Raw genomic sequence first — 72,089 nt, 5'->3', positions numbered from 1 at the left:
GATAGGTGAAAATTTTGGGGAATGAGTAAATTATAGGGGAAACTCTGCCAAATTTTTCGGCAAAAGATAATATTATTTTAAAAGTGAATTTTTAGTTAGAAGGGCAGTTTGGTCTTTGTGGCCCAATAGCCAGGTGTTAGATACTCACAGCGTTCGGCTCGGATCCCAAAGTGGAATTTGGGTTGGGTCCTGTCATTTTGACCTTGGCTTTGGGAACCCCTGAACATGGTGGGAGAGTCAGAGTTGTTGGAGCTGCGGTTTCCCCAACTCAATTTTTCAATTTGCCGAGACAGCATAGAGTAAAATTTGCTAACAAATTGAAGGAAAGTGTTATGGAGGCACTGAGAGAGGAAACCAAAAAGATAGAGGCCATGGCAAAGGAAAGTGTTTTGGAGGCAGTCAGAGCAGAGAGGGAAATTTTTTTGAAACAATTTAGTCAACTAATTCCCAACTTTGATCCCAACTTGCTCGGTAAAACTCCAACTACACCAATTACTCCAATTCCTTAAGAGCAAAGCCCAAAAAATCCAATGTCTGACAAAGCAAGCTGCTCTAATGTGATATCCCTTGTTTTGGAGGAAGACAATCCCACGAATGATGCTGATGCTGCTGAAAACCGGCAAGATGAAACAGTAAAATCTCTGACATTTGATTTTTTTTCATTTTAAAATTTTAAATAGACATGGGGTTTTATTTTACAACCCGTTGTCTATTTTAACCTAGACGACCTTTCTATTGTGTAGCGACGTGATAAAATTCACGCCACGACTGTTATGTATTTACCATCGTCTATAACCTTTACCCCATCAGTTTGTTCTAGAAACCGTCGTTGATATTATATATCACGTCGGTTTTGTTGACTTGTTGGAGTCGTTTATTTTACTTCATGTACAAACTAACTTTTTTTTTTCTTTATTTATTTCTTGTTACAGGATCTCCCAAAGCTTGACATGCTAGCTCCTCTGTTAGCTCTATGCCAATATGTCGAGATCAAGTTGAAGCCTGCTAATGAGACCATTAGAATTCACATGCCAGAGGAAGTGTTTGGCACTGATCATGATACCTGGCTCTTTTGTGAAGACATTTTATAGTTGCTTCCATGGTTGAGACTGGATCCACAGTGATTGCACTATACATGAGGTAATTCTAGAAATCCAATTTTATTTTTTTTACATTTCCTTTCTTTTAAATTAAAATCTCATTTAATTGAATTTCATATATTTAATTAGGTACCTATTTGACTATTTAAAAATGACAAATATGGTAAACCTTGTTGGCCTCGTGGACCCTGGACAAGTCAGCTCTCAGTCTGGAATGTAATCTCACCGTTCAAAACATCTCTCAGACCGCCTAAAAAACGCAGATGGGGATCAATTTTACTTGGTGCCTTATAATCCAGGGTTAGTCCCCTTCTATACTTTGTCCCTTGTAATATTTTTTGTTGTAGTATATTTAATCTATATGGATCATTATGTGTAGGGGTCATTGGGTGTTAATAATTGTGAGACCAGCTAAGGATAGTGTCTATTACATGGATTCATTGCCAAACCGCTCTGTTGACGAGGACATGAGAAATATAGTGAATACGTAAGTTTATTTATGAAAATCTAAGATTTTTTCTTTCTACATTTGAATGATAAGGAGGCTTTTTCAAATACCGACGTTGTAATGAAAACATAACGACAATATATTATAATCGACGTTTGAAATCATTTACAACGTCAGTATTTTCTGTAAACCGTCGTCTTAATTGAAATACCACATCGTTTGTGTTTTTCATATTAGGACGTTTTAATTTTTTCTATTCAACTTTCATTTAAAAACAACTTTGGTTATACGTCGTTTTTCGTCGTCACCGACGTTAGAATGATACACAACGACGGTTCTTATTTACCGACGTTTGAAATAAAATATGACGTCATTTGTTTTACAAAACCATCGTCTTCACTTGTTTACCACGACGGTTAATATTTTTTATGCTGATTTTTAGTTTTGTCATTAACAATTTTTGTTTTCTTGAAACAGTTCAATAAAAATATATAACTCTCACACAAGCAAACAATCATCACGTAAATCACCCACATGGAAAAATCTACAAGGCACTCCTAGACAACCAACAAATATAGAATGTGGCTATTACGTGATGCGTTTCATGAGAGATATATTTCATGATCCAGGCCTAGTATTTAAGAAGAATGTAAAATTTAAGATATCATTTCTTTATTTTAATACCACGACTTTTTCTTTCAAAACCATCGTTTTAATATTTATAACACGTTAGTTTTTGTTCTTTATTTGTAGTTTGACAAGAAAAAGGAACCAGTTGTGTATGTACAAGAACATATTGACAAAGTCAGGCTGGAATGGGTAGAATTCGAGAACAAGCAATTACATAACAATAAGTGATATAATTTATTTTAACAACGTTTATTTTAATTTATTCATAATGTATATAAATATATTTTTGGTAATTTATTGAACAATCATAAAAAAAAATCAAATGAAATATATTTTTGTTTCTAGTTTTTTTATATATTTTTTATATAAGATATTTATGTCGATAATGAAATAAAATGACAATAACCCATAAAAATTTAAATTAATTCCAAAAAACCGACGTCTCATTCTTATTTACACGTCTCATATCTATAAACAACCGCCGTCTTATTATAGCGGGAAAGAAAACATCGACGACATTTCTCAAAAACGACATGTAAGGTTACTAAACCCGACGGTTAATATATAAAACTAAAATCTGCGAAAAAATTTGTATAGATATACTACGTCCGTCGTTAGTACAACAGACAGGACGTGCTATAGACATACAACGTCTTTTACAGGTTAAAATGTGACATTGTATATCTAAACAACGTCGTCATCAACATAATAATTGACGGTGTAAATTCTACCCACGTCGGTTATTCGGAAAAAGAAGACGCTGTAACTTACTAACCACGACAATGAGTACATTGCGACGTTTAATCTTCTCTAGGATGACGTGATGTGTTATTTAACGTCATTGTAAACGGATGCAACGTCGGTTTGCGACGTTTAATCTTCTCTAGGATGACGTCATGTGTTATTTAACGTCATTGTAAACGGATGCAACGTCGGTTGTGTACATTTGTCATTTAATTTTTTTATAACTTTTATATTTTATTCCTAATATTCATAATAATTTCAAAACAAATTCTATAAAATAAACTGACAACTACCATGCACTCATTGAAAGATTTTATCTCCCCTAAATCTTTAAAAAATTTAATTTTAAAAATATTTTTAATTATATTTAATTAATATATTCATAATATATTAAAATAAAAATCCACAAAATAAACTGACAAATTCTATGCACTAATTGAGACAATATCTCCCCCCTACATGCCTGAAAATTTTAATTTTAGATTTCAAAATTAGAAGTGATAACAAAGTCAAAAACATTTAGAGACAAAGCACAATAGTCATTATACTTTCCATAACATAACCCTAAGGTTTATGTAATCCATTGGTGGTCATAAAATTCAAAATTATTTAATATGGATTTTAGCCTACTAATATAGAAGGCATTGTTGTAAGGAGTCCGTAGCAATTTTCGGTTCATTTTTCTCATACTTGGTGTATTTTTTTTTTAATTATTGTAAAATTTAGGGTTTAGGGTTTAGGTTTTATTGAAACGATGGAGGTTTTCTCTCGCTCTTTTTGGTCAATTACAAGCGTTCGAATCCCAGGAAACTCACACCAAATCTAATTATTTAATATTTTAGACGTTGGTTTTTGTAGGGGCGATGTCAAAATGCTTTACAACGGCGTCGGTGTACCATAACATCGTAGTAAATTTGAAATTAAATGACATCTAGGTTGTATTTACCGTCGTCTTTAATAAACGCGGTCCTTTGAAATTTTTGACCGGGATCTAAAATTTTCAGAATTTCCCTTTAACCCTAAAGTATTTCCTTCTCTCTCTTCAATGTAAATTTGTCTTAAAGTTTTCGCTCTCTCTCAAAGCATTGGGTATATTCTTTGAGCTCTCTCAAGCATTTGTTATATTCTCTCAGCTCTCTCTCAATATCCATGTAAGTATATTCTCTCAGCTCTCTCTCAATATTCTCTTAGTTTGTATATTCTCTTAGCTTTGGTTTCTTAATATATGTTTTGGGAGCTATGGGTTCTTGATTGGGGGCTATATATGGGTTCTTTTATGTTTTGATGTTTGCATTCTGTTAAGGGTTCTTTGAAAAGGAATGGGGATGGAAGAATTTGTTGAAATTAATATGTTTATTTTTTATTTTTAAAAAATATTTATATTCAATAATTCAATAATTGCCTTAAATTGTCTTTATTAATAGGAGTTATTTTCTATTAATATGGGCTGAATCTTTTTTCAACTGATGCCCAACGTCTCTTTGTGATAATTTTCTATTAATATAGGCTGAATCTTTTTTCAACTGATGCATTGATGTCCTTAAAGCCCACAACATCTCTTTGTGATCAATCTTGTATTTATATATGATTTAGCTAGGAGAGAAAGGACACAGACCATAGCTGCTGCCTTCCTCCTCTTCATATCTATTTCTTATTTTCTAAACTAAGGTTTCTGAGCAACATAGAAAGGTGTTTGTATTTGGGTCTTTCCTCAGTGCAAGGAAGAACCTAGACATAGGAGATTCTGGGGCTGTTTTATCCTGGGGACGTAGTGGCCTTTTCTGAACTGCTTGCACAAATTGGCAGAGCTGCGAAACGTCTTAAAGAGAGCGACTTTGTACCCGACTCATCCCAAGAATCGTTCACAGCTTCACATCGAATTTTTCCTGTAATATTGTTCTTTTAATTTTCTCTACATCAACAATTTTAAGACGATACATCTGCCATGGAAGCTGTAAACAATTCATTCACCCCTGACCTAAATAAACCTTCCAAATTTGAGGGTCTTCATTTTAAACGATGGAGGCAAAATGTTGTTTTACCTTACAATGAAAAAATTAGCTTCTGTCTGCACATCTGTTAAACCATATGCCTCTGACAATCCCACTCCTGAACAAACTTGGGCCTTGCAGACATGGACTATAAATGATTTCTTGTGCAAGAACTATATTTTGAATGGTTTATCTGATCATCTTTATGATTATTATTCTTCTTATGATACTGCTAAAGATGTGTGGGATGCACTTCAGAAAAAATATGACACAGAAGAAGCTGGTGCAAAGAAATTTGATGTCAATCGCTATTTGAAGTTTCAAATGGTGGATAAAAAATCAATAGAAGCACAATCTCATGAACTACAGAAAATTGCACATGAAATTATTATTGAAGGCATGAATCTAGATGAACAATTTTAGGTGGTTGTTATCATTGACAAGCTGCCTCCCAGCTGGAAAGATTTCAAGAATGCTCTGCGTCACAAGACCAAAGAATTTTCCTTGGAAAGCCTGATCCCTCATCTGTGTATTGAGGAGGAGGCCAGGAAACATGACATGAAAGAAGAAGTTTCACTCGTCCCCAACAACAAGAAAAATCACAACTCCAACAGGAATCAAACCCTAGCTGCTCTGAAGACAAATGGCAAGAATATGAAAAATCAAAACAGGAACCGCAACAACAACAACCAGAATTGAAATGGGCAACACAACCAGAGTCAGAATCCTCAACACTATCAGAATCGGAACCTTCATCAGAATCAGAATAGGAGTCAACCCCCCTCAAGTGATGATGATTCGGGTCAGTTTCTATGTTATAACTGTCACAAGCCGGGCACCTTGCCCGGAACTGCAGGAATAGGTCTCGCCCTGCTCCTCAAGTGAATATAACTGAAGAGCAACTTATTGCTATCATTTCAGAAATCAACATGGTTGATGGATCTGAGGGGTGGTGGGTAGACACTGGCGCTTCTTGCCATGTTTGCTATGATCGTGCCTTTTTCAAGACCTATTCTGTGACTGATGACAGGAAAGTGTTGTTGGGTGATTCTCACACAACAATTGTTGCTGGAACTGGAGAAATAGAATTAAAGTTTACTTCGGGAAAGACTGTCATCTTCAAAGACGTTCTACACACTCCAGAAATAAGGAAGAATCTGGTCTCAAGCTATCTTCTCAACAAGGCTGGGTTTACTCAAACAATTGGAGCAGACTTGTATACAATTACAAAAAATGGTATGTTTGTTGGTAAGGGCTATGCTACTGATGGAATGTTCAAATTGAATGCTGATGCTAATAAAAGTTCTTCTTCTAATTATATGTTGTGTTCTTTCAATACTTGGCATGCTAGACTCTGTCACATTAACAAAAGGCTTGTTAAAAATATGAGTAAATTAGGACTTATTCTTGAAATGTCGTTGAATGATTTTGAGAAGTGTGAATTTTGTAGCCAAGCTAAAATTACCAAAACCCCACATAAATCTGTCACTAGAGTATTTGAACCACTTGATCTAATTCATTCTGACATTTGCGAATTTGATGGAGTGTTAACTAGAAATGGGAAACGATACTTTATCACTTTTATTGATGATTGCTCTAATTATTCTTTTGTTTATCTCACGAAAAATAAAAGTGAAGCAATTGATATGTTTAAGATTTTCATAACTGAAATTGAAAATCAATTTAATAGGAAAATTAAGAGATTTCGCAGTGACAGAGGTCAGGAATATGAATATGGTGTTTTTGTTGATTTGTATAAATCTCTTGGTATTATTCATGAAACAACTGCCCCTTATTCTCCTGAAATTAAGGGTAAAGCTGAAAGGAAAAATAGAACACTGGCTGAATTAACTGTTGCTGTTTTACTTAGTTCAGGAGTTGCTTCTTTTTGGTGGGGAGAGATTCTACTCACTGTTTGTTATGTGCTAAATACAATTCTCAACTCTAAAACTAAAATTTCCCCTTATGAAATTTTGAAAAATAGGAAACCTAATGTATTGTATTTTAGAACTTGGGGTTGTTTGGCTTACGTGTGTATCCTTGATCCAAAAAGATCAAAACTGGCTAGTAAAGCATATGAATGTGTTTTTCTTGGGTATGCTGTTAATAATAAGGCCTATAGATTTTATGATTTAAAGAACCATGTTGTAATTGAATCTAATGATGCTGATTTTTTTGGAGATAAATTTTCTTTTAAATTGAGAAATAGTGGGGGTTCAACATCTAGTAATCTTTCTCTATCCAGAAATAATGAACCTAGAGGTATAGAGCTTTCTGAACCTAATGTAGAACCAAGGAAGAGTAAGAGAGCACGAACTGCAAAGGACTTTGGATCTGATTTTCATATATATACCTTAGAGCAAGATCCCACAACTCTCCAAGAAGCTTTGTCTTCTTTGGATGCAAATTTATGGCAGGAAGCTATAAATGATGAAATGGACTCCTTGGAGGCCAATAAAACTTGGCACCTTGTAGATCTACCACCTGGTTGTAAGACAATTGGTTGTAAGTGGATTCTTAAAAAGAAATTAAAACCTGATGGTTCAATTGAAAAATATAAGGCTCGTCTTGTGGCCAAGGGTTATAGGCAAAGGGAAAATGTGGACTTCTTTGATACTTATTCACCTGTCACTAGGATAACTTCTATTCGTGTGCTGTTTGCTTTAGCTGCTATTCATGATCTTGTTGTGCACCAAATGGATGTTAAAACAACATTCTTGAATGGTGATTTAGAGGAAGAAATTTACATGGACCAACCTGAGGGTTTTATTGTTCCTGGAAAAGAAAATAAAGTTTGTAAATTAGACAAATCTCTTTATGGTTTGAAACAAGCACGTAAGCAATGGCATGCAAAATTTGATAATTTAGTCATCTCAAATGGTTTTCAAATAAATGAAAGGGACAAATGTATTTATTTTAAGCATGAAAATAATGTTTGCACTGTTATATGTCTCTATGTGGATGACTTACTTATTTTTGGCTCTAATATTCATGCTGGGAATAGTGTCAAATCGTTGTTATGTGCAAACTTTGATATGAAAGATTTAGGTGATGCTAATGTGATACTTGGAATTAAGATAACTAGGTCTGAAAAAGGATTCTCTTTGGATCAATCTCATTACATTGAAAAAATCCTTAAGAAGTATAATTACTTTGACTGTAAACCAGCATGTACTCCTTATGATCCTAGTGTTAAGTTGTTCAAGAACATTGGTGACAGTGTTAGACAAACTGAGTATGCGAGCATCATTGGTAGCCTTCGATATGCTACTGATTGCACTAGGCCTGATATAGCTTATGCCATAGGAGTACTATGCAGGTTTACAAGTATACCTAGTTTGGAGCATTGGTATGCTATTGAAAGGGTCATGCGGTACCTTAAAAGGACGGTGAACCTTGGATTACACTATGAGAAGTTTCCCGCTGTCCTAGAAGGATATAGCGATGCTGATTGGAATACCCTGTCAGATGATTCAAAGGCTACTAGTGGATATATATTTAATATTGCTGGTGGTGTAGTTTCATGGAAGTCTAAGAAACATACTATTCTGGCTCAGTCCACAATGGAGTCAGAGATGATAGCCCTAGCAATGGCTAGTAAGGAAGCAGGTTGGTTGAGAAACCTACTATCAGATACCCCTTTGTGGGAGAGACCGATACCAGCTGTTCTTATCCATTGTGATAGTACTGCAGCTATTGCAAAAGTTCAGAACCGTTATTATATCGGCAAGAGGCGACAAATATGTCGCAAGCACAGTACTATTAGAGAGTTTCTTTCTAAGGGGGCTGTAAGAGTGGATTATGTATGGTCTGATGAGAATTTAGCTAATCCTTTGACGAAAGGACTAGCACGAGAAAAGGTTTGGAAAACCTCAAAAGGAATGGGACTAAAACCCCTAGAAGGTTAAGTCACTTGTGATGGTAACCCAACCTATAGATTGGAAATCCCAAGAAATAGGTTCAATGGGTAATAACAAGTCATTTAGTGATATGAGTGGAGTCATGCTAGTGTTCCATATCCATCCTTAGAAGCGTGAAATCCTGAAGCGATTTAAGGTTGAGTTGTTTATAACTCTTAATGAGATCTATACTCTATATTGAGTGGGATATCTAGCTACAGGAATATCTCTGATAGTCTCACCTATGTGAATGTGAAAGTGAGGCCGCTTTCTAAGAAAATTTTGGGGTAAATTCTCTAGAGCATTCACTATACTGGGATACAAGCACATGGCCGTAAAGTGCTGGCTTTTGAACTTCACCTTAGTAGGGCTATGTGTGTGGTGTTGTCAAAGATAGAGTTCAAAACTATATGTTACTCTTGTATATTCTGAAGCTCCGTCACTATGTAAAGGTTCAAGTTGAAAAACACCTCTACTTATGCATAGTCTTATGATATGTTGCTTAATGAATTTATTTCTAAAATAAACAAGTGGGGGATTGTTGAAATTGGCATGTTTATTTTTTATTGCAAAAAATATATATATTCAATAATTGTCTTAAATTGTCTTTATTAATAGGAGTTATTTTCTATTAATATGGGCTGTATCCTTTTTCAACTGATGCACAACGTCTCTTTGTGATAATTTTCTATTAATATAGGATGAATCTTTTTTCAACTGATGCATTGATGTCCTTAAAGCCCACAACATCTCTTTGTGATCAATCTTGTATTTATATCTGATTTAGCTAGAAGAGAAAGGACACAGACCATAGCTACTACCTTCCTCCTCTTCATATCTATTTCTTATTTTCTAAACTAAGGTTTCTGAGCAACATAGAAAGGTGTTTGTATTCAGATCTTTCCTCAGTGCAAGGAAGAACCTAGACAGAGGAGATTTTGGGGCTGTTTTATCCTTGGGACGTAGTGGCCTTTTCTGAACTGCTTGCACAAATTGGGCAACGAAACGTCTTAAAGAGAGTGACTTTGTACGCGACTCATCCCAAGAATCGTTCATAGCTTCACAACGAATTTTTCCGGTAATATTGTTCTTTTAATTTTCTCTACATCAATAGAATTAGGCTTCGGTTTTTTGTAAACCACGACGACGGTTGATGGAACCAATTGTTGTCTAAATTTTTATTATACGTCGATTTTTTATTTACTGCCGCCATCGTCGTTAGGCGACCAGAACCTAGACATGGTTCTTGAAAAAGAATACAAATATCTTGTTCAGGTTGCATAAAGACGATGGTAAATAGACATGTCGTCGTCTTAATCTATGTTACGCGAAGATTATTTTGTAAAAACTGTAGTCTAATTCTTGTGAAATTTTTTTTTTCCCACTTTGTTCTCTTCTCGACAATATAGTAGTGTTTCATTGCTGGTCTTTTCACTTTATTATATGTATGATTTTATAGTGTGTGAGATGGATAAGTCATGGATGCATGCGGATAGAACATCGAAGGCATACAAGTTAGGTGTGGAAGAATTTTTGAATTTTGCGTAGAAAATCTTGGAAATACAACTCATTTTCTTTGTCCATGTGTTAAATGTGGGAATATTCGATTGTTTGGAGTTGGAATTATAAGGGACCACTTATACTTTAATGGAATTGACCAAAGCTATAAGATTTGGGCATGGCACGGAGAACCTTGGGAATGGTTTAGGCGATATTGGATTTGATCCTTATGAGTTTGCCAATGTGATTGGGGATGGAGATAAACCCTTGTACCCTGGTAGCAGTAAGTACACGATGTTCTCGGCTTTGGTGAAGTTATATAATTTGAAAGCAAAACATGGGATGAGTGATGTTTGTTTTACAGAATTACTTATACTTCAAGGAGATTTGCTTCCAGAAGGGAATACACTACCTTCCTCTATGTACGAGGCAAAAAAGACATTGTCAGCTTTAGGGATGTGTTATGAGAAAATTCACGCATGTCCCAATGACTGCATCTTGTATAGGAAGGATTATGAAGATTCAACTAATTGTCCTACTTGTGGTATCTCAAGGTGGAAAGAAGACAAAGATTCAATCTAGAAAGAGGGTGTGCCAGCGAAGGTGGTGTGGTATTTTCATCCAATTCCAAGGTTTAAGAGGATGTTTCAATCACACAAGACAACTAAGAGTTTGACTTGGCATGCTGCTAGAAAATCAGTTGACGGTCATATGTCTCATCCAGCGGATTCCCCGTCTTGCATACTTGTTGATGATAAATGGCCCGAGTTTGGTAAAGAGCCAAGAAACTTGAGATTGGCTCTCTCATCTGATGGATTCAATCCCCACAATTCTTTAAGTAGCAGATACAGTTGTTCGCCAGTTATCAAAGTTACATATAATCTCCCACAATGGTTATGCACACTACTACATTTTACTCTTTGCGCGACGAATAAAAAAACGTCGCACAAAGTCTCATTTAGTCGCACGAACTTCAGCGCGACAAACAATTCTTCGCGCATATCCCGTCGCGCGAAGATCATGAAGAAAGCCTTTGCGCGCGAGGTACAACCCTTCGTCGCGCAAAACTGTGCGACGGGTAAACCATCGTTGCACCAACGGTATGGAAACGAAACAACTGTTCGTCGCATAAATATTTGCACGACGATCAAGTATTCGGCGCAAGTATATTTGCGCGACGACTGGAATAGCGCGACGAAAAATATTTCGTCGCGCAAAACTTGTTCGGGAGACGTAGATGTTCGCCGCAGAACCATTCGCGTGACGAGAAAGTTTTCGTCGCTCATATATTTGCGCGACGAAAATCTCTGTCGTCGCGCAGAACAAGATGCGCGACGAAACAATTCGTCACGCAAAACGTGTTTGCGAGACGTATGTATTCGTCGCGCAAGAATTAAAAGTAATAAAAAAGTTAATTTTTATTTTTATTTTGTTACATGTGGGTTTGCGCGACGAAATATTTGCCGTCGAGCAAAAATAATATTGCAATTTTTTTTAATTTTTTTAATTTTTTAATTTTTTAAATTTTTTAAATTTTTAATTTTAAATAAAATTGGTTTTTTTTTATTGATTAAACAATGAAATTGCAATAAAAATAAATTAGAATAAAATTTTGTTATAAAATAAAATAAATGTATTACAAATAAAATAAATGTTTATGATGAAAATAAATACACTAATCAAATAATGAAGCAAAATCAACTGGGTCGTCGCCAGTATGCGGCTCGGAGGTCTGGGCGTCCACCGGGGCAGTAGTCTGGTGGGCATGCTCGGGGTGGACGGGCTGGGAGGTCGACGCACAAAACTGCGGGATCGGAAAGCCGCCCTGTGTGAGGGACTGTAGAATCACCGACATCTGAACCCTGAAGCTCGGCCACCTGTGCTGTCAAAGCAGTCACCTGACTGTTTGACTGCGCCGATGAACGAGGTCTAGGTTCCCTCCGCCGGGCATTCCCCATCCCTCGACAATATGTCCCCGGCCTCCTCCCGAGAGTCTGATCCAACGTCTCCGTCAAGATCTGAAATCCAGCATCCTGTGGAGGAGCCACAGACTCGATCGGAGTCTCGGGAGGAAGCTGGGAGGCGGACTCCTGAAGAACCAACTGGCTCCTCTCCACCATCGTCGTCTGTTGAACATAACATAAAATATAAATTAAAACATGCATATAAATTGAATGCGTAACATAAGAATTAAAATTAAATAATACTTACATGAAGGGACTCGGCCAACTCATTCCCGGGTCGGACATAAACGTCACCAAAGACATCGATCTCTGGGAACTTAGACCCCTCCTAAATTGAACAAGAGAAGAAAAATATTAGTATGAAAAAAATAAATTAATAAAAATGACATTAAAAATGAAATATAAATTATGTGATTATTACCCGTCGCCGTGCATCCATCCTATACGAAAAGGGCCTGGAGCCGGAATGGTGGAGAAGGGTCTTCTTCTTCCTATTACCCTTATTCACTTGGGCTTTATTCTGTTATACAAAAAATGAAACGTATTAGTTAAAATATAACAAATTAAATAATAATGAAATAAAAAAAATGAAATAAACATTAATAAGAAATAAGTAATAATTAAACAAATATTATTAAAAAAATACCATATATTCGGGCGCTTGAAAATGAGCGCAGAGCCACAACCAACTATCCTCCCGCCCCTCAAGCTCCTTCGGGCAACCCTCCTGAAGAGCGACTTGCGGATCATCAAAGGCCTGAAAATGATGGTGCAAGTCGCTCTTCCACTGCTTGTACCTCTCAGCGAAGAGTCTGTTGACATACGCCAACGACTCTTCGTCGAGATCCTCCAAGTTATAGTTCGTCTACAATCAATTAATTAGATACGTTAAGTAATAGAAATATACACAATTTTAAAGAAAAATAATGAAAATGTAAGGTACATGCCGACAACTGGCCGCAAACCTCCACCTTTATCTCGTCAGGAATGACCCTCCAAGACTTCCATTGCATCGGGCAATGGGTCCGCACGACGTGGCCAATGTCGTGGGCCAAGGAGCTATGCAACTCCACCGTGGGTGCAGCCCGATGGCGCTCGTCGTATCCGATGCTGATACTACTGTTGGTCACCCGGGTGACCTTCGCTGTCTTCAGCTGACGACACGGCCCTCGGGTGTTCTTCTTCGCTGCAAAGAACCCGTTCTGGTTCCTAAGAGTGGGTTTTTTCATCCTTCATTTTCTGAACCTTCTGGAAGAGGAGTCAGATGATGGGGTCTCTGAATGTCTTTCCGACCTTATCAGGTTAACTTCGGAGTACCGTGTTGGCGTGGCTTCCAAACCCTGCACTCTTCGAATAGGGGATTTATTACCCAAAACCCTCATTCGTGAGTCGTTGAGACGTGCCCCGTTTTGATTGGTGATCTCTGTCTTTCTGCTTCCCGATCCATCAATCAGTGGCGACCATCAAAATAAACCTTCTTCGGCAGGTGGGGTTTATCCTTAGGAGCCAGAACTACCAGGCGTTTAGAGGGCGCGGGCTTTGCCTTTGCCTCTTTTTTACCCTTCTTCTGCCGACTACGAGTCTGCAAACTCTGAGAGGATTTTGTGGTTTGGATATTTTGCACGTGTTGATGATTGAGCAGCTGCTGTGTTTCGTCCACTTTTGACGAGAGAAGATTGTTGTGCTCTTGTAATCTAGCCATGTCCTGCCAAAGAGCCGTGATTTGAGCTAAAAGCTCGGCCTCGACCGTGGTTTGTATCACGAATGTACTGCCGACAGAGGTACATGCGGGTGGTGCTGGGCTAGCTCTACTTTGCTTTTCGAACGACAGTCCTTGTGGTTTTAATACGGGTACTGATGTGGTCGTCATGTGATAGAGACGGTGGGTCGATTAGTGTTATTTCTCATAGACGACGCCAAACTGTTGATGCAAAATAGTGGTTCGGCACTTTTGGGCTCAACTTAGTTGTGTTGGGCCTTCGGAATGCTCTGGGCCTCAATAGAGCGAAGGATCTGCAAAATGAGACAATGCTCGGTAAGACCTAAGGCATCGGTGTGGTATCGGCCGAAGGCTCTCCGATGCTTAAGTAAGAATGGATTTAGTAATAGTCTGGACAGAGCAATGGTTTAATATGCCGAAAGGTACAGTTACCTCTATTTTGGGACTTGTGCCCCTTTTTATAAGTCTTGGGAGGTGTGCATGTTGTGTAGAATTTCGATGTGGGACTGTTCACATTCGCTATGGGTGCTCCACGTGGCCAAGGGATGCATTTGCCCTTACCTTGCCGTCGGAAATCTTGGGTACCGAGGGCTACCTTGCCGATGCTCTATTATGTACATGTGTCATGCCCTTATTGGTCTGTTGATTATGATATTGTGGGAGCAAATTTTCCTACAAGAATATTCACCCAAGATTCCTTCGTCTTCTCCGCCTCTCTTTCTCCCTGCAAAACAGATCGGAGTAAAAGACCACACCCGGGGGGTGTTGGCCAAAGGCCCTCCGATGCCTAAGTTAGGTAGAGTAATTCAAGGAAAACTGGGTGGCCGGAGCCGTGTGTGGTGGCCGGAGCCTTGTGTGAGAGAGAGAAAGAGAGGAGGTGGCTAGGGTTTTTGAGAAATAATTTCTGCAGAGTTTTAGTAAGAATTTAGGCGTACCTTAACCTTTGTGTGTGGCCATCCTTTTATAGTGGTCTCGGAGGCTAGGGTTTCAGAGGAATAATTTCATAGAGGGAAAGGAATTATTCCTCCCCGATTTGGAATTGATTTAATTAATTATGGATTTGATTTATTAGGGTAAATCAAATCCCTAATTGTGGTAGGTATCAATTCAATTCCTAATTTAATTAGGTAACTCCTCATTTAATTGGGAATTCGGGTAGGAATCAAATCAATTCTCGACCCAATTAGGTAATATTCTATTTAATTGGGTAATCCCCAATTAAATTGAATAATTCCCAATTAGGTCAAATAATCCCCAAATGGAAGGAATTATTTGACCTAGGGTTTTGATTTAATTAGGTTCCCACAGATATAAACAAAAATATTCCTGATTTCTTAACAATGAATATGTAATAACCCAAACCTAAAATTCATAATTAAGGAATATTTTATTTTGCGAAAAGACAATTTTGCCCTCGGAATATTTTATTAAGAAAAAGGTGAGTTTTTGATCGAGGAGGAATTTGACAATTCCACTTGCGCCATTGCGTAGAGCACGGTGAAATGAGTTCATAGACACGTAGTGGGCCCGAATCGGAGTTGTAACGAGAAATTTATGGTCAAAAAAGTCTCAGTGGCACAACCGTAAATATTTCGAAGTTGGAATTATAAAAACAGCCCAGCCCTTTCTCTCTCCTCGCCCTGACCTCCCTCCCTCTCCCGCGTCCGTCCCTTCTCTCCTTCGTATCTCTGGCCACCGACCACGGCTGTGGACGGGGCCGGTACCAAAACGACTGGGACGACGTCCTCTTCCTTCCCCGACCGTTCCCCGTTGGCGACGTGACCTGCGCTCGCCGAAAATTACGCTGAAACCGACGGTGCTCACCGGATCTTCAAGTCACTCGTTCTCCCTCAATTCTTCTCCAACTTTGTTGAGTAAGGTATGGATTCCTACCTATTTTCCATGCTCTAGCTGATGGTTGGATGGGTTTGCATCAATTTTGACCGTAGATAACCCAGTTTTCGAATTGAAGTTTCAGCCAATTTTTGGCCTCCGTTTTCGGCCGCTTCCGGCCACTTTTTAGGGTAGGTCCAAGAACAAAAGTGGCTCCAAATATGGTGTTTTACCTAGGGTAGGAGTTTGGAGCCGTGGTGTGAAGTTGTTCCGGCGAGGCGAAATCGCTTTAGACACCCATCGCTGCCGGCGCGTGCTGCGGCTCGTGGGTGAGGGTGGTGCAGTGGCACTATGTCTTGTTGCGATTCTTATGTTGTCACGAGCGCGTAGGACTCCGCGGATCTCAATTTGGATACCATTTGAGCCCCGAACGGATTTTCCATATTGTACGATTTCCGGGCTCGATACTGCTGAACCGTTGGATCGGGCTCAAATTCAGATATGTTGTTCCAGATAATTTCAGAATCGTGTAGGATTCGACGGATTGTGAATTGGAGTCCCGGATACTCCGAAATCGCGAACCCTGGGTTAAGGTTTGGAAATTTTATGATTTCACGATCGTGGTCAATCCGATCGTCAGTTTCAGACCAAACTTGCAGGACATGGTTCCTGATATGTGAGGAACTTAAAGGAACTCTCAGATTGGTCATTGGAGGTCGTGGACCCGTGGGGTTCCGTATCGACCAATATGGAAGTTTATTGCTTAGTGAAGTCTCGAGTCTTTTCAGACAGTTCTAAACATCTGAAATGCCTAAGTGGGCAGAAAAATGACTTTAAAGTTAGTGCACGCACTTTTAGAAGTCGGGGGTCAGGGTTTTACTTAAAAACTTATACCGAGCAGTTTTATTAATTAAATATTCATGATGGTTTACTTTGGCACCCGAGACCAGGCAGGCCCGCAGGAGAGACTTTCAGGAGGTCTAGCGAGCTCGGACTAGGAGTGAGTGGACTTTTCTTTTATAAATGATTTTATAAATGAATTTCAATATTTGATCTTGAATAAGTTTAATTGATTGTGAATTTTCCTAGTATGGTTTGTGAAGCCAAATGTCTTTATCTTTGTACTGCTTAGTTAACTATGCTAAAGAATTATAGAGAGCAGAGTCTGAGATTTATATCAGACAAAGTGGCAGTACAGTTTCAGATTTAACAGAAATGCATAGATTTATCAGATTTTTAGAAACCTTATATTTTCTGATGATAGCAGAGTTCTTGACTTAATAAACATTCAGTTATTCATCAGATCTTTCAGAAATATTATAATATTTATATATTATATTTTCTCAGAGTTCTTGATTTAATAAAAATTCAGTTCTTCAGCAGATTTTCCAGAAATGTTATATATTTTAAACCACCATGAGTACCCATCTATGGTTATTACCCTCAGTTATGCAGATGTCTACGGACATCCAGTTTACCCTCAGTCTTGTCAGTGCACTTGACATTTGCCTCACGAGTTTCGGGGACGCTCAGACCGTGAGTGCCAGGATTTGCGGCTCGGCTTGACTTGGTGTCCCGAGACCTGCCAGGATTTGCGGCTCGAGTTGACTTTGTGTCACCGAGACCTGCCAGGATTGCGGATCAGGCTGACTACGGTCCCCTGAATCCTGCCAGTTGCGGCTCGGGTTGACTTTGTGTCACCGAGACCTGCCAGCGGATCAGGCTGACTATAGTCCCCTGAATCCTGCCAGTTTGCGGCTCGGATAGACTGTGTGTCGCCGAGACCTGCCAGGGGAATTGACGGAATTACAGGGGTACATCCGAGTGGTAGTTTTAATTGATTGCAGTGCTTTTATGCAAGGTTTGAGTATATTGCTTTTATGCAAGTTTGATTACAGTGTTTTCATGCAAGTTTTATTGATTTTGAATGTGATTATATATATACGTATATAATTAGTGAATGCTTGAATTCAGCCTCTTTCAAATACAGTTGAATATTCAGATTTCCATATTTAGTTGTTTTTACAATGGGGGTTAGTATATTCTTAGGATATTTTATGAACCTTTATTTTTGTCCACTCACATTTTCAAATGTTTTGCGCCCCCAGGCTGTAGCGTGCACAGGAAATCCACCACCGGGCCATCTTGCCTTCCGCGCCTTCTCGTTACAAAAGTGTGGGTTTGTAAAAACATTAGCTTATCTGTATACTATTAGAACTGCTCTGATATATTGCCCTAGAGTGAGAATGGAACCATTGGCTTGTATATTGAAGTGCTGGCAGTTGGTCGTGTAGATATTATTGCTCGTTTTGACAGGTGTTAATTTTGGGATTGAGCAAATTATAGGGGAGACTCTGCCGAATTTTCGGCAGGAGTCAAGGTCAAAATACAGTTCAAAGGGCAAATAGGTCAATTGTGCCCGACATTCGCCAAGTGTCGGACACGCACAGGGTTCGACTCGAATTCTAAAGCGGAATTTGGTTCGGGTCCTGTCAGAATATCACATTTTTGTTTCTGCTGTTTCAGATCCAATAATGCATGATTAATTAGTTCTTTTATTTATTTGAAAGGGAAAACAAATTTTGGAGTTTTCTTTTGCTGTTTGTTTTTTAGTTGTCTCATAATTGTATTTTTGTTGATTCAAATGCAGTATTCCGCATTTTATGTTTGAGCATTGTTTACCTGAGTACTGATGTTATCATCTTGCTTTTCAGCTGTCAAATTATACAGCAGTAGCAACATCCCCAGCCAATGAGTGACACAAAGTTGAGGGAGATTGTTAAAAAATTGGATGAGGGTTTGTTGCGACATGCTCACACAAAGGTTTCTCATTTTCTTTTCTATCTGTTTTTATATTCACGTCTCTTTCAGCCTATTTAGACAGATGTTGTTTCTCTCTTTTATCAGTCTTATTGCAAAAGGTTCTTACCTGGTATTATTCTTATTTTATCTGAAATAATTATCATTTTAGTAACCTACGGTTGTGTTGTTTTCAAATACAATTTTAGGATGACTATATGAACATGGAAACGTTGGAGAGTCGTTTGTACAGTTTGTTTAAGCGACCCCAAAACCAGAGCCAACAGTATCAACAGCTTGTTAATTCTTCCTCTCCTATTGGTACGATGATACTGACCCCTGGTATGTCACACAATGGGAACTCAAATATGATGGTTACTTCTTCTGTGGATGCTTCATCATTTCTCTAAATTATTTAATCTGCTTCTCCAAACAACTGTTACAAAATCTGCTTTTGTAGGTTCTATGTCTAATGGATATCAGCAATCTCCTGCTAGTTTCTCCATTGGTACTGGAGGAAACATGTCATCAATGGGTGTGCAAAGAATTACCAGCCAAATGATTCCTACTCCTGGGTTAAAGAGCTGTAGTAATCAGTCTTACATGAATTTGGAATCTTCTAATAATGGGGGTGGGTTCTCTACTATTGATTCTTCCATGGTAACACAGCCACAACAACTAAAGCAGCATATTGGTGGTCAAATTAGCCGTATACTTCATAACATTGGCAGCCAAATGGGCAGTGGAATAAGGTCTGGCATGCAGCAGAAATCTTATGGGTTGCCAAATGGGGCTCTAAATGGTGGGTTGGGATTGATTGGGAACAATTTACCACTGGTTAATGAATCTGGCACTTCTGAGGGCTATATGACATCAACATCTTGTGCTAACTCTTCCAAACCATCACAACAACACTCTGATCAACATCAGCGGCCTATAATGCAAGGTATGCTTTCTCTCCCCCTAACCCTTTTTGTGTGTGCATCACATACATATATGTATATCATAAAAGTCCGGTTTATCTATAAAACTGCAGGTTATTCTGTGTTCCATTGAGCAGTTTATCATAACAGTAATAATTGTTTTACCAGGTGATAGCTATGGAATGAGTAATGCTGATTCTTTTGGGCCTGGAAACTACTATGGTGCTGCAACGCCTGTTCAATGTTGAATGCTCAGAATTTGAATTCAGTCAGCTTAACACCTATATCCAAGACCAACTCTCTCCTTATACCTATATCCAAGACCAACTCTCTCCTTATAAGTAATCAGTCGAATATGCATGGTGCACGACAAAGTGTACATGTGAAGCCTAAACAACTTGATCAATTAGAAAAGATAAATTTCCAAACTCCGCTCTCTTCAATAGAGAATATCCTCCATTCTCATCAACAACAACAATTTCAACATCAACCTAATCAGTTTCAACAGCAGCAACGTCAACAGAAGCAGCAGAATCCGCAGCCCCAGCAGATGTTAAACAATGATGCTTTTGGTCAGTCTCAAATGACATATGATCTCAGCAATGCAGAGCGTGATATGGACCACCATAATGAAGATCGTTTGAGGAATGCTCAGTGTGGGAACCTAATTAAATCAAAACCCTAGGTCAAATAATTCATTCAATTTGGGGATTATTTCACCTAATTGGGAATTATTCAATTTAATTGGGGATTACCCAAATAAAAAGAATATTATCTAATTGGGTCGTGAATTGATTTGATTCCTACCCCAATTCCCAATTAAATGAGGAGTTACCTAATTAAATTAGGAATTGATTTGATACCTACCACAATTAGGGATTTGATTTACCCTAATAAATCAAATCCCTAATTAATCAAATCAATTCCAAATCGGGGAGGAATAATTCCTTTCCATCTACGGAATTATTCCTCTGAAACCCAAGCCTCCGATACCACTATAAAAGGATGGCCACACACAAAGGTTAAGGTACGTCTAAATTCCTACTGAAACTCTGCATAAATTATTTCTCAAAACCACCTCCTCTCTTTCTCTCTCTCACACAAGGCTCCACTTACCACACACGGCTCCGGACACCCGGTTTTCCTTGAAACACCTTACCTAACTTAGGCATCGGAGGGCCTTTGGCCAACACCCCCCGGGTGTGGTCCTTTTACTCCGATCTGTTTTGTAGGTAGAAAGAGAGGCGGAGAAGATGAAGGAATCTTGGGCAAATAAGACGAATCTCGTGGGAAAATTTGCTCCCACAAATTGGTGCTTTCATTGAGAGCACGAGATATATTCAAAGCGTGCTCCAAATCCATCTTTCACACATTTTTTCAAACTACCATGGTTGATACAAGACGTACGAAGAGTAACGCCACCACAACGGGCCCATCTCATGGTTTCATGGTGGAAACCTCAATGCAACCGCACGGAATCGTGGCTGCCAACTCCTTGCAGCCGTCTTCTAGTGCTTTGCAGTCGCCTTCAGCTGCTGGAATTGCAGAACAGCCGCCACATGATCCCAGGACCTCCACAGCCTTGCAGTCGCCAGCACCAATTACCGGAGCTGCTCTGCCTCGCTGTCCTGCTGTCGGAGCACAGCAGCAGCCACACCATTCAACTACCAGATTTGTTGCGTTGCCCCATGGCTACTCCGACGTCATCCCAGTCTTGGAGCAGATCCATTCTCTCCCTCCTCTACGATCACACTTGACATATGCACCTGTGTACGCATCTAATGGAGCCCTAGCCCATATGTCGTTGGGCCCGATGCACAACACTCTACTTGACCAAAGCAGTCGGGTGGACCTTAGGGTCGATCAACTCACACAGAAGGTTAATGATCAAAACAACCTGATTGGCTAGCTACTCAGGCAGATCAACTTGAATCAGGGCCCTAACCTTGGACCCCGTGACGAGGAGAGGAGGGCACACGAGCATGCTGGCGAGTAGTTCGAGAGGTCTCAGGCTGGTCAGACAGGGGCAAACCGGCATGGGAGAGAGCGAGATCTTGCAGACGAGACGCAGACAGTCGCGAGTCATACTCTGAGCCGTTCGAGGCTAGGACCAAGGACCAATGTGCTCGAGAGGCTAGGCCCACAATCCAATGTCCACACCCGCTTGGGCCCACAAGGAGCTCGAGTTCATGAGCAATTGCGTGACGAGCACAACGACCGACTCCCACCAGCCCGCTCGAGGACCAATACGCGGCGGCAAGCTGTAGAGGAATCCTCACAAGCTCAATCTCCTAATCTGGCCCACGGGCAGGGCACCCAAGGGGATCGACCCTTGGGAACCGAGGAAGAAGTTAGCCAGTCGAGCTCGAGGCATCGAAGACGTTTACCTAAGCGACCCTCCTTGTAGGCAGAAGATGACGATCGATGCCCACCAGCCCACTCAAGGACCAACACGCGCTGTAGAGGAATCCTCACAAGCTCAATCTCCTAATCTGCCCTACAAGCGGAGCACCCAAGGGGATCGACCCTTGGAAAGTGAGGAAGAAGTTAGCCAGTCGCGCATGAGGCACCGAAGACGTCAGCCCGAGACTCCAGCCCTGGGAGCATAGGATGTCGAGAAGCTAGTAAATGACCGACTCCAAGGTCTCCAACTTAAAGGAAGCACGAAGGAGGCCCTGCGTAAGAAAATTGATCGAATCGACTGCTCTCCCTTTACTGACGAGGTGGAACGAGCTCCACCACCGAAGCGGTTCACAACGCCATCCATCACTCCATTCAATGGGGACTCTGACCCTGAGAGCCATTTGAGGCACTTCAAGAGCCCCATGATCCTGTACAAGGCAGACGACGCCCTGATGTGCAAAGTGTTCGCGATGACCCTGTGAGGAGTAGCTCAAGACTGGTTCCATACTCTACCGTCCGCGTCAATAGGAAACTTCAAGGAGTTAGCCCTCATCTTCACAAAGGAGTACACCTCCTACAAGACAGTCAAAGCATGCGGACCATTTGTTCAACCTGCGCACGAAGCCAGGTGAGTCTCTATGAGACTACCTGAGACGGTTTAAGGTTGAGAAGGCTAACATCATAGGATGCAATGACCAAGTTGCATCCTCAGCTTTCAAAAAGGGCTTGCCAACCGAGCACGAGCTATACCGGGAGCTAGCCATAACTCCAAGTCAAACCTTGGCAGAAGTGTTCGCGACGGCAGAACACTACGCACTTTGAGACGATGATCGTATTGCCGCAAAGAAAACCAGCAAACAAGTTGATCACCGGACGAAGCAGGAAAGCCAAAAGAGCAACCAGTTCGAGCAAAAGAGCCTTGGATAAGCGTAGATCTCGGCCCCAAGAGGGAGGTTCAGAAATAGAGACCTTCACTGAGTTCGGTATCCCAATTCACCAGATCCTGGCTCAAGTGAAGGACAAGCCGTGGGTGAAGAGACCGCCACCCATGAAGGGAGACCCCTCTAAGAGGGACACCAGCAAATACTGCGCATTCTAAGGGGAGCACGATCATTACACCAACAACTGCAACGCTTGGAAAAGGCACCTTGAGGAGCTGGTCAGAGAAGGTCATTGCACAGAATTCGTCGCAAAGAAGGCCATCCAACAGATCGAGGATCGTGATGCGGCTGCCAAGGAACCTCCCCAAAAGGTCATTCGAATCAACACCATTCTAGCTGACTCCCAGGAGTCTGGGCTGACCACCAAGGAGCGTAAGAGGAAGATCGCGCAGGTGACTTATGTCTCCCAAGTCACAACAGGAGTACCAGTCATTGTGGATACACCCATCATTGGTTTCCAGAAGAAGACTTGATCGGGCTTGACCTGTCGCATAATGACGCGCTAGTCATCTGCATTCAGATTGAACAAGCTGTGATCGAGCGAATTCATGTGGATGAGGGCAGCGCAGCTAACATCCTGCAACTATCTGTCATCCAACAGATGGGATTGGAGCCCAAGATTAGCAAACTTGCCAGGTCGCTTACCGGCTTCAATGGGGCCACATCAATCACTGTTGGAACGATCGACCTTGACGTCCACTCACCCCCAGTGCTCTGCTCGCAAACCTTCATGGTCATCAACGAGATCTCCCCCTACAATGGAATCTTGGGCCGACCGTGGATCAGCAAGATCGAGGCCATCACATCTGCTCTACACCAGAAGATTCGCTACCCTATCCCTGGAGGCGGAATCGGGCAGATCAATAGTGACCAAGCCATGGCAAGAAGATGCACAGCTCAAGGGCTCAAGAAGAGCAAGCAGTTGCAGTTCACACCAGTAATGCAAGCTGCTAACGAGGCACGAAGCGTCCCAGCAAACAAGCAAGCTCGAGCGAGAAGGGAGCTGTTACCCCACAATAGCAATTAATGAGCCAGGATCAAGGCGAGGGAATCCGCCCGGAAGACTCCCCTGAAAAGGGTTGGAAGCCTGAGGATGACGTCGAGTTAGTACCCCCTGATCTTGGCCAGCCAGACAAAGAAGCGCAGATCGGCTCGTGCCAGAATCCAAACAAGAAGGATCGAGAGGAGGGAATCCGCCCGGAAGGCTCCCTTGAAGAAGGTTGGAAGCCTGAGGAAGACGTTGAGTTAGTACCCCTCGATCCTAACCAGCCAGACAAGAAAGCAGGATCGGCTCGCGCCTAAGCCCAGACGAGAAGGTGGAGTTGACCATCTTCCTCCAAAACAACAAAGACATGTTCGCGTGGTCACCATCTGACATGCCCGGCATCGACCCAAACATCATCTGCCACCGCCTCCATGTCAACCCTGCCAGCAAGCCCGTGGTGCAGAAGAGACGCAACTTCGCTCCCGAGCGAGTCGCGATCATTGAAGCCGAGATCGACAAGCTTCTAGCCGCCGGATTTATTGAAGAGGTCTCCTACTCAGAATGGCTGGCCAACGTCGTTCTGGTGGCAAAACAAGAAAAGGGCAAATGGAGAGTGTGCGTCGATTACACCGACCTCAACAAAGCATGCCCTAAAGACAACTTCCCATTGCCGAGGATCGACCAGCTCGTGGATTCAACTTCCGGCAACCAGCTGCTCAGCTTCATGGATGCCTACTCCGGCTATAATCAAATTATGATATACGATGATGACAAGGCAAAGACCTCTTTCATCCTCGAGAGAGGGACCTACTGCTACATGGTCATACCTTTTGGGCTGAAGAATGTTGGAGCAACCTACCAAAGGCTTGTGAATAAGATTTTCAAGGCGCAGATCGGCAGAACCATGGAAGTCTACGTGGATGATATGCTGGTCAAAGCCCCCAAGCATGGAGACCACCTCAAAAACCTCGCCGAGGCATTCAGCTTGCTCCTCCATTACCTCATGAAGCTGAATCCAAGTAAATGCACGTTCGGTGTATTATCTAGCCGATTCCTGGGGTACTTAGTCACACAACGAGGTATCGAGGCACACCCCGCCAAATCAAAGCCATTCTCAAGATGAAGTCACCTTCCACAGTGAAGGAAATACAAAGTCTGACGGGTAAAGTAGCGGCCCTTAACCGATTCCTCTCGAAGTCTACCGACAAGTGCAGACCATTCTTCAAAGCTTTGAAGAAGGGGCAAAAAGACAAGTTGGACGAGGAGTACGAAGCAGCTTTCCAGAGTCTAAAGACCTACCTTACTTCACCTCCCTTACTCTCGAAGCCAGTTCCTGGTGAAGACTTGTTCGTGTACCTGGCAGTGTCCAACTCGGCCGTCAGCTCTAGCTCTCATCCGAGAAGAACTTGGGGCCCAACATTCGATATTCTACACGTCTAAAGCTCTCTTCGATGCAGAGACTCGCTACCTAAAATTAGAGAAGTTCATTTTGGCCCTTGTCGTTTCCGCGAGAAAGCTGCGACCTTATTACCAAGCTCACCGAGTCATCGTTATGACTGACTTTCCTTTAAGATCAATCCTCCACAGCCCTGATGCTTCTCAGTGACTCATGAAGTGGGCAATAGAGCTAAGCCAATACAACCTCCTCTACCGGCCAAAAACTGCAATAAAAGTTCAGGCCTTAGCAGACTTTGTTGCAGAATTCACACCATCAGCCGAAGAAGAGAAGGAAAGAAGGAAAGTTTGAGAGCAGACAAGACCTTCGCGGAACCTGACCAAACCCAGAGACATATGGCAGTTACGTGTAGATGGAGAGTTGAACCAGAAAGGCGCTGGAGCAGGCGTCGTCATCGTCACCCCGGATGGAACCTTGTTAGAGCAAGCTATCACACTTGGCTTTCCGGCTTCAAGTAATGAGGTAGAGTCCGAGGCATTGCTTGCTGGCTTGCGCTTGGCAAAGGAGCTATCAATCAAGAAGCTGGCCATCTACTCAGATTCCTAGCTGATCACAAGTCAAGCCTCAAGAGAATACATGGCGAAGCACCCAAGGATGATCTTGTACCTTACAAAGTCCAAGAGCTGTTGAAGGCGTTTCCACCTTCACCATCCAACAGGTGCCCCGAGCAGAGAACGAGGACGCAGATGCACTGGCAAGCTTAGGATCAGTGCTGGATACCTAGTTCAGATGCTCCATCCCGGTCAAGCACCTTGACCAGCCTAGCATAGAAGATGCAGAACAGCAGGACCTAATGCAGATCAACGAGGATCCTAGCTGGCAAGAACCCATAATTGACAACCTAGTGAATGAAAACTTGCCCCAGGACAAGTCCGAGGCCAAGAAAATCAAGCAGAAGGCTGCAACATACTACATGAAAGGCGATATGCTTATCCGCATATCATACTACGGGCCTCATCTCACTTGCATCAAGTACCCGCAAATGCTCAAGGTTCTCTGCAAAATACACGATGGCGAATGTGGAAATCACGCTGGAGGCAGGTCGCTTGCTCAGAAGGCTCTCAGCATCGGCTATTTCTAGCCTACCATGCACCAAGACTTCACTGAGTATGCTCGAAGATGTGATCGATGCCAATGCTACAAGCCGATTCCTGGCCTACTAGTTGAAGAATACCATCCGCAGAACAGTCCATAGCCATTCATGCAGTGGGCCATAGACTTGGTGGGACCTATGCCGACAGCACCTGCCAATAAGGAGATGATGATCGTTGCCACTAATTACTTCACCAAATGGATCGAGGCCGAGGCTTTATCTTCTACTAAGGAAGCTGACGTTGAACGGTTCATCTGGGAGAACATCATTTGCAGATTCGGTTGCCCGCAATTGATAGTCACCGACAATGGTACACAGTTTGTGGGTAGGCAGATCACTGCATTCCTTGCAAAGTATGGCATCAAACAACACTGTCAACTCCCAGATACCCGCAAGGCAATGGCCAAGTAGAGGCATCTAACAAGATCATGCTTGACTGCCTAAAGAAAAGACTGGAAGGCGTAGAAGGAAAATGGGTCGACGAGCTACCAGGAGTCCTAGGGGCTTATCGTACAACCAAAAGGAGATCGACTGGAGAGACACCGTTTTCCCTGGCCTATGGGACGGAAGCAATCATTCCCTCACACATCACAGTCCCTTCCATGAGCATTGAGGTGGGCAGTCTTGACCAAAATTGCAAGCAAATGAGAGTCAACCTTGATCTGCTCGAAGAAGAACGAGAAAAGGCCATTGTTCGGGTTGCCACTTACAAGCAGCAGTTGACATCCCACTACAATAAGAAGGCCAAGATCAGACAGTTTCAGCCTGGAAACCTTGTGCTCAGAAAAAGTTTCATCACAGCACTGAGGCAAGGGTCAAAGAAGATGAAGCCAAACTGGGAAGGCCCCTACGTGATCAGCCGATCTGGGGGCAGTGGAAGTTACACCCTCGACACACTAGAAGGGAAGGAAATTCCAGACAATGGAATGCCCACCACCTTCGGAGATACTATCCATGAAGCTTTTCGCTTACCAGCTCGACTCCTAGCAAGCGACGAGCCTCCCGTACTTCCATTGAAGACAAACTGCTTTCGATGTTACCTATGTTATTAATTTCCTTTATTCAATAAAGCGATGTATTCACACCAACATCAATACAAGAGCAAGATTTTCAATGAAGTATTTTTTTGAGCATTATGTCCCACAAACATATACATGCAGGCAACAAGCCTTATCTCCATTGCAGACAAGCGGCTCCTCGGAGCACAAACTCAATGGAGTCTTTTGCAAGCGTTATGTCCCCGACATATGCACACAGGCGACAAGCCTTACCTCCATTGCAGACAAGCTGCTCCTCGAAGCACAAACTCAATGGAGTCTTTTTCGAGCATTATATCCCCGACATACGCTTGCAGGCGACAAGCATCACCTCCATTACAGACAAGCTGCTCCTTGAAGCACAAACTCAATGGAGTCTTTTTCGAGCATTATGTCCCCGACATATGCTTGCAGACGATAAGCCTCACTTCTATTGCAGACAAGCTGACCCACATTGGCGTTTGTCTTCTTCCATTTTAGCTTCATCTACTATCTGTTCTTCAACTGCTTTTGCATCCACAACATTGACCTGCTCACTCTGAGTGGGGGGCATGTCAAGACAGGACTACTCACCATCATCATCTTCGAGAGGGCAGCAAGGAGAAGCACCATTCTGGCAATCCAAGTATCCCAACTTGTACGCATTGGAAGTAATCTCATGCTTAGATGCCTCCGTGGCTTCAATATGAGTGTCGAACTTGACCAGCGGAGCTATCACCAACTTCCGGGTCTGCAGTCCACTCAACTCAAGGACTCTTTGCTCTAGCAGACGACTCTTTAGATCTCTTGGCTTAACTTGCAACATTGAGTCAGCTCTGCGCTTGACTGTTCGTGGCTTCGCAGACGAGTAATGATTGCTAGACAGATGTACAGTCCTCTCAGTTTGATCCCAAGATCGGCACAAGCAACCCAAACCCTACTTCTCAACAGCCTCCTTACAGGGTAGATCATGGGTTTTGGGTAGTTCGAGCGGAGACCTGAGCAGAATATCCCGGACCTCCTGCATGCTATTGAACTTCTTACTGTTCGCACTAACGAGGTGCTTGATCCTGGCAGATGAAGAAGAAGCAACTCCCATAGGGACATTCTCAGCAGACGAGACCCCTTTACGGAAGACTTGCTCGTGGTAGAATGAGGAAGCTTGGTTGAGGACTTCTCCCACTTAAGTGGCAAATCATCTAGTTCCCATCTTTCAACAACTTCGGCTGGGGGCAAACCACCAGCCTCCTTCTGATGTTGACTCAACAACCAGCGTAATGCACAGAACCTGGCAAGGATGTTCAAAGCTTGATGAACATCGGTCATGTCCGGACAGAGATCGAGCTTCTTGCAAATTTCATTCTCTGCAAGCAGAAGATGGAAGTTAGTCAGATACACAGCAAAGAATTCCATGGCAATTGTAGCAGATCAGAGGGATGCAACTTACCATCGTAGTAGGTGAGAGGAACGAGCGGACAGTCGCCAACCTCCCCTTCCCATCTGCCGTTAACTTCTAGCACATCCGTGCTCCATATATGATCGCCTTGACTCATACTGTTCCTAGTTCGTGACACAAAAAGAAGAATGACTTAAAGCAGTTTGGACCAGCCATAAATAAGCCGACCCAAACTGCCACCCGCTCCAGCAGCAGGCCTACTCGCCTCCATCCTAGTTATAGTTGGACTGCCCAAGTTCAATTTCAGAAAATTAGCAAGTAGAAAGCCTCCTCCAAGCAGGAGCCCAAACCAAAGAAGGAAGCCCAGTTGCAGTTGGATGGCCCAACGGTTAATCCACATCTCCTACATGCTGCCACACGCCACGCAGAAGCTGGGGGGCATTTGTGGGAACCTAATTAAATCAAAACCCTAGGTCTAATAATTCCTTCTATTTGGGGATTGTTTGACCTAATTGGGAATTATTCAATTTAATTGGGGATTACCCAATTAAATAGAATATTACCTAATTGGGTCGAGAATTGATTTGATTCCTACCCCAATTCCCACTTAAATGAGGAGTTACCTAATTAAATTAGGAATTGATTTGATACCTACCACAATTAGGGATTTGATTTACCCTAATAAATCAAATCCTTAGTTAATCAAATCAATTCCAAATCGGGGAGGAATAATTCCTTTCCATCTACGGAATTATTCCTCTGAAACCCTAGCCTCCGAGACCACTATAAAAGGATGGCCACACACAAAGGTTAAGGTACGTCTAAATTCCTACTGAAACTCTGCATAAATTATTTCTCAAAAACCCTAGCCACCTCCTTTCTCTCTCTCTCACACACAAGGCTCCGGCCACCACACACGGCCCCGGCCACCCAGTTTTCCTTGAAACACCCTACCTAACTTAGGCATCGGAGGGCCTTTGGCCAACACCCCCCAGGTGTGGTCCTTTTACTCCGATCTGTTTTGTAGGGAGAAAGAGAGGCAGAGAAGACGAAGGAATCTTGGGCAAATACGACGAAGGAATCTTGGGCGAATATTCTCGTGGTAAAATTTGCTCCCACACTCAGCATATCCCATCTGGTCAACATGATATCTCCTCTTCATTGTCACAAACTTCTCAGCAAATGCAACAAATATTGCACCCTCACCAATTTGGTTGCAGAGTCTCAAAATTATTTTAGATCTCTCTCTATTGGGCCCTAATCAGAATCAGTACTACAAGGTTAATGGCATCCTCAATCGCAAGATAGGAGTCACAGATAGGCCAACATGTCCCATGAGCAGCATGTCCATAAAGATTTCCGTCGGAGGATATCTGGGCAAGATGAAGCTTAGTGTAATAATTCATCTTCTAAAGGACCAAATGTTGTTCAAAATATGGGGAACAAGGGACTACATTAAAAAATAAAATAAAATATTTATTTATTTATTTCACATTTTTTTTATAAAAAAAAGGAGGAAACATTGGACTATACACGTGCCAAGTTATATTTTTTTCTTGGCATGAGATTGGTATTGAAGCTTGTGTAAGCACTTTGTGGCCGCGCTTGACGGGTTTTTGCTTACACCGGTTGGGCCTTTTTTACAACAAGATGCTATATTGGGCTTGAAATACACTTCGGTCTCTCTTAAGATTTTTTAGACTCAACACTATTCACAAATGGGATTGTTAGCGGGCCCAACCATCAATGTGATCCAATAATATGAACCATTCATTTTTAACGGATAAACTGTTGAAAACCCCCCTTAACTATAACGCTTGTCAAAATGTCCACCCTAAATAATTTTTTTAGCCAATTTAACTATCTGACTATTTTAAATGGTCATTTTAGCCCTTGCCATTAGTTTCCATGTAGTTTCATCCAATTTTCTATTAAAAATAATTAAATCTTTAAAAACTAAAAAAGTTTAAAATAAAAAATAAAAGAAACCCTAGCAATCAACGTCTTCCCTACCCCATCCCCCAGACCCTCTCTCTGCAATCCCACATCCGCAAGGTTTTTCCAGTGAAAGAGCAGCAGCGGAGGTGGAGAAGAAGGAGGAATTGAAGATATACCCACCTCTACAACACTGCCATGGACAGTGCTATGTTTTTCTGAGCAAACCAATTTGCAATGTTCTCAAGCAAACCAATTTGGGTTTAGGGATTTCTTCTCCTTCCTTTTTTTGGGTTTTGGGTTTAGAAATTTACAAACCATGGCTTGATGGTCTGCGATAGCATCAGTTGGGTTGGGTGATTTGAGTTTCAAAGGTTGGGGGCTAAATTGAGTTTCTGGTAAAGGAGGGGAAATGGGGTGTTGGGGTGGGCGGGGGTGTTGGTGATATGCTGGTTTACTTTTCTTCTTGTTTTTTCTATTTTGAATTTTTTTTATACATTTTTTTAAATTTGTATTAATATTGTACTTTGTAAAATGACAAACTTACCCTTATAATTGATGGAAAATTGGATGGAAGTGTAGAAACTTGATGGTAGGTATTAAATTGGCGATAAAATTTATTATAAGGGCTAAATTGGCTGAAAAAATAATTAAAGGTGGACATTTCAACAAGCATTATAGTTCGGCGCCGGGGGGGGGTGGGTTTTCAGCTCTTTACCCATTTTGAGGACCTCATTGAATGATAATCCTTATTCGAAAGCATTTAGTCATCTAACACTAGCAAAATAAATAAACGCACATGACCTTTCCACTAAAATAGCGAAAATTTCATTATCATAATCAAATGGTCCAAATGATTTCGTATTTTTCTTAATTTTTGAAGCAATTTTTCTTAATTGGTGATCTAAAAACTAGATAGTTTAGATCATTGAACCATAATGAGTAGTGCACTAATATTAAAAAGAGAAATACTACGTGATCAAGAGCTAGTAATGTGGGCTTGTAGTTATTGGTGCGGGTTTTGTCCACTTTAGTTTTATTTTTTTAGCATATTAGGTTTATTGCCCTCTTGGACTTCCTGCTTTGAATGTCATATATGAGCCTCATTATTAAAGGTTATCTAGTGAAGCTGTTATTTGATGTTTTTTAAAATTAGTCAATAAGTATACTAGTACCAATATAAGGATATTTAGGTGGATCCGTTGGATGTATTTCCTTGTGCACCTCATTGTGACTATAGCGTATCTTCACCATACACATGTCAAATTGAAAACCTTCATTTCTAAATCACAATTTAAAGATCCTCTCTATGAGAAACTCAATCAAATTTACGATATTTTAGTCATTTAAGTGTATTAACTAAATGAACGGTTTATTGTGAGGATCTTAATTATTACCAAAACATTCAATTTGTTGAATACATATGAGTTACTAGAATATCTCCAATTTAATTATTTTTGTACCCAGAATATATGGTGATTTTAAAAAATGATCCGATTATGGTATGTGTATGCTAAAGATTAATTATTCACAACGGGGTGAATAGAATGGTGCACCTATTGAACATATTCGGCTAGTAGATGAGTTTGAGCACCCTTTATTTGCAAGCCAGTTTTGTACAAGCAAGTTCTTCCCATGGTTCCTATCAATTACCTTCATAGCCGGTTAAACTAGACAGACAGTGGAATGTTAATCTAACATCTTAGTGGAAAAATAGAATATGACTTTGACCACTATATGAGCTCTTTGGCTCTTTTCCCTTGCAAGTTGCTAGTCAAACCAAGAAAAGTTTCTCTCTCTCTCTCTCTCTCTCTCTCTCTCTCTCTCTCTCTCACACACACACACACACACACACACAAATTCATTATGCAACCTCGCCAATGGATTAGCGTCACCACGATCTGTGCAGCTCTCATCCAAGCATGTTTAACAGCAAACTCGCTCCCAGAGGCTGATAAAATTACCAGTTTGCCACGTCAACCACATCCACAGGCCAATTTCCAGCAATATGCAGGATATATAACTGTGGATGAAAAGCAACAGAGATCACTTTTCTACTACTTTGTTGAAGCAGAAACTGATCCTGCTTCAAAGCCTCTTGTTCTTTGGTTTAATGGAGGTGAGCTTACCTAAATTCTTCCACATGCTTTAAAGACTGTTGGTCTTTGGCCAACTTATATGCTTTTTTTGTTTGTTTTTGAGAATTTATATGTGCATTAAGCAATGCTAAAAAGACTGAAATTGAACTTTCTAAGTTTTGAAGGGCCTGGTTGTTCATCTGTTGGAATTGGAGCTTTCGGTGAGCATGGACCTTTTAAGCCAAGTGGAGACATTCTGCTCAAGAATGATTTTAATTGGAACAGAGGTAAGTAATCCCATTAATTCTATTCTCACAATTGTGGCACTGCCAATGTTAGTTTCTGCTCCGAATTCATGTTGATACTGTTGGAAGTTTGAATGAAATTTAAGAACCTTGTCCCACATTGGTAGAAAGTAGAAAGAGTGAGGTCTTTGTAAGTGTGGAAGTCCCACAATTAGTAAATGGAAGTGGGCCAAGTGGAAGCAAATTGGGCTTCAAAAACGATTTGGGCTTTGGGCCTTTGGGCACTTTTAGATATAAATTAATTTTTTGTTTTTGAAGTAATAATTTTTTATTAATTCGGATTAGTTTAATTAGCTGTTTTCTAACAGTTGTGACCCTTCTGATAAGGTTTCAGAGTTTTATTTAAATCGAACAAGGCCTCATTCGTTAGACATAGAAAAAGGCATTCCATAAGCATTTCATCTTGTGTGAGAGGAAAACAAACAACGTTCGCCAGATTCTAAGTCCGAGTGCTACGGCTTAGAATACAGGTAGTTGAATCATGGGAGACAGTCACCTGTAGAACTTCAAGCACTGAGAATGGGTGAAATTACTATCTTTAGGACATTGCATCAAATCTGCAAGCCTCTATCTCGAATCCAAGTCAGTTTCATTTATTGTTTACATACAGCATTATGTATTACAGTTTGTTATAAATTATGTTAATATAATTGTTTTATTTAGTCACTGATTGTTGTTTTTCCAACAATCTAAGACAGTAATAGATGGATTCACAATCATCAGTGACTGTGAATGGGGTGACTAAGAATCCTCATGACGAGAAGCCTGAGAAGTTCAAGGGAATTGACTTCAAGAGATGGCAACAGAAGATGTTGTTCTATCTCACAACCATGAATCTAGCACATGTTGTCAAAGAGGAGGCTCCCAAATCAGGAGAAAATCCAATGTCTAAGGAAACAATGATGACCATTGAGGCTTGGAAACAATCTAATTTCCTGTGCAGAAACTACATCCTTAACAGGCTTGATGATACTCTGTATGACATTTATTCGTCATACAATTCTGCAAAGGAAGTTTGGGAATTACTTGAGAAAAAATACAAAACAAAAGATGCTTGTGCCAAAAAGTTCGTGATTGGAAAATTTCTCAAGTATGCCATGGTTGATTCGAAGACTGTTATTAAACAGGTTGAAGAACTTCAAATTCCGATCCATGATTTGCTTGCAGAGGGGTGTTCTATTAATGAACACTTCCAGGTTGGAGCAATCAAAGAGAAACTGCCTCCATCATGGAAAGACTTCAAAATTTACTTGAAGCAGAAGCGCAGAGAGATGTCTATGGCTGATTTTGAGGCTTCGAGTTGAGGAGGATCACAGGAAAGGTGACAAGGGTGACGTGCCTATCATGGAAGCCAAAGCCAATGTCGTTGAGACATCAAAGCCAAAGTTCTAGAAAAACAAGGGCAAGAAAGCTGCAAAGAACTATGCCAATACTCACGCACCAAAAGGCAAGGATTTCAAGAAAGTCAAAGGCACTTTCTGGGTATGTGGAAAAACATAGCATAAAGCACAAGATTGCCGCCACCGAAGAAACCAAAATCCAACCAATCCTCAAGCCAACGTGACTGAAATCAATGAAAAGTTTGTGGCTGTAGTGTCTAAAACCAATATAGTTTCTGATACTAAGGACTGGTGGATTGATACAGGTGCTACTAGGCACATTTGTGGTGACAGAAATCTGTTCACTAATTACAAATAGAATTCTGGTGGTGAGAAACTGTACATGGGAAATGCCTCTGTATCTGCAGTTGAAGGCAAAGGCAATGTGCTGCTAAAGTTCACTTCTGGGAAGGTTTTAACCCTTTTGGACGTGCTGCATGTTCCTGAAATTAGGAAGAACTTAGTGTCTGTCCCTATTCTTAGTAAAATGGTTTCAAACTTGTATTTGAATCTGACAAGTTCATCCTAACCAAATGAGGGTTGTTTGTAGGGAAGGGGTACCTTGCTGATGGCTTGTTCAAACTCAATGTAACTGGCAATGATGCTTTTTATAATATAAATAAGGTTTCCGTTTACTTTGCTGAGTCTTCAAATATTTAGCATGCTAGATTAGGTCATTTAAATTATCGATCTATGCATAGAATGATGCATCTAGGTTTATTGCCTAAATTTGATATTAACTTTGATAATAAGTGTGAAACTTGTACAGAATCCAAGTTTTCTAGGCAAGCCTTTAAATCTGTTCAAGAAAGGTCAAATGAATTACTTGGATTAATTCATAGAGACCTTTGTGACTTTAAATCTACACCAACTCGTGGTGGGAAAAATTATTATATAACATTTATAGATGATTGCAGTAAGTATTGTTATTTATACTTAATACATAGCAAGGATGAAGCCTTACAGATGTTTAAGACATACAAGGCAGAAGTTGAGAATCAACTTGATAAAAAAGTGAAAGTACTTAGATCAGATAGAGGTGGAGAATATGAGTCCACTGCATTTTCTGATTTTTGTGCAAATCATGGAATTACACATCAAACCACTGCACCATATACACCGCAACAAAACGGTGTGGCAGAAAGGAAAAATAGAACTTTCAAGGATATGATAAATTCCATGTTGAATAGCTCTAGGCTTCCACACAATCTGTGGGGTGAAGCCTTACTTACTGCGAATCACATCTTGAACAGAATTCCACATAAGAAGACTAAAAAATCTCCTTACGAAATGTGGAAAGGACGGATTCCTACATACAAGACACTGAAAGTGTGGGGTTGCCTAGCTAAAGTACGAGTACTCTTACCAAAAAGGGTAAAACTTGGACCTAAAACAATTGATTGTGTTTTCATAGGTTTTGCTAACACAAGTGCTGGTTATAGATTTTTAGTTATTAAATCTGATATTTCTGATATACATGTTAACACAATTATAGAATTTGTTGATGCTGATTTCTTTGAGGAAATTTTTCCTTACAAAGAAAAGAGGTCCGATTCAAACAAGAGGAAAGTACATGATGGAAATCCTGATGAACCATCCTCTTCAGGTGTCCAAGAAAAAGAAGTGGAACCTAGAAGAGGAAAGAGGACTAAAACACTAAAAAGTTTTGGACCAGATTTTGTAAGTTTCTTGACTGAAGAAGAACCACAAACTTATAAAGAAGCTATGGCTTCACCTGAAGCTCCTTTATGGAAGGAAGCTGTTAATAGCAAAATAGAATCCATTATGCAGAACCATAAGTGGGAATTGGTTGATTTACCACCTGGTAACAAACCAATTGGATATAAATGAATTTTTAAAAGAAAGCTAAAAGCCAATGGTACTGTTGATAAATACAAGGCACGTTTAGTTGCTAAAGGGTATCGGCAAAAGGAAGGGTTGGATTATTTCGACACTTATTCTCCAGTATCAAGAATTACATCTATAAGGATGTTAATTGCTATAGCTGCTATACATAATATGGACATACATCAAATGGATGTAAAAACAGCTTTCTTAAATGGAGAATTAGATGAAGAAATATACATGGATCAACCAGAAGGTTTTGTAATAAAAGGTCAAGAAACTAAAGTCTGTAAACTTGTTAAGTCTTTATATGGACTTAAACAAGCTCCAAAACAATGGCATCAAAAGTTTGATCATACAATGATGTCACACGGATTTAAGATCAATGAATGTGACAAATGTGTTTACATAAAGAACAACAAGAATTCTTGTGTTCTTGTATGTTTATATGTTGATGACATGCTCATAATGGGAACAAGTAAAGATGCAATAAATTCTACAAAGAAGATGTTGAATTCAAGTTTTGACATGAAAGACTTAGGTCAAGTTGATGTCATTTTGGGAATTCAAATCAAAAGAAATAGTGATGGGTATATTCTTACTCAATCCCATTATGCGGAAATTTTTTTAAGAAAGTTTGGTCAATTTGACTGCAAACCTGCTGTGACTCCTTTTGACGTAAATTGCAAGTTAAAGAAGAATAGTGGAGATGCAATTTCTCAATTGGAGTATTCCCAAGTAATTGGGAGCCTAATGTATTTAATGAATTCTAGAAGGCCAGACTTAGCTTATTTAGTAAGCAGACTTAGTAGATACACAAGCAATCATGGACATGATCATTGGGAGGCATTAATCAAGGTGTTAAGATATTTGAAATACACCCAAGATTATGGATTGCATTATACAAGATATCCACCAGTTCTAGAAGGCTATAGTGATGCAAATTGGATTTCTGACAGTACAAAAACCATATCAACTAGTGGATATGTGTTTACATTAGGTGGAGCTGCAGTATCTTGGAAATCCTCTAAACAGACGTGTATAGCATGATCTACAATGGAATCAGAGATTGTAGCCTTAGATAAAGCTGCTGAAGAAGCAGAATGGCTGAGAAACTTCCTAGAGGACATTCCAATGTGGCCTAAGCCTATGACAGCAATTTGTATACACTGTGATAGTATGACAATACAAGCAAGAGCCAAGAGTGGTGTATACAATGGAAAGTCAAGACATATTAGGCGTAGGCATAATACAATTAGACAATTGCTCTCAAATGGAATTATATCCATTGACTATGTGAAGTCAAAGGAAAATATTGCAGATCCTTTGACAAAAGGCCTGCCAAGAGAGCAAATCAAATTTACATCGAGGGGAATGGGATTAAAGCCAGTCCAATGAATCAAACCTGGCGGAAACCTAACCTAGTTGATTGGAGATCCCATGGTCTAGGTTCAATAGGCAAACTAGTTGGGTAAGATTCAAAAGTTGAACACACAATTCAACTCATTCCTATGATGGTTAGTGTGTTGTCTGTTGATGTGAAGGTTATGCTTTGCATTTAATGACACTAATATCTTATTAAGAGGAGTTTAGGCATAAAACTCTTAATTGGTGTCACCTATATGGGAGTAAATGTGGGGTCGCATTTATGAGAATGAAAAAAGGCTAAGTTCTCTAAAGCTCTCATGAAACCTGGGATATGTTCAGGACCAAAATGAACAAAAACGTATGAACTAACGTTTGTTAAGTTGTTATATGTGTGAGACGGATTGTCTAGGTTTACTATAGCGGTGAACAGTTCAAGATCAATTATATCCACTGCGTTACCAAGTAAATCCGATATGTTTTCACTAGGGTAAGTTCAAGTACAAAAGACACTTTTCCTGATGTATATAACATCTGCTTCCTCTCAAATGCATTACATTCATTTAGCACTATGAGTATAACATTTCAAATGTGGGGTCTAGAATTTCAATTCAAATGTGGGGTATTGTTGGAAGTTTGAATGAAATTCAAGAACCTTGTCCCACATTGGTAGAAGTAGTAGAAAGAGTGAGGTCTTTATAAGTGTGGAAGTCCCACACTTAGTAAATGGAAGTGGGCCAAGTGGAAGCAAATTGGGCTTCAAAAACGATTTGGGCTTTGAATATTATATAAAATTATATAATATTTAATGGTAAAAACAGATAACACACTAACCATTATAGGAATGAGTTGAATTGTGTGTTCAACTTTTGAATCTTACCCAACCAGTTTGCCTATTGAACCTAGACCATGGGATCTCCAATCAACTAGGTTAGGTTTCGACCAGGTTTGATTCATTGGATTGGCTTTAATCCCATTCCCCTCGATGTAAATTTGATTTGCTCTCTTGGCAGGCCTTTTGTCAAAGGATCTGCAATATTTTCCTTTGACTTCACATAGTCAATGGATATAATTCCATTTGAGAGCAATTGTTCGAATTAATAATCTTTTATTAATTTGGATTAGTTTAATTAACTATTTTCTAATAGTTGTGACCCTTCTGATAAGGTTTCAGAGTTTTATTTAAATCGAACAAGGCCTCGTTCGTTAGACATAGAAAAAAGCATTCTACAAGCATTTCATCTTGTCTGAGAGGAAAACAAACAATGTTCGCCAGATTCTAAGTCCGAGTGCTAGGGCTTAGAATACAGATAGTTGAATCCTGGGAGGCAGTCACATGTAGAACTTCAAGCACCGAGAAGGGGTGACATTACTGTCTTTAGGACATTGCATCAAATCTGCAAGCCTCTATCTCGAATCCAAATCAGTTTCATTTATTGTTTATATACTGCATTCTGTATTACAGTTTGTTATAAATTCTATTTATATAATTGTTTTATTTAGTTACTGATTGTTGTTTTTCCAACAGATACTCTGTCATCTTTATAGAAGCAAATATGCTATATTTGGAGTCACCAGCAGGAGTTGGCTTCTCCTACTCAGCTAACAAATCATTCGACTTTCTCAATCCTCATCCAACCAAGAAGATGCCAAATAGAGAGACTTCTGTTGCATATCAAATTAAGAATTTTATAAACTTCATTGAACATCTCATGGTCTAGTTCATAGAGATAAAATTATGCCATATAAATGATCATATCTAGCAAAATGCTTACTATTTCTGCTCTCTTTAGCACGAGATAATCTCGTGTTCCTTCAGCACTGGTTCGACAAATTCCCAGACTACAAAAACAGGGATTTTTTTTTATCATCGGAGAGAGCTATGGAGGTAACATCATTCACTTATAAACACCATTTTCTATCGTTGACTAACTAGAACTCAGTCTAAACAACTCGATATGTCACCAGGCCACTATGTTCCACAGCTTGTACTACTCTTTGTCCAATCAAAACTGAAGTTCAATATGAAAGCAATAGCAGTAAGAAAATGAAAATTGAAAGAGTGAAATGAAAGTTTCTAAAGTGACTTTGGTGTTGATGATTTTGATTAAGATTTGTCATGCTTGAGCTTTTATGCTTGCAAACAGGCAATCCGCTTTTGGACTTCAACACTGATCTCAACTCAAAAGCGGAGTACTTGTGGTCGCATGGGTTAATATCTAATGGGACCTTTGAAATTGCCACTTCAGTCTGCAACTATTCTCAAATTTATAGACAGAGTGTAATTCAAAATGCTCCGCTTAGCCCTGATTGTACTGCAGTAAATAACCAAGTTCATACAAAAGTCAGTAAATTTATCAACAATTACGATGTTTCTCTTGACGTCTGTTTATCATCCATTGTTGCTCAATCTCAAATGCTGGATCAACTGGTAAGAAATTTTTTTTTTTCTCCTTTATTTTGTTTGGAACTCTATGTTTAATATGAACTCAAGTGCATCCGCAGCAAAACACAGAGAAGTTGGATGTTTGCGTTGAAGATGAAACATATACATACTTCAACCAACCAGATGTCCAGGATGCACTTCATGCTCAACTAATTGGAGTCGAAAACTGGACAATGTGCAGCAAGTAATCATCTCACTTCAAGTTCCTTTCTGTTCTTTGTGCTTTCGCCTCTGCATACCGGCTTCTAACTTTGATTATCCTCTTTCGCAGCCGAAATGTCATCAAGTACGAAATGAAAAAATCTGGAAACACCAATGCTTCCTCTTTTAGGTGCACTTGTAAACTCTGGAATCTGGGTTTTGGTTTACAGGTATATCTATACCATACTTATCGATGTACAAAAACTCTTGGTCATTAAAAACCACATAAAGTCTTTCACAAATCATAAAAATCATATCTTAAATTTGTTCAGTGGAGATCAAGATTCTGTTACCCCTTGACACTGAAAACGACTATACCTTACCGAGTCTGGTTTGAAAAGAAACAAGTATGTCAACCAAATAAGTTATAAATAATTTGACTTAGACTTCTTGTCTTCCTTTCATGCCCTTTGTTCATTTCTTTATTAACTTGTCAGGTTGCTGGATGGACACAAGTATATGGGGATGTTTTATCATTCACCATCGTAAGAGGCGTAGGTCATGAAGCTCCAATAACACAGCCAATGAAATCACTGCTTCTGTTTAGTTCATTTGTGGGAGGAAAGCCATTGCCAAAAGAACTCTCTCATTGAAGGTCTCGTATCATTCATCATCTGGATGTCGATTTATTCACCAGCTTCTCATGTCAAACAAGCATTAGATCACTATTTATGGAATAAAAGTGAACAAGTTTAACAAAGCCTGTGTGGGAACTGAATTAAATAAGACCGTAGATCAAATAATTTATTCCATTTGGGGATTATTTGACCTAATTGGGAATTACTCAACCTAATTGGGAGTTACTCAATTTAATTGGGAGTTACCCAATTAAATTGAAAGTTACCTAATTAAATAGAGAATTGATTTGATTCCTACCACAATTCCCAATTAAAAGAGGAGCTACCTAATCAAATTAGGAATTGATTTGATACCTCCCACAATTAGGGATTTGATTTACCTAATAAATTGGTGCTTTCATTGAGAGCACGAGTTATACTCAACGCGTACTCAAGAAATCCGTTCCCCCTATTTTCCAATCCACCGAAGCTTTCCAAACAACCATGGTTGGAAGAAAGAAGACAAGAGGCAAAACCGCCGCGATTGCTAAATCCGCCACGGCCCAAAGCCACTCCACCCACGATCCCGCGATCGACATGGTGGCACCACCACCTCTCACCACCGTGCCACCCACCGGACTCGCAGCTGAGACCATTGCACCGGCCGTCGCCGCCGAACATGGTGGAACCTCTCATCAAGGTGGGCTCATTACCACCTCTGACCTAGGCCCGATCTTGGAGCAACTTCAAGTGTTGCCTCCATTGCCTCCACTCTCGATGCACGCTCCCGCGTACACCAACAATAAAACCCTAGCCCGTGTGCAATTGGGCCCCACACACTTCTCTCCTCCGGATCCACGAAGTCAAGCAGACCTTAATCTGAGAGATGACCAGCTAGCTCAGAGAATGGACGACCAGAGCAATCTAATGAGGCAGCTCCTCAACCAAATAAGCTTGTCTCAAAACCTTATCCTTGGACAACTGGGCAAGGAGAGAAGGATGGACGAACACTCCGGTAGACAACTCGATGGGTACCAAGCAGGTTGAACAGACAAGGCAAGGGACAACAAAGTGATCGGCCTGCCGACATGTCGGAAGCATTTGTGAGCCACACTCAGAGTAGATTGAGTTTAAGGAACAATGTACGCGAAAGGCTGGGCCCACGAGTTGACATCCGTGCCCACCTGGGCCCGCATGGAAATGTACATCAAAGGCTAGGCCGCTAGGGAGGTCTGCCAGACAACCATTGCAACGAGGATCGTGAAGAAAGACACTCAGCTATCCACTTGCAGAAGAGCATTCACAAAAGGCTAGGGCCCCAAGGAGGTCAACTGGATAACCCTCACAATGAGGACCATGAGGAAAGGCGCTCCGCTGCTTACTCTCGAAAAGTCGATTCTCGTCAACAAGCTACAGAAAATCTTTGCAAGCGCAGTCCACCAACACGCTGCCTAGGTAGCGTAGGCGAGAAGGTCAACCCTCGCAAATCAACGAGGAAGTCAATTAGCGTCGCCCAAATAGCGAAGGTCGCCAACGTGATTGACCAGCAATGTGTGCGGAAGATGTTGAGAAGCTTGTGAATGTCTGACTTCGAGACTTGAAAACTGGCAGGAACTTCGAAGACGCACTACGTATGGAGATGGACTAGGCAAACTCTACGCCTTTGAATGTCGAAATTGAGTAGGCTGTTCATCTGAAGCGATTCTCAACACCCTCGTTCACATACTTCAAAGGGGATTCTGATCCCGAGTGCCACCTAAAACACTTCAAAAGTGTCATGATCCTCCACAAGGTTGACGACGCGCTAATGTGCAAGGTATTCATAATGACCTTGCAAGGCGCAACCGAAGACTGGTTCCACACCCTACCATCCGGGTCGATCAGCAGTGTCAAGGAGCTGGCTTACGTCTTCACCAAAGAATACACCTCTTACCGGACAATCAAGAAGAACCCTGACCACTTGTACAACTTGCGCAAGAAGTCTGACGAATCACTTGGAGACATCAAGAGATTCAAAGTAGAAAAGGCCAACATTATATGATGTGACGACCGAATTGCGTCCTCTGCTTTCAAGAAACGCCTTCTAGCCGAGCAGTCTTGTACCGTGAGCGGACTATCACTCCCAGCCAGACTTTGGCAGCGGTCTTCTCGACCACGGAATGCTACATGCTCTGGGATGACGATCGAATCGCCGCATAGAAGTCTACAAAGCAAGAAGATCAGCCGACTAAATAGGTAGGCCAAAGAAACAACGGGTTTAGCAACAAGAACAAGGACAAGCGCAGGTTGCACCCACAAGAGCTACACCAAGTTCGCCATTCCCATACATCAAATCTTAGCCTAAGTGAAGGACAAACCTTGGGTAAGAAGACCACTACCCTTGAAAGGAGATCCGGACAAGAGGGATCTAGCAAATACTGTGCTTTCCATGGGACGCACGAGCACACTACGAACAACTGCTTCGCTTGGAAAGCGTACCTTGAAGAACTCGTGAGAGAAGGTCACTGCACGTAGTTCATTACGAAGCAGGCCATCTAGCGGATTGAAGATCATGACACCGCAAAGGAGCCGCCCCAGAAGGTCATAAGGATTAACACAATCTTTGCTAACTTCGAGGAGTCTGGGCTGACCAGCAAGGAAAAGAATAGGAAGATCAAACAGGCCATTGTAATCTCCCAAATCTCGACCGACCTTCCACCAGCAGAAGACGATCCTGTGATCGACTTCCAAAAGAAAGATCTTATAGGCCTCAACATGCCGCATAACGATGCCCTTGTCATCATGATTCAAATTGCCCAGGCCATGGTCGACCGAATCCACGCAGACAAGGGCAGCGCATCCAATATCTTGTAACTGGCAGTCATCAGTAGATGGGCTTGGAGGAAAAGATCAACAAATCAGCCAATATCTTTTAATGGTGCAACAACGGTTACCGTCGGCACGATACACCTCAATGTCTACTCCTCACCTATAATCAGCTTGCAAACATTCAAGGTCATTAATGAGGTCTCACCCTACAACGACATTCTGGGTAGACCATGGATCGACAAGATTAACGCCATCACCTCCGCCACACATTTGAAAATTCGGTACCTATTCCCTTGGGGCGGTGTCGGCCAAATCAACAGCGATCAGACAATGGCGAGGAAATGCTCCGACCAAGGGCTGAAGAAAAGCAAACAAGCGCAGTTCCTCCCTGTGATTCAGGCAAATATGAAGGAGCTTGAACGACCGAATCTTGCTCACTTATAGCAATCAAAGCGTCAGGACCAAGCAGAGGAAATCTATCCTAAAGAAGGATGGAAACCGAAGAGGACGTCGAGCTAATACCTTTGGATCCTGACCAACTAGACAGAAAAGCGCGGATCTGCTCGTACCTAAGCTCAGACAAGAAGGTGAAGCTGACCACCTTCCTCTAGAACAACAAAGACATGCTCGCATGGTCGCCATCAGACATGTCTGGCATTGACCCGAACATCATTTGCCATCGACTCCACGTCAACCCTGCCAGCAAGCCTGTGGCACAGAAATGATGCAACTTCGCTCCCAAACGGGTTGCTATCATCGAAGCTGAGATGGACAAACTCCTAGCTGCTGGCTTCATCGAAGAGGTCTCTTATTGGTGGCGAAACAAGAAAAGGGCAAATGGAGAGTCTACGTCGATTACACTGACCTCAACAAAGCGTGCCCTAAAGACAACTTCCCATTGCCGAGAATCGACGAACTCGTGGATTCTACTTATGGCAATCAGCTGCTCAGCTTCATGGACACCTATTCCGGCTATAACCAAATCCTGATGCACAAGGATAAGAAGGCGAAAACTTCTTTCATCATCGACAGATGGACCTATTGCTACAAGGTCATGCCCTCTGGGCTGAAGAACGCCGGAGCAACTTACCAAAGGCTCATGAATAGAATCTTCAAGGAGCAGATCGGTAAAACTATGGAGGTCTATGTGCACGACATGCTCGTCAAAGCCTCAAAACGTGCAGATCACATCAAAAATCTCGCTGAGGCATTCCGCCTACTTCGCCAGTATCGTATGAAGTTGAATCCAAGTAAATGCACATTTGGTGTATCCTCGGGCCGATTCTTGGGATACCTAGGCACACAACGAGGTATCGAGGCACAACCACGTCAAATCAAAGCCATTCTCAAGATGAAGTGAAGGAAATGCAAAGTCTGACGGGTAGAGCAGCAGCCCTCAACCGATTCCTCTCAAGATCTACCGATAAGTACAGATCATTCTTCAAAGCTTTGAATAAAGGAAAAAGAGACAAATGAGATGAGAAGTGCGGAGTAGCTTTCCAGAATCTGAAGACTTACCTCACTTCACCTCCCCTGCTCTCAAAGCTAGTTCCTGGTGATGATTTATTCGTGTACCTGACAGTGTCCAAATCAGTCGTCAACTCAGCTCTCATCCGAGGAGAACTGAGGACCCAACATCCGGTATTCTACACATCAAAAGCTGTCCTCGATGCAGAGACTCACTACCCAAAATTGGAGAAGCTCATTTTGGCTCTTGTAGTTTCCACGAGAAAGCTGCGACCCTACTACCAAGCTCATCGAGTCATTGTCATGACTGACTTTCCTCTGAGATCAATCTTTCACAACCCTGACGCTTCTCAGCGACTCATGAAGTGGGCTATAGAGCTAAGCTAATATGACCTCCTCTACCGGTGGAAAACTACAATAAAAGCCTAGGCTTTAGTGGACTTCGTCGCAAAATTCACCCCATCAGCCGAAGAAGAGAAGCGAGTCAACAAAAAGAAGGAAAGTTCGAAAGCAGATGAAACCTCCGCTGAACATAGCCAACCCAGAGACATGTTGCAATTGCGCGTAGATGGACCGTCAAACCAAAAGGGAGCTGGAGCAGGTGTCGTCATCACCACCCTGGATGGAACCCTATTGGAGCAAGCTATCACGCTTGGTTTCCCGGCCTCGAACAACGAGGCAGAATATGAGGCATTACTCATCGGCCTGTGCTTGGCAAAGGAACTTGCAATCAACAAGCTAGCTATCTACTCAGATTCCCAGTTGATCACGAATCAAGCCTTAGGTGAATACATGGCGAAGCACCCAAGGATGATCTCGTACCTTGACAAAGTCCAAGAGCTATTGAAGGCGTTTCCTACCTTCACCATCCAACAAGTACCCCGGGCAGAGAACGCTCATGTAGATACACTGGCAAGCCTAGGCTCAGCGCTGGATACCCAGTTCATACGCTCCATCCCGGTCGAACACCTTGACCGACCAAGCATTGAAGAAATAGGGCCGACCGACACAATGCAGATTGACGAGGACCCCAGCTGGCAAGACCCCATCATTGACTACTTGGTGAATGGAAACCTGCCAATGAACAAGTCTGAAGCTAGAAAGGTCCAGCAGAAGGCCGCGAGATACTACATGCACGGCAACAAACTCATCCACATATCACACTCCAGCCCTCATCCCACCTGCACAGAGTACCCTCAAACACTTGAGTTCCCTTGCAAAATTCACGACGCCGAGTGTGGCAACCACTCTGGGGGCATGTCACTTGCCCAGAAGGCTCTAAACATAGGCTACTTCTGGCCTACCATGTACCACGACTCCGCTGAATATGTCAAGAAGTGTGATCGTTGCCAGCGATACAAGCCAATCCCTAATCTGCCTGCCAAAATTTACCATCCGCAAAACAGTCCATGGCCATTCATGCAATGGGTCATTGACCAAGTGGGTCCCTTGCCGTCGGCGCCCGCCAAGAAGGACATGATAATTGTCGCCACCGACTACTTTACTAAATGGATCGAGGCCGAAGCTCTATCCTCTACTAAAGAAGTCGATGTGGAACGATTCATCTGGAGAAACATCATCTGTTGGTTTAGCTGCCCACAGTCACTGGTTACCAACAATGGCTCACAGTTCATTGGCAAGGAAATCACCGCAAAAAAGTTGCCCATAAGAAGCTTCCTAAGGAGGACGCAGGGCGACGACCAGAAGCATCCTTTGGGAGACGCAGCCCGCTAAGAAACATCCTAAGGGAGATGTAAGGTGCGCTAGGAATTTCCTAAGGAAGGTATCCTTTGGGCGACGACCAGAACCATCCTGTGGGATATGCAAAGCACGCCCGGAGTCCCTCAAGGGGTACCTTGGCACTCATAAATCTCCAAAGGGAAATGTGCAATCAAAACACAGGCTGGTTACGCAAGCAATTCACAAGTCAATACCCAAATTGAAGTTGAAAATATAACTGAAATTTTCATAGCAAGCTGACCAGCCGGCCAAGTTCAACAACGAGAAGATGGTCAGATAAGACCAATTATTCTACATAAGAAAGCATACTACAAAAGCTGAAAAGAAATAAAAGAGTCTTCGACCACATGCTCTTCAGCTCCTTCCATGTTCATAGCAATAACCTGCTTACTCTGCATAGGAAGCAAGTCAGAACAGAGCATCTCGATGTCTCCATCTCCAATGGCATAGAAGGGATCATTTCCATTTGAGCAGTCCAAGTAGCCCAGCTTGTATGCATTCATGCATTCTTGCCCTCAAGACGGAAGTAGGCATCTCTTCGACTAACCAAGTCAGTAGCAGAAGATGGGGCAACAGCAGACGAGTTTCAGATAGTTTCAACAGCAAGAACTACTCATTTTTGAAGCAGATGAAATGTTGCTTCCCTTTATTTTTCCAAGGAAAGACTTGAGACTGTCTCAAGATCACCAGCTTGATGGATATGATCAACCAGCTTGAAGCAAGCAAACAGACTTGACAGAAAGTTCATCTTGAGTAGATCAGACACAATTGCATCCTCTGCAGGGCTGGACTTGTCCACCTTGGGATTAGCCGCTGACGTTGCAGAAGAGCCCTTCGTTTGGGGAGATGACTCTCTCGTCTCCTTAGTTGCCGCCATCCTCACCTCCAATGAAGTCAATGATGCTGAATCAACTCACACTTGACTACCCATGACTCAACAGCTGGATCATGTGCAGACCTCCCGGTTCAATCTCCGTCCTTTAAATTAGGCAGATGACCTGAACTTTGAAGACCAATGTCTGCATCTATTTGCCTCTCGATAGGTGAGCTAGATCGAGCATGGGCTATTCTATAGAGCAGATCATGGTTTTCAAACTTGTCAACAGGAGGCTTGAGTAGAACATCCCGAGCATTGCGCGTACCACCAACCTTCCTGCTATCAGCACCAACAAGATATTTAACCCTAGCAGATGACGATGGAACATGTCCCACTTGAGTCTTCTCAACATAAGGGTGCTTTGGCTTCTTCCTCAATGGAGACACATTCTTCGCCTACGAAGAAGTAGTTTCATCTCTTGAAGACTTGGCAACAACCTTCTTTTTTGAGGGGGCGGTTCTGGCAGAACACTCCTCGTGCCCAGCCAGCAGATCATCAGAGTCTAGACTATTCTGATTCCGTCTCTTAACATCCTGGGCAGGGGGCAGACCACCGACTTCCTCCTGATACCCGCTCAACTGATGCGGCTCGCAACGCATGAGCCCAAGCACGCTCCAGCCTAGAGCTGCGACGATAGGGAGCAGCTAGTCCACCTGCGCACACATGCTTCACCACGGCTGCCGCTCACTACCAGCCGTTGCCACAACGACAACTAGTTGAGCTTCCCCCAGCTGGCCTTCACTGCAAAAAAGAAGAAAAGACAAAGAAAAAGAAATATATGTGCTCGACTTACCTTGGGATGCACGGCAACTCCTCTCTTCAACAAGCAGTACGAATTCTCCAAGATCTCTCTCAAGCTAGAAAGTAGAGAAGTTAAGTTTGCGATGTGAAGAAGAGTGAAGAGAAGCCCTGCATTTACATAGGTTGGGCATCCTAGGTCAAGAAGGAATCGCAAGCCCATTCCTACTGAGAACCCAACTCCAAGAAGCTCACTCCAATTGGGAACCTAATCTGCAAAAGGAGTCCAACTCACTAATGGAAGCCCAGTTACAGCTGGACAGCCCAATAGATTCACATCTCCTACATGCCACCACGTGCCATGCAGAAGTTGTGGGGGCATTTGTGGGAACCGAATTAAATCAGATCCTAGGTCAAATAATTCCTTTCTTTTAGGGATTATTTGACGTAATTGGGAATTATTCAACCTAATTGGGAGTTACTCAATTTAATTGGGAGTTACCAAATTAAATTGAAAGTTACCTAATCAAATAGAGAATTGATTTGATTCCTACCATAATTCCCAATTAAATGACGAGTTATCTAATCAAATTAGGAATTGATTTGATACCTACCACAATTAGGGATTTGATTTACCCTAATAAATCAAATCCCTAATTAATCAAATCAATTCCAAATCGGGAGGAATAATTCCATTCCATCTACGGAATTATTTCTCTGAAACCCTAGCCTCCAAGACCACTATAAAAAGATGGCCACACACAAGGGTTGAGGTACGTCTGAAATCTCTATTGAAACTCTGCAGAAAATTCCTCTCACAAACCCTAGCCACCCTCCTCTCTCTCTCTCTCTCTCTTTTACATAAGGCTCCGGCCACCACACACTGCTACGGCCACCTAGTTCACACCATATATATAACTTCGTACCCTTTTGTTAGCTATTGTTTTAATACAAACACTCGAACTAACTTAGGCATCGGAGGGCCTTTGGCCAACAGCCCCCGGGTGTGGTCTATTTACTCTGATCTTTTTTACATGAATCGAGGAAGAGAGAGAAGGAAGATCAAAGCTTGAAGGATCTAGAAGCGAATATTCTCCCGCGAGATTATTTGCACAAACATTTGGTGCTTTCATTGAGAGCATGAGTTATACTCAACGCGTGCTCAAGGAATCCGTTCCTCTTATTTTCCAAACAATCATGGTTGGAAGCAAGAAAACAAGGGGCAAGACTGCTGCGATGGCCTAATCCACGACAAGCTCGGACCACCACGACGTCGTGGCTCCGAGACAATCCAACACCACAGCCGAGACCATGGCACGGCCTCATGGCACGGCAGCCATCATCTTTCCTCCTCCTCTAGGTCCCATGATTGGGAACACCATCTTGACGCGCCTCGCCACACTACATCAGTAAGGCCTCTCGGCTGGAACCACCGTGCAACCTGCCGGACCAGTAGTTGGGACCACCTCATTAGCCTCTGCTGTGGTCATACCATCTCAAGGCCCCGTGGCTGGATCTAGCCACCTTCATGGTGCCGCCACCAAGCATGGTGGAACCTCCTATTAGGGTGGGCTCACTACCACCACCGACTTTGGCCCAATCTTTGAGCAACTTCAAGCATTCCCTCCATTGCCTCTACACTCACGCGTACACCTCCAATGAAACCCTAGCCCATGTGCAATTGGGCTCCACACACTTCTCTCCTTCCTATCCACGAAGTGAAGTAGACCTTAATCTAAGAGTTGACTAGCTAACTTAGAGAATGGATGACCAAAACAATTTGATTAGGCAACTTCTCAACCAAATAAACTTGGCTCAATATCTTGGGCTTGGACAACAGGGCGAAGAGAGAAGGATGGATGAATACGCCGATAGGCAGTTCGCTGGGTACCAAGCAGGTCGAGTAAGAGTAAGCAAACAAGGAGATGGACAACAACTCGATCAGCTTTCTGAACATGTGGCAAGCATCTACGAGCCACACTCCGAGCAGACGAAATCTCCCATCTAGATTGAGTTTAAGGACCAACGTGCCCAAAAGGCTAGGCCCATAGCTTGACAACCATCGCAATGAGGATCGTGAAGAAAGGAGCTTTGTTGCCCACTCACAGAAAAATATTCACGAGAGGCTAGCCCCCCATGGAGGTCAACCTGATACCCCTCACAATGAGGAACGTGAACAAAGGCGCTCCGCTGCTCGTTCTCGAAGAACCAATTCTCGTCACCAAGTTATAGAAAATCCTTCACAAGCACAGTCCACCAACAAGCCGCCTAGGCAGCACAACCGAGAAGGACGACCCTTGCAAACCAACGAGGAAGTCAATTAGCATTGCCCAAATTGTAAAGGTCATCAACGTGACCGACTAGCCATGTGTGCGGAATACGTTGAGAAGCTTGTAAGTAACCGACTTCGAGACTTAAAGATTGGAGAAAATTTTGAAGATGCACTATGCATTGAAGTAGATCGAGCAAACTCCTCGCCTTTCATCGTCGAAATCGAGCAGGTTGCTCCCCCAAAATGATTCTCAACGCCCTCTTTCACATGCTTCAAAGGGGATTCCGATCTTGAAAGCCATTTGAAGCATTTCAAGAGCCTTATGATCCTCTACAAGGGCAAAGACGCGTTAATGTGCAAGATATCTGCAATGACTTTGCGAGGAGCAGCTCAGGACTGGTTCCACACCCTACCATCTAGGTCGATCAGCAGCTTCAAATAACTTACTTACGTCTTCACCAAAGAGTACAATTCTTATCGGACGATCAAGAAGAACCCCAACCATCTGTACAACCTGCGCAAGAAGCCAGATGAATCCCTTTGAGATTACATCAAGAGATTCAAAGCAGAAAAGACCAACATCGTAGGGTGCGATGACGAAATCTCATCCTCTGCATTCAAGAAAGGTCTTCCAGCGAAACACGACTTATACCACAAGCTGACTATCACTCCCAGCTAGACTCTAGCAGAGGTCTTCGCGACCGTTGAATGCTACGTGCTCTGGGATGACAATCACATCGCTGCGAAGAAGTTCACAAGAAGATCAGCTAACCAAGCGGGCAGACCAAAGAAGAGACAGGCTTGGCAGTAAGGACAAAGACAAACACAGGTCGCGCCCACAAGGAGATACTACGACAAAGGAGAACTACACCAAGTTCTCCATCCCCGTACATTAAATTTTAACCCAAGTGAAGGACAAGCCTTGGGTAAAAAGACCGCCACCCTTGAAAGGAGATCTGGAAAATAAGGATACCAAAAAATATTGTGCTTTCCATGCAACGCACAGGCACAATACGAATAATTACTTTGTTTGGAAAGCGCACCTCGAAGAACTCATGAGAGAAGGTCACTGCATGGACTTTATCATGAAGTAGGCCATCCATCAAATTGAGGACCACGATACTGCTAAGGAGCCACCCCAAATGGTCATAACGATTAACACAACCTTAGCTACTCCGAGGAGTCTTGACTGACTAGCAAAGAAAAGAAGAGAAAGGTCAAACAGGCCACCGTGATCTCCCAAGTCTCCACAAGTCTCCCACTGGCAGAAGACGGTCTCGTGATCGGCTTCCAAAAGAAAGATTTAATCAGCCTTGATCTACCACACAACGACGCCTTTGTCATCAACATTCAAATTGCTTAGGCCATGGTAAAACGAATCCATGCAGAGGAGGGTAGGGCAACCAGCATCCTACAATTGGCAGTCATGCAACATATGGGCTTAGAGATAAAGATCAATAAATAAGCCAAGTCGTTGACTGGCTTCAATGGCCCAACAACGGTTACCGTGGGCACGATATATCTCGACGTCTACTCCCCACCAGTAATCACCTCACAAACGTTCATGGTCATTGATGAAGTCTCACCTTACAATGGTATTCTAGGTAGACCATGGATCGGAAAGATCAACGCCATCACTTCCGCCACACATCAGAAGATCCGCCCAATCCCTGGGGGCAGGATCGGCTAGATCAACAGCGATCAGGCAATGGCGAGGAAATGCTCAACTCAAGGGCTGAAGAGAATCAAGCAAACACATTTCCTCCTTGTGAATCAGGCAGATCTAAAGAGAGTAAAACAAGCAGAGGAGAAAGAAGATCTCATTCCTGACGGTCAAATAGACCAAAAAAGAAGGGGAATAGCTACCCCCCAATAGCAATCAAAGAATCAGGACCAAGTCAAGAGAATCCGTCCAGAGGACTCTCCTGAAGAAGGATGAAAGCCCGAAAGAGTACGTCGAGCTAGTCCCCCTTGACCTTGACAAGCCACAGAGAAAAGCGCGGATCGACTCGCACTTGAGCCAGGAGGAAAAGGCAGAGCTTCCAGTCTTCCTCCAAAACAACAAAGAGTCGCCATCCTACATGCCAAGCATTGATCTCCAGATCATCTGCCATTGCCTACATGTCAACCCAGCTATGAAGCCTGTAGTGTAGAAGAGACTCAACTTCACCCTCGAGCGGGTTGCCATAATTGAAGCTGAGATCGACAAGCTTCTAGCTGCCAAGTAGAATGGTTGGTGAACGTTGTTCTAGTAGCAAAGAAAGATATTAAGGCATGTAGAGAGTGTGCGTCAACTACACCTGTGAGATCCCACATCGACCAAACGGAGAGGGGGTGATGTGCCTTATATGGCACACCTCGCATCAATATAGTGGGAGGCCTTTTGGGAGCTCACTGGCTTCGAGTTCGTAGGAACTCCGAAGTTAAGCGAGTTGGAGGCTGGAGCAATCCTAGGATGAGTGACCACCCTGGGAAGTTGCTTCGTGAGCTCCCAGAAACAAAACCGTGCGGGCTGGTGAGAATGTAGCCAGGCCCAAAGCGGACAATATCGCGCTACGGCGGAGCCGGTCCGGGGTGTGACAACACCGACCTCAATAAGGCCCCTAAAGACAAATTTCCACTGCCAAGAATTGATCAGCTCGTCTATTCAACTTCTAGCAATCAACTGCTAAGCTTTATGGACACTTACTCTGGCTATAATCAAATCATGATGCCTGAAGACGACAAGGCAAAGACCTCTTTAATCATCGAAAGAGGTACATATTGCTACAAAGTCATGCCCTTTGGGCTGAAGAACGCCGGAACAACCTACTAAAGGCTAGTGAACAAAATTTCAAAGGGGCAAATTGGCAAGACTATGGAGGTCTACGTAGACGACATCCTAGTCAAAGCTCCTGAGTGAGCAGACCACATCAAGAACCTTGCCAAGGCATTCAGCCTACTTTGAAAAAACAACATGAAGTTGAACCCGAGCAAATGCACAATTGGAGTCTCGTTCGACCGATTCCTAGGGTACTTAGTCACCCAAAGAGGAATTGAGTCACATCCAAATCAAATCAAGGCTATACTCAACATGAAGTCACCTGCTACAACAAAGGAGATACAAAGTCTAACGGGTAGAGTGGCAACTCTCAACCGATTCCTCTCAAGATCTACCAACAAGTGTAGGCCATTCTTCAAAGCTTTGAAGAAAGGACACAAAGACAAGTGGGATGATGAGTGTGAAGTTGCTTTTCAAAACTTGAAAACCCACCTCACTTCACCTCATTTACTCTCAAAATCGATACCAAGCGAAGACTTGTACATCTACCTGGCGATGTCCAACTCAGCTGTCAGCTCAGCTCTCATCCGAGAAGAGTTGGGGCACAACATCCGGTATTCTACACTTCAAAAGCTTTCCTCGATGCAGAGAATCACTATCTGAAAATGGACAAGCTCATTCTTTTGCTTGTTGTTTCAGTGAAAAAACTAAGGCCCTACTATCAAGCACACCGGATAATTATTATGAAAAAATTTCATTTGAGATCGATCCTCCATAGCCCCGACGCTTCTCAACAACTCAAGAAATGGGCTATTGAACTCAGTCAATACGACCTCCTCTACTAGCAAAAGACTGTTGTAAAAGCTCAAGCTTTAGCTGATTTTGTTGTAGAGTTTACTCCGACAACCGAAGAAGAGAAGCTGGTCAAGAAAAGTAAGGAAAAAGCATATGATACCTCCCCCACCGATTCAAACCTCCCTAACGACATGTGGCAGTTGCATGTAGATGAAGCATCAAATCACAAAGGAGCGGGGGCAAGTGTCGTCATAATCACCCTAGACGGAACTTTGTTGGAACAAGCCATCACACTAGGCTTTTCCACTTCAAACAATGAGGCATTGCTTGCAGGATTAAGCCTAACAAAAGAATTGTCGATCAAGAGATTAGCCATCTACTCAGACTCCCAAATGATCATGAATCAAGCCTCAGGCGAGTGCATGCCAAAACATCCAAGAATGGTCCAATACCTCGACAAAGTCCAAGGAATTTTGAAAGAGTTCCCTACTTTCACCATCCAACAAGTTCCACGGGCAGAGAACACTCATGCAGATGCGTTGGCACACCTAGGATCAGCACTAGACATCCAGATTAAACGCTCCATCCTAGTCGAACACCTTGACCGGCCAAGCATCGAAGAAATAGAGCCAATCGACTCAATGCAGATCAAGACCCCAGCTGGCAAGACCCCATCATCGACTACTTCGTGAGTGAAAATCTGTAATGGAAAAGTCCGAAGCTAGGAAGGTCCAGCAAAAAGCCGCAAGATTATTTGCACAAACAATCTGTACAAATTTTAGATATATAGAGTCACAAAGTCAAGATAGAAAAAGGGATAAGGTAGGTAGATTGTTATTTTCAAATAAAAAAATAGTGAACTCCTCACAACAAGGTCACAACATTCTTCGACTTTGATTCATTTATTTGTTTCTTTTGCTGCTTGACTTATTGGTTGGTCGTGAAAACCAATGGACAGCTGCATTCTATTTAAGGTTAAGTGCACACTCATTCTGAAGTTCTATCCACAGTCACTGCCAAAAAAAAAAGTAAAAGAAAATTAGGATAAAGTTAATAGATAAATACCTCTGTTACCATTCCACAGAGAAAACACTTTCATATATTCTCTCTCTCTCTCTCTCTCTCTCTCTCTCTCTCTCTCACACACACACACATTATGGAACGTCAACAATGGAACATCCTCCTGACGATTTGTGCCACTCTCATCCAAGCATTTTTAACAGCAAACTCCCTCCCAGAAGCTGATAAAATCACCAGTTTGCCAGGTCAGCCACAAGTGAGTTTCCAGCAATATGCAGGATATGTAACTGTGGACGAAAAGCAACAAAGGGCACTCTTCTACTACTTTGTTGAAGCAGAAACTGATGCTTCTTCAAAGCCTCTTGTTCTTTGGCTAAATGGAGGTGAGCTTACCATTCACTTATTTGCATTTAGAAATCTTACTAGATTATGTGAGCGTGCATATACATGTAAGCACGCGCACTTTCATACATGCAAAAAGTTTCAAGTTAGAATTGTAGCATTAAAGAAAACTGTGAACATATATATCTTCTCACCTACAATTTAATGATTAGAAGCTTTCAAGGTTTAGATTTTTTTCGAAGATTATCCATACCAAAAAATCAGTCAAATTTTAAATTGTTTAACTACTATTTGATTATTGTCATTAGTATTTCATTCTTGACTGAGAAACTGTAATTGTCTACAAAATTTAAAGTACAAAACGGTTCCGAGTTGGTGAGTTTTTTGGAACGATGATCTTTGAAGAATGATCTAAAATATTGACGATTACGATCATTAAACTAAATGGTGGGGCAGCCATTGGGAGGAATGAGAACATCCTTACTTGAAAATTTTCCAAAATCTATATTATCCTTACATTTGCATACAATCAACTAGTAAAAAACCAGATACTAATTGAACTTTATGAGTAATGAAGGGCCTGGCTGTTCATCTGTTGGAGCATGGACCTTTTAAACCAAGTGGGGACATTCTGCTCAAGAATGATTTTAGTTGGAACAAAGGTAAGTAATCCCATTAAAGTCTATGCTATGCTCAATCAATTAATGAGCTTATACTAATTCTCGTATGGTTTTCTTCCTTTTTAATCTCTTGCAGAAGCAAATATGCTCTACTTGGAGTCACCTGCAGGAGTTGGCTTCTCCTACTCATCAAACCAATCATTCTATGATTTTGTGAATGATGCTATAACAAGTTTTCACTTCATATCAATTTGTCATCAAACTAGGAAGAATATCAAAATTAAACTGATTCTTTCTGACTTGTGAGTCTGTTCTCTTCTGTTTAGCAAATGATAATCTCGTGTTCCTTGAGCGCTGGTTTGACAAATCTCCAAAGTTCAAGAACAGGGATTTCTTCATCACATGAGAGAGCTATGGAGGTAACCATTCCCTTAATAAACATCAGTTACCAGATAAAAAAATTTGTTAAGGCATGAATGTTGGTTCCAACGTCTAAACAACCATGTTTTCTATTTGTTCCCAGGCCACTATGTTCCAGAGCTTGCACGTCTGGTTGTCCAATCGAACCTGAATTTCAATCTTAAGGGCATAGCAACAAGCAAATAAAAGTTGAAAAACTGAGACCAATTGAAGTTTCTTAAGTAATAAACTTAGAGTTTTTTTTTTATGTAATGCAGATAGGAAACCCCCTTATGGACTTCAACACTGGAGTTTTTTTTACCAAGATGGCTGGAGTTTTAGAGCTGTGGGCATAGGAATTTTAAACAATAGACCATAAAGATCTTTTTGTTATAAAACTAGAATAATCGGAGTATGAGAAGTACCACTGTAATATTGGGAGTGGAATTATATTTCTCTTTATAGTGTTTACACTGACAGAATTTCTCCTTAGATAGACTTCTCTCTGACTCTCACTCTATTCTCTTCTCTCATTCGTGTGTGTTTACAAGCAAATATAATGCCTATTTATAGGCAAAGAAAATGGCTTTTAAGGGAGATATAATGATTTCTCCCCAACATCATTAGTCCATCTTTTGACTAATACTCTCTAGCTTTATCTCCATCTTTTGACTAATGCCCTCTAGCTTTATCTATGTGGGCTTCACTTCTTTATAACACTCCCCCTTGAAGACCACATGTCCCTAGATTGGTTGCCTCATTAAAACCTTGCTTGGAAAAACCCAGTGGGAAAAAACCTAAGCAAAGGAAAAAGAGTACAACTTTATTTGGGACATAAGGGTAATGCACTCATGTTGCCTCGTTAAAACCTTGCTAGGAAAAACCCGGTGGGAAAAAACCCTAGTCGAAGGAAAAAGAGTACAACGCGCATATGTCCTGTGTTAGAGGACTCTTGAATGCTCCCCCTGATTTTGCATGCTCCAACTTGATTGCTTGCAGAGTTGTCGTAATCCGATGCCATGCACTAACTTTTGGAATGTACATTTCGGCAATGATTTAGTGAAGAGATCTGCCAGGTTATCGCTTGAGCGGATTTGTCTGACTTTGATTTCTTGACTCTTCTGGAGCTCATGTGTATAGAAAAACTTTGGTGATATGTGCTTAGTCCTGTCACCCTTGATATACCCTCCTGTGATCTGAGCAATACAAGCTGCATTGTCCTCATTCAGGATTGTTGGAGTGTCTGTTGCTGAGGGTAGGGCACATGTGCTTTGGATGTGATGGATCACCGACCTTAACCAAACGCATTCACGACTGGCTTCATGGAGGGCAAGTATTTCTGAGTGATTGGAAGATGTGGCCACTAGTGTTTGTTTCGTTGAGCGCCATGAGATTGCAGTTCCTCCACATGTAAATACATACCCAGTCTGTGATCGTCCTTGATGTGGATCAGAGAGATATCCTGCATCAGCATAACCAACAATACTCTGGGCGTTGGTCGATTCACTGGAATAGAATAAGCCCATGTCTGTTGTCCCACGAAGGTATCGTAGAACATGTTTGATGCCGGTCCAATGTCGCCTTGTTGGAGCAGAACTGTACCTTGCTAACAGATTTACTGAAAATGATATGTCTGGTTTGGTACATTGTGCTAGGTACAATAAAGCACCTATTGCACTAAGATATGGTACTTCTGGACCAAGGACCATTTCATCATCCCCTTTTGGACGATATGGGTCTTTCTTAGTGTCAAGCGACCGAACGACCATTGGAGTGCTAAGTGGATGGGCTTTATCCATGCCAAACCATTTCAATACTTTTTCAGTATAAGTTGATTGATGCACCAAAATTCCATTAGCACTGTGCTCAATCTGCAAGCCAAGACAATATTTTGTCTTTCCAAGGTCTTTCATCTCAAACTCACGTTTGAGATAATCAGCAGTCTTTTTCTTCAGAAGTTCCAATTAGATTCATGTCGTCGACATATACTGCCACTATCGCAAATCCAGACTCTGATTTCTTAATAAACACACATGGGCAAATAGGATCATTTGTGTATCCTTCCTTCAATAGATACTTACTGAGACGATTGTACCACATTCGTCCAGATTGTTTTAGCCCATATAATGATCTTCTCAATTTAACTGAGAACATGCCCCGTGGTTTATTTCTGGCTGCTTCAGGCAACCTGAATCCTTCTAGAACTTTCATGTATATATCTGTATCCAATTCTCCATACAAATATGCGGTAATGACATCCATGAGTCTCATTTCAAGTTTTTCTGAAACCGCCAAACTTATTAAGTAACGGAATGTAATTGTGTCCATTACTGGAGAGTACGTTTCCACATAATCAATTCCAGGCCTTTGTGAAAAACCTTGCGCAACGAGTCGCGCTTTATACCTTGAGATCTCATTTTTCTCATTGCGCTTTCTTGTAAATACCCACTTGTAACCTACAGGGTTCACATTGGGTGGAGTTGGAACAATATGTCCAAAAACACTCCTTTTTTCCAAAGAATTTAATTATGCCTGGATTGCATCTTTCCACTTAGGCCAATCTTGCCTCTGTGTACATTCATCAATAGAGCACGGCTCAATATCATCATCTTTTATGATCTCAGCAGCCACTGAGAATGCAAATATATCATCGATGATCATCTCATTTCTATTCCACAATTCATCAGTGGACGTATAATTTATGGAGATTTCTTGACTTTCAGGTACAGTTGCCACTCTAGGGGCACTTGTCTCACCAATGACGTTTTCCTTTTCAGGAAGTACCTGTCCCTCTTTGGGGGCATTTGAATTATGAATTGTGGGCTCTCTATTTATTTCATTTGGATTCATTTTGTCCATCAACTTCCTCTTTTGAGGAACTGAATCCTTTGAGCCTAGTGGTCTGCCACGCTTTAGGCGTGCAGCAGATGAACCATTTGCTGGCACATTGCTTTGTCCATTATGGACATCAATCCGTGCGGGTGCATTTGCAGCTGGGATATGAGATTTTGTCACCTTTGCTGCATCATTAAATGCATCTGGCATCTGATTTGCAATACTTTGGAGGTGAATGATCCTTCTCACTTCGTTTTCGCATTGAGCAGTATGAGGATCGAGATGAGACAATGTGGATACATTCCATGATAATTCATGTCGTTCTTCAGGAATGAGTTTGCCTTGTTCTTTAGACACAGATTTTTCTCCCCCTAATAGTGGGAAGATTGTCTCATCAAAATGACAATCCGCAAACCGTGCGGTAAAAATATCACCCGTCAGGGGTTCCAGATATCTGATGATAGATGGTGAATCAAAACCAACATAAATTCCCAATCTGCGTTGAGGGCCCATCTTAGTACGTTGCGGTGGTGCAATGGGCACATATACCGCACACCCAAAAATTCTTAAATGTGAAATGTTTGGTTGATTCCCCAATACGAGTTGTATTAGAGAATATTGATTGTTGGCGACGGGCCTCAATCACACAAGTGATGCTGCATGTAAAATGGCATATCCCCAAGCAGAAACTGGCAACTTTGTTTTCATTAGCAAAGTGCGTGCTATCAACTAAAGACGCTTAATTAAAGCTTTTGCCAAGCCATTTTGAGTATGCACATGGGGAACAGGATGTTCAATGTCAATGCCTAGTGACATGCAGTAGTCATCAAAAGTCTGAGATGTAAATTCACCAGCATTATCGAGTCTGATTGACTTAATGGGATAATCTGGGAATTGGGCTCGTAATTTAATTATTTGAGCCAAAAGCCTAGCAAATGCCATATTCCGAGTAGATAAAAGACAAACATGTGACCATCGGGTAGATGCGTCCACCAAGACCATAAAGTACCGAAATGGTCCACATGGGGATGAATAGGTCCACAAATGTCCCCTTGAATTCTCTGCAAAAATGATGGAGACTCAACATCAACCTTTGGTTGTGATGGTCTGATCACCAACTTCCCTTGTGAACAAGCTTGGCAAAAGATGTCACTTGATAACATAATGTGTTTAGTCAACAAGGGATGTCCTTTAGAGTTGGTGATGATCCTGCACATCATGGTGGATCCAGGATGACCCAACCTGTCATGCCAAAGCTTAAAAGCATTTGAGTCAATGGACTCTTGGTCCATGACACTATGTGCCTCAATTGTCCGTATGGTTGTATAATACAACCCTGATGAGAGAGCACAAAGCTTCTCCAGTATACACTTTTGGGTATCACTGGAGGTAATGCAAAGATATTCCATGTTTTCCTCTTTCTTTGTTTCAACATGGTAGCCATTCAAACGTATATCTTTGAAACTCAACAGATTCCTTCTGGAGTTAGATGAATACAAAGCATCTGAAATAGACAGTATTGTTCCATTTGGTAACATAATTTGGGCTATTCCTGAGCCTTCAATCAGATCTGCAGGACCTGATATGGTTGTTACCTTTGCTTTTGTAAGCATTAATTTTGAGAAATACTTCCGATCTTGAAGGATCATATGAGTAGTCGCGCTGTCTGCGAGACAAATATCTTTGCCATAGCCTTTGTTTTGAGGGCATCCATAATTTACATCCATGCCTTCAAATAAGTAAAATAAGCTGAATCAATAAAGAAGAAAACATTTCCACTTTTATTGGATTGAAATGAAAATTAAACAACACTTCAGCTAATACAAATAGTACATTAAGAAATTTAATCTAATTCGGACCCATAAGCTTCATTCCCTCTTTCAGTAACAAAATCATAAACATCTAGATGCGTCTTGTTTAGCTGACGTGATATTTCTAATGAGCCATCTGTGGCTGGTGGAGCATGATCAATGTAATTTATCTCCATTTTCCTGTTCTTAAGTGAAGCTCGATAGAGATCCGCCAAATGCTTGGGCGTACGACATGCGCGCAACCAATGTCCCTTTGCACCACATCTGTGACAAGTGCTTTCAACATTTCTAGGCACATGGCTCGTCTGTGCCTTTCCCTTATTACGGGATGAATTTTTGCCATTCGTGGATGGATTGCTCCTTGGGCCTAAACCATCTGAACGAGCACCACGATCTTTTTTGCTTCCTTGCCAGCTACCACGCTTGCCCCCTTGTCCACGTTTGTGGATATTGCCACGAGATGAAGTGGCATTCACTTCCTGAGATGCATCATTTATTTCAGGAAGTGGTGCTGAGCCCGTTGGGCGAGATTGGTGATTCTTTAATAAGAGCTCATTATTCTGCTCAGCTAACAAGAGGCAAGATACAAGTTCCGAGTACTTCTTGAAACCGCTATGTCTATATTGCTGCTGAAGGAGGACATTTGAAGCATGAAAAGTGCTCAGAGTTTTTTCGAGCATATCCTCCTCAGATATATTTTCCCCACATAGCCTCATTAATGAGGTAATTCTGTGCATAGCAGAGTTATACTAGGACACTGACTTGAAATCTTGAAATCTCAAGTGAGTCCATTCGTATCTAGCTCTTGGGAGAGTCACCATCCTCTGGTGATCGTATCTTTCACCTAGAGCTTTCCATAGAACCAATGGTTCATCAACCACCACATATTCGCTCTTCAGCGCTTCATGGATGTGGCGGCGAAGAAAGATCATGGCCTTCGCATTCTCTTCAGGCGAAGCATCATTCTCATCTACAATTGTTTGTCCGAGGCCATTGGCTCCTAGATGAATTTTGGCATCCAGGACCCATGATAAATAGTTGTCCCCGGAAAGGTCCAAGGCAGCAAACTCTAGTTTTGCCAAATTTGCCATCCAAAACTTTAGGTTCGAGATCTGGGACATTAAGCCACTTATTAATAGGAATTTCAGGCCCTCATTATTCAGGTATATTAATTGATGATAAAAATAAAGTGCTATGAATTTGCTGGTATGGACGATAAACCCACACCATACCTTAAATAAAATTAAATGTGCGGTAAAGTAAATTCATAAAGTAAATTGTTTGCTGTATGGACGTTAATTCCACACCATACTTTAAATAAAAGTAAATATGCGGTAAAGTAAATTTATAAAGTATGAGGGTTAATTCCACATCATACTTTAAATAAAAGTAAATGTGCGGTAAAGTAAATTCATAAAGTATGAGGGTTAATTCCACATCATACTTTAAATAAAAGTAAATGTGCTTGTATGGGCACTAATTCTGCTCCATACTTTTTAAATAAAAGTAAAGGCATCTATGTGGATGATAAACCCGCGCCACACCTTTAAATAAATATTGCCGTATGGGTAATAAACCTACTCCATACCATAAATAAAATAAATGTGGGGATAAAGGCCACCACCTAATATATATGAAGTGCATAATATATCATATATTGTGGGCAATATAACTGCGCCACTATTCAAGATATAATAGATGGGTTTTAAGATCACACCATCATTTTATTACAATAATTTGTGTTACAACGCGATGGGTAAAAAAAAAATTACACCACCATAAAATAACAGGACGGGGTATAAAAACCGCGCCATTCCAAATTACGTTACAAAGAAGTAAATTAAACAAGCATGGATGAAACAACATAAAAATTGTGAGAACACAAAAAAGAAAGTTTGCATGTCGTCGTAGTAGTAAAGTGAGAGTAGACATATGACAGAGATGAGACAGAAAAATAACCACATAGTATTGAGTTGGGAAAAATTCATAAATAAAAAGGAGAGACTATCGTGCTGATAAGGTGTTATAAAACTAGAATAATCAGAGTATGAGAAGTACCACTGTAATATTGGGAGTGGAATTATATTTCTCTTTATGGTGTTTACACTGACAGAATTTTTCCTTAGATAGACTTCACTCTTTCTCTTCTCTCTGACTCTCACTCTATTCTCTTCTCTCATTCGTGTGTGTTTACAAGCAAATATAATGCCTATTTATAGGCAAAGCAAATGGCTTTTAAGGGAGACATAATGATTTCTCCCCAACATCATTATTCCATCTTTTGAATAATACTCTCTAGCTTTATCTCCATCTTTTGACTAATACCCTCTAGCTTTATCTATGTGGGCTTCACTTCTTTATAACACTTTTGAAGAAATATAAGGCCAAGATTGGCCCACGTTGATCCTTGGTTGAAAAGTTGGCACAATCCGCTTCTACAGTCCCACATCGGAAATATGAGCATAGTGCACGCCTCCCAAGGCCTATATAAGGAGACCCCTATCCCCAAAAGGAGGGAAAAAACCAACGGTACGCTACCGCTTGATCTGTAATCCAATATTTACTAAATCCGTACTTACTTAAGCATCGGAGAGCCTTCGGCCGGTACCACACCGGTATCCCAAGGTCTTACCGAACGTATCCTTTCGCAGGAACCCGATCTTCCGAAGACTAACTCCCTTCTGAAGACATAATATCACTAAGTTGAGCGAGGACACGTGTCAAACCACTTTTTCGCATCAACAGTTTGGCGCCGTCTGTGGGAATCGAAATAAAAACCATCAACCCACTATCCCCTAGACACATGGGGACCACCTCAGTACCCACTTTCCTATCAGAGGAAGGGGTGCCGTTCGGAAGGCAAACTGGAGCTAGCCCAGCGCTACCTCCATACACTCCCTTTGGAAACGCCCCCTCAACCCCAACAACCGCCGAAGCCGAGTTAGTAGTCCAAATCACTTCCCTGCGAAAGGACATGGCCAGGCTTCAGGAACACAACCACCTTCTTTCGTCCAAATTGGACGAAACCCAGCAGTTGCTGCACCAGCAGCACACGCAGAACATCCAGACAACTCACTCTTCCGAAAGCTTGCAAACCCCTCACGGGAGGAGGAAGTACGGAAGGGTAGTAAGGGCAACGCCCGCACCTTCCAAACAGCTGGTGGTGCCCACACCCAGGGATCAACCACACGTCCCGAAGAAGGTCTACTCCGACTGCAGCCACCGGCTTAACGATCGGGAGGCAGAGAGATAGAGGTCTCCGATCAGGATTAACGCTCGACTAAGGGAATCCCGGGTGAACGCCTTAGGAAGCAAGTCGCCTATTCGGAGAGTCAGAGGGCTGGACTCCGCAGAGTCGGCATCCGAGTACATCCCTTCCAGGACGCAAACCTCCACCTACCGTTCGGCAACACCTCGATACTCGGGGATAATTCAGTGAGCCCGTGAAGACGCTCGGAAGATTATGGTTTCGAGGAAATCCCAAGCTGAGACCCTGTTGTCCGGCTCCTCTTTCAGAAAGTCCAGAAAATGGAGAACGACAAAGCTCGCTCCCAAGAACCGGAATGGGGAAAGCTTCGGCCCGGACCATTCACAAGACGCATCCGGCGTTCTCGCAGGATAGGGAAGTACAGCAACTGCGTATACCATTCTATACTGGAACCGAGGACCCCTTAACCCACCTTCATTCATTTCAGTCTGCCATTGGATGCAAGGGTCTGAGCGATGAGGGGCAGTGCCTACTATTCCCATCTTCTCTTACCGAAGCGGCCCTGAATTGGTTCTACCGGTTGGAGCCAGAAACGGTAGATCCTTTCGACGAGTTGAAACAGATTTTCCTCAATCACTTCATGATCCAAACGGACCGTCTTTACTCTGCCGATGATCTGTACACGATTCGGCAAAGGGAGGACGAACCATTGAGAGAGTACGCGGCGTGCTTCAGTCACGAATACTCGAGGTGTCCGGAAACAGACGATAGGGCAGCCTACGGTGCCTTCAAGAGTGGCCTTCGGTCCTCGCACTTCCGATACCTGGTACATAGCAGCAACTGGCGCACATATGACGAGCTGATGAAGCAGGCAGCGGTCCACGCCAAGGCCGAATACTTCAACTCGAAACCCAGTGTTTCGGCACGCCGAGAGGATACAGAACCAAATGCTTATCCGGCGAAGACGCCATCCTATGAGAGGGTAGACTCATATCCGGCAGACCATAAGAGGAAAGATAACTGTGCCGATCGAAGGGACCAGCGGAAGAAGGGTAAAAGGCGGTATGGTCGCAACGACAACCGAGGACCCCTGCCTAATCGAGACCACGGCAACGAGGTCTTTACTCTATTGAATACCACCTACGAGGCCGTTCTGATGAGCGAACAAGAAATAATACCAAAACCAAATCGGTGAAGACCCAATCGGCAAGACAACCGGGAGACCGGTAAATTCTGCCGATACCATCAGCACAACAGCCACAATACGGAAGATTGTATAAGCCTAAGAAAGATTGTCGAACGGCTAATCAGAGAAGGGAGGCTAGATCAGTATATCGCCCAGCAGCCACCGGCGCCGGTGCCGAATCTGACTCGGCAGATAAACATGATAAGCACTATCAGCGGTGGCCCTACCGTTGCGGGAATGAGCAACCGTTCGATGAAGCAATACGTGCGCGCCGCACAGTATCCCCAGGTGTTCGGCATAGAGGAGAATCGGCATCAGGAAGTACCAAAAGTTCATTGGGAACCGAAACGGTACGGGACCAGTCGATGACCCAAGGGATGAATCCCCGACCCCTCACACACAGCCCGCCGAGGAAATGGAGACAGTAACCTTGAGCGATGAACAGCCCGATCGCCAGGTTAGGATCGACACAAGACTCACTGCTGACCTCCGAACGCAATTCATAAATTTCTTGCGACACCATTCGGAAGTGTTTGCATGGTCTTACGAGGACATGCCCGGCATCGCCCCAGAGGTCATTAGCCATAAACTCAGCATTTCCCCCGCTTATAAGCCTGTAAGGCAGAAGCGCTGATCGTACGACGCCGAACGATACGAGGCCATGCGTACGGAGGTCGATAAACTTCAAACCATCGGCTTCATCCGGGAGGCAACATATCTGGTATGGCTGGCAAATTCCGTGATGGTGAGAAAGGCCACAGGCGGGTGGCGAATGTGCCAAGACTATACCGATCTCAACAAGGCCTGCCTGAAGGACAGCGTCCCGTTGCCACGGATAGATCAGCTTGTGGACGCCACTGCCGGTCACGAACTGCTGAGCTTCATGGACGCCTATTCCGACTACAATCAGATATTCATGCACCCTCCCGATAGTGAACACACCGCATTCATAACGGACAAGGGGTTGTACTGTTACAATGTCATGCCGTTCGGTCTGAAGAACGCGGGGGCAACATATCAAAGGCTCGTCAACAAAATCTTCGCCGGATACATCGGCAACATCATGGAGGTTTACGTTGACGACATGTTGGTAAAAAGCAGAACTGCCGAGGAACACCTGCAAAATTTATCAATCATGTTCGGCATACTGAAAGACTACCGAATGAGACTGAACCCGAAGAAATGCGCCTTCGGTGTATCTTCCCGGAAATTCCTCGGATTCATGATCAGTCAGAGAGGGATCGAAGCGAATCCCGAAAAAATAAAAGCAATCATCGATATGGAGAGGCCGAAGACGACGAAGGACATTCAAAGCCTTACAGGACGCGTGGCCGCCTTAACTCGCTTCATATCGAAGGCTACCGATAAATGTGTACCGTTCTTTAAAGCCTTGAAAGGGGCCAAACAGAATATCATATGGACTGCCGAATGTGATAAGGCATTTCAAGACTTAAAGAACTACATGAGCAAAGCCCCCCTGTTGTCAAAACCACTGCCTGGGGAAATCCTCTACCTATACCTTTCGATATCCAGCACTGCCGTCAGTTCGGTATTGATACGGAAACCGGAAAAGGTAGAGTTACCGATTTTCTATGTCAGTAAGGCCCTCCAGAGTGCTGAACTTCGGTATCCCCCATTCGAGCAGCTTGCGCTAGCTCTCGTTGTCTCGGCACGAAGACTTCGGCCATACTTTCAGGCTCACGGAATCAAAGTCCTGACCAACCAACCGCTCCGGCAAGTGCTCCAGAAACCAGAAATTTCTGGCCGATTGATCAAGTGGGCGATCGAACTCAGAGAATTCGACATACAGTTCGTTCCGAGGCCCGCCGAAAAAGGCTAGGCTATTGCCGATTTTATCTCCGAGCTTACCCCATCAACAGCACAGTCGACGCCCGAGGTGGTTACCGAGACCGGATTGCCGGTTGAGCTAGAGGTCGAACACTTTGACACCTCAACTCCCGTATGGGGTTTGCACGTCGATGGCTCGGCAAACCAACAAGGATGTGGAGCAGGCTTAGTACTGACAACACCGGGCGGACTCAAGATCGAGTACGCCCTCCGATTTGCCTTCCGAACCTCCAACAATGAAGCGGAATATGAAGCCCTCTTGGCCGGCCTTCGGTTAGCCAAGAGCATGAATGCGAAGCAAATCCGAATCCATAGCGACTCCCAGCTCATCATGAACCAGGTAATGGCAGACTTCGCCGCCAAGGATGCGTCCATGTACGCCTACCTCTCAACCGCCCATCGGCGACTCCAAAGCTTCCAAGCCTACGAGATCAAACAGATCCCCATAAGTGAAAACAGCCATGCCGATGCACTGGCGCGCCTGGCTTCGGCGATAAACGACAAGGTCGGAAGAAAGGTGCCGGTGGAGATTCTCGCCCAATCGAGCACGGTTGCCTCCGAAACGTGTATCGTACGGTACGAGGATACTTGGATGTCTTATATCTACTTGTACCTGATGAACGGCACCCTTCCTGAAGATAAGGCCCAGGCCCGGAAGCTCAGATACCGATCAGGAAGGTACACTGTCATCAACGATGTGCTTTACAAACGTGGCTACACCACCAAATATCTCAAATGCCTTACGACAGAACAGGGGGACTGCGTCCTTCGGGAAATCCATAATAGTGTGTGTGGCGACCATTCCGGGTCCCAATCCCTCGCCTACAAAGCCTTTTGGCAGGGATACTTTTGGCCGACCATGCATCAGGACGCTAATTCACTAGTGAAGAGATATGATAAATGCCAGCGCTTCGATAATGTCCCGCATATCCCTGCCGAACCTCTGACACCGATTGTAAGCCCTTGGCCTTTCGCACAATGGGGACTAGACCTGATTGGTCCAATGCCGCAAGGCAAGGGGCAGGTAAAATATGCAATGGTTGCCGTCGACTACTTCACCAAATGGGTGGAAGCCGAACCTCTTGCAACCATCACGGCAGCAAAGATATAGGATTTCATCTGGACTCACATTTGTTGCCGATTCGGAATTCCATATGCAATCATTACCGACAACGGCAGGCAATTCGATTCGGAACTCTTCAGGCAATTTTGCACCCGCTTAAAAATCAACTTGTTTTTCGCATCACCAGCTCATCCCCAGTCGAACGGTCAAGTCGAAGCGATAAACAAAATAGTGAAGAAGCTACTGAAACGACAGCTGGACAAGGCCAAGGGAGCCTGGCCGAAAAAGCTTCCCGAAGCACTGTGGGCCATCCGGACGTCTTACCAAACGGCCACTGGTGAAACCCCATTTTCACTGGCTTTCGGTTCCGAAGCGGTGGTGCCTGTAGAAATCGGCGAACCTTCCTACCGAACGGAAAACTTCGCACCAATGCCGAACGAAGAAGCCATGTCTCTGAGCCTTGACCTACTCGAAGAGCACCGAGCACACGCCAACCTTCAGAATGAAGCCTACAAGCAACGTGTCTCTCCGTATTACGACTCTACGGTCAGACACTTCTCCTTCCGAATCGGGGACTGGGTCATGCGCAGGGTATCACTAGCAACGAAAGATGCCACGGAAGGAACCCTCGGACCTTCCTGGGAAGGACCCTATGAGATCATTGGAATCCTTCGTTCAGGAACCTACCGACTGAGAGATTCCAACGGCAAGACCCTCGGCCATTCTTGGAACATGGAACATCTCAAATACTACTACAAGTGACCTAGCCTACGGCAGGTTCGAACAGTAACCACTCAAAATGTATTTGTTGTTCAACTGAAACTAATAGAAAGTCTTCGGCACTATTACTTCAGCCTCTCTTTAATTGTCCTACTAGCCCACGGCTGCTAAGAATTAACATCCTACGGCGTCTATATTAGCCTACGGCAATAAATGATTGTCGAAGTTTTTACACTACAGATCCCATCGGGACTTGTCAAATTGGGAGTTAACATTCGACAGCGTCTTTATTAGCCAATGGTAATAAGCGATGTTCAATCGACGGCAAAAAGCGTCTTTATTAGCCTACGGCAATTAGCAACGTTATAAGATATTCAAAACAGACTTGAATAAAATTGCCCCCAGCACTAAATTAGAATTGCTCAGACAATCGACTAAGAAAAGCTTAAATTCAAATTAAATGATGCCCTTGGCACCAATGTGTTCGTAATAACATGAAAAACAAAGAAAATTTTACAAGTGCAGAAGAAATTAAAATGCCCTCAAGCGTCGTCACCGGAGGCAGTCTCGGTGGTCCCACAGCCCTCAGCAGCGTCCTCCCTTTCATACTCCTCGATCATTTCCTCTGTTATTCCCTCCGGAAGGGGAGGAGGATCGGCAGCAAAGTTCAGGTTCAGCTTCTGCCCAGGGTTGTACCTTTTGAATCGGTACAGCAGGTCCGCCATCTCCGAGCCCACTTCCCCATCCAGAAGGGCAGGAACTCTTCGGACGAGCTGTATCCCTGGATAGCTGACCGAACGGCAGTCTGGATCTCCGCAGCCTTGGTCCGCTCAGACTCCACCAAGGCATCTTGGATCGCCCCCAAAGCCGCCTGCGCTGCCTCCAAGGCCACACGCAGCTCTTCAACCTTCCCCCCTGAAGCGAGAGCCTGCTGTTCGGCAGCCTCCTTCTCCTTGAGCAGCTGGTCATGGTCTTGGAGTGCCTTGCCTGCTTCGGCAACCTTGGCCCTGCCGTCGTCATAGGGTTTTTTTGCCCGCTCGGCGGCAGAGATGGCCCGCTTGACGCATAGCCACATCTCCATGGACGCCTGCACACAACAAAGAAAGTCAGAAACAAGCCCCACATGGCACCAAAAAGAATGAACGGACAATAGAGGAAAGGAATTCTTACCGATGCTTGAAGACGGAAGGCGCGTCCGGCCTGCTCCCGAAGAAGCTTCTTCGGTAGTTCGTCAACCTCCGGTAGCTCCATCTAAGAGCCGAGGATCATATGGTTGACGAACTGCACCGTCTTCGAGGGGCAGGCGATGGTGACGACCTCGGTAGGTCCGTCCTCGTCCTCTACCGCGAAGACGGCCCTCGAAGCGTCCGACGGACGGCCTCGCTTGGACGCGGTAAGGCTTCCAAATCCACCAACACCGGCCGCTTCCCGGCAGCTCTGGAGGTGGCAGCTTCGGCATCCGACTGCCTCGGTGCGGGGACTTCGGCAGTAGGCCAGGCGACGGGCTCGACGCCTAACTGTCGCAGGCGCTCCGCCAGGGTCACGTCCTCGGGATCCGTAGACGTCCGAACGGTAGGTGCCTCGGGCTGTTTCTTCTTTTTCTTGCCCTCCAGGCCCATCATAAGGCGCCTCCTAGAGGACTCGTTCATCTTCTTGCCCTCGGCAACCTTCCTTGCGTCCGTCACTGGTCAAAAACAATCAGTCAGTCGGCATGCAAAATAAATAATAAAAAAATGAAGAAGAAGAAAAAGGAAAGCACGAGTATACTTACTCTCGGCAGGGTTGACGAGGCCGGCTCTGATGAGATTGTTGGTGAAGAGGAAGCGCGGGTAAACTTGCTCGGCAGCAGGAACCTTCAGCCTCACTCTGTCGAGCTGCCGAATCTCACTATCCTTAGGGTTCGGCTGCTTGAGTTTACCTGTCCGAAGAAAGAGTGAGTTACAAAAAAAATAATAATAAGACAAAAGAAATACAATAATTAGCCTACCGATCTGTAACTCGGATACCTACCGGCAATTTGGAACGTCGTGGGTACCGGAAACTGCGGGGATACTCCCAATGGCGATTCCCAATCACCGGAGAGTAGCACCCTCCGATTCCTCCACGACTTCTGGGAAGTCGGCACCGAGCTGATGAAGTGCCCCCGCTCGGAAGCCTTCAGGCAGTTCGCCTGAACCCAACCGCCGTGATCGGCATTCTTGGACTTCGTGATGCTGTACAGGTACGAGAATTGCTCATAGGAGGGCTCCCCCTCGCCAGCAATCCCGAACGCAGCTATCACCCCCATTAAGGCCACCCAAAACTTGGGATTGTACTGGCCTGGGGCATACCCGATCTGGGCAAGTATCTTCTGCACAGCTGGCTGCAACGGCAACCTGAGAAGCACGTCGGTGAAGAAGGCGACTTCACCATTCCCGGGGTCGCTGAGGGATTCAGTAGGGCTCGGGATCCACATCTTCATCGAGTCCGAAATGAGGTACTCGGCCCTAATCTTCTCGAGCTCCCGTTCGGTAAGCTTGTTCGGCTCCAAGTAATCGACCCCGAACAGGGTCTTCTTTGGTACGCCCACCGGTATCCTAGACTGCTCCCGGTGTATGATCGTCACCCTCGGCCTAGAGGGACCGGCA

At 42.8% G+C, this 72,089-nt stretch overlaps 3 protein-coding genes and 2 pseudogenes across 3 annotated transcripts; 4 read left to right on the top strand and 1 right to left on the bottom strand.

The window, feature by feature from the left end:
• The first annotated feature begins 25,912 nt into the window (after window positions 1-25,912).
• On the top strand, window positions 25,913-26,417 carry LOC117625597. The gene is made up of 2 exons (XM_034357131.1): window positions 25,913-25,938; window positions 26,066-26,417. The coding sequence occupies exons 1-2, from the start codon at window positions 25,913-25,915 to the stop codon at window positions 26,415-26,417; spliced, it is 378 nt and encodes a 125-aa protein (XP_034213022.1).
• A 6,225-nt stretch (window positions 26,418-32,642) lies between these two features.
• Window positions 32,643-40,988, top strand: LOC117625596 (annotated as a pseudogene).
• A 4,788-nt stretch (window positions 40,989-45,776) lies between these two features.
• Window positions 45,777-46,961, top strand: LOC117625594. The gene has a single exon (XM_034357130.1). It carries the CDS (start codon window positions 45,777-45,779, stop codon window positions 46,959-46,961), a length of 1,185 nt encoding a protein of 394 aa, XP_034213021.1.
• An 8,605-nt stretch (window positions 46,962-55,566) lies between these two features.
• Window positions 55,567-56,998, top strand: LOC117625593 (annotated as a pseudogene).
• Window positions 56,999-61,469: 4,471 nt separating this feature from the next.
• LOC117625592 lies at window positions 61,470-64,413 on the bottom strand. The gene is made up of 3 exons (XM_034357129.1): window positions 64,260-64,413; window positions 62,256-62,437; window positions 61,470-62,066 (listed from the first exon to the last, which is right to left on the bottom strand). Exons 1-3 carry the CDS (start codon window positions 64,411-64,413, stop codon window positions 61,470-61,472), a joined length of 933 nt encoding a protein of 310 aa, XP_034213020.1.
• Between the last annotated feature and the right edge of the window lie 7,676 nt (window positions 64,414-72,089).

Source organism: Prunus dulcis, chromosome 4 (genome assembly GCF_902201215.1).
Source record: "Prunus dulcis chromosome 4, ALMONDv2, whole genome shotgun sequence".
NCBI classification, from domain to species: Eukaryota; Viridiplantae; Streptophyta; class Magnoliopsida; order Rosales; family Rosaceae; genus Prunus; species Prunus dulcis.
The sequence above is the reverse complement of the archived record's forward strand: the minus strand, read 5'-3'. Positions and strand labels throughout refer to the sequence as shown.

Bases quoted from the DNA above. Each gene is read 5' to 3' on its own strand.
- LOC117625592 (XM_034357129.1), bottom strand. From the start codon at position 64,413: ATGTCCTTTCGCAGGGAAGTGATTTGGACTACTAACTCGGCTTCGGCG. The intron at 62,438-64,259 runs GTACTGAGGTGG...AAATTCATCTAG, and splicing joins TTCCTCTGATAGGAAAGTGG to GAGCCAATGGCCTCGGACAA. The intron at 62,067-62,255 runs GTGACTCTCCCA...GTCCTCCTTCAG, and splicing joins GATACGATCACCAGAGGATG to CAGCAATATAGACATAGCGG.
- LOC117625597 (XM_034357131.1), top strand. From the start codon at position 25,913: ATGGCGAAGCACCCAAGGATGATCTT. The intron at 25,939-26,065 runs GTACCTTACAAA...TACCTAGTTCAG, and splicing joins AAGCACCCAAGGATGATCTT to ATGCTCCATCCCGGTCAAGC.
- LOC117625594 (XM_034357130.1), top strand. From the start codon at position 45,777: ATGTTGCAATTGCGCGTAGATGGACCGTCAAACCAAAAGGGAGCTGGA.